Source organism: Brachyhypopomus gauderio, chromosome 7 (genome assembly GCF_052324685.1).
Source record: "Brachyhypopomus gauderio isolate BG-103 chromosome 7, BGAUD_0.2, whole genome shotgun sequence".
NCBI lineage: Eukaryota > Metazoa > Chordata > Actinopteri > Gymnotiformes > Hypopomidae > Brachyhypopomus > Brachyhypopomus gauderio.
In genome coordinates this window covers 13,891,710-13,948,608 of record NC_135217.1, presented here as the reverse complement: position 1 = coordinate 13,948,608, position 56,899 = coordinate 13,891,710, and the positions used below count along the sequence as shown (strand labels likewise).

The 56,899-nt window shown below is 43.7% G+C and overlaps 1 protein-coding gene across 1 annotated transcript; it reads right to left on the bottom strand.

The window, feature by feature from the left end:
- Positions 1 to 603: 603 nt before the first annotated feature.
- Positions 604 to 41,098, bottom strand: flrt1a (fibronectin leucine rich transmembrane protein 1a). The gene is made up of 3 exons (XM_077011944.1): positions 40,883 to 41,098; positions 18,353 to 19,128; positions 604 to 5,232 (listed from the first exon to the last, which is right to left on the bottom strand). Exon 3 carries the CDS (start codon positions 5,092 to 5,094, stop codon positions 2,995 to 2,997), a length of 2,100 nt encoding a protein of 699 aa, XP_076868059.1. The 5' UTR covers positions 5,095 to 5,232; positions 18,353 to 19,128; positions 40,883 to 41,098; the 3' UTR covers positions 604 to 2,994.
- Between the last annotated feature and the right edge of the window lie 15,801 nt (positions 41,099 to 56,899).

Here is a 56,899-nt window from a genome sequence, read left to right as displayed (position 1 = left end):
ACAACTGCTGGTCCGAGTCGGCAGGAGGTGCAGAATCTGCAGATGGCTTTAAAAAAACTGAAAAAAGAATACCCCCCCCCCCCCCCCCCCCAAGCTCTTAACGCCTCTTCAACACACACGTTTGACATATGTGTGTCCTCACTCACATTCACAAAACCCACGTAAACACATGTGCACACCCTTGTCCCACATTCTGCAAAGTCAAAAGGAAACGACGGCAATGCATCAAAAGGGCTTTCGAACACAAGGACGTGTGCACGAATGAGGAATGAAAGGTAGTGCCAGTGTGTGCGTCATTTTCAGGTAGAGGGTGGTTTCTCTGTGATAAGGATTCGAATTGGACTGAAGTATCTACTTTGGGTACACCCCCCTCAGCTATGCAGCTGCTAATTGTAAACCTTTTATCATCTTTTGTGATACAGTCAGGGCTGAGCAGACCTTTATTAAACAAGGGCGTTGTCGTTTGCGAGAGGCCATCCGCTGGCCAGTGCCGTGTGAGTGATGCATCACAAGTGCGTCTGAACGCAGAGATGAAGGAAAACCAACAGAAAAGGCTTGAGGATTTGAAAATCAGCCGGATCGCGTTGGTGAATTCCAGGGCCGCGTCTGATCCGCACTCAGGAACAGAACATCCCTGCAGAGACCACCACTGGAAAACTCTGCTCACTCCCGTCAAACGGAAACTTTAACGGGAGGAGAGGTAAGTGGGCATGAGGGAAGAGGAGAAGACGAGAAGAGGGGGGGAGAGGAGAGGAGAAAGAAGTCCAGAAAGAAAGGCAGTTATGAGAGTTGAAGGAAAGAGGTATGGAAGAAAAACAGAAAAGAGAGAGAAGGCCAGGAGAGAGGGAGAGTATTAATGTAGTGGCAGACATGAGGGTGATGACAATTTTATGCCTGGGTGAATAGCACAATAGCACAATGCTGCAGCCTAAGGCTTCATTTCAGCTTAGGCTCCTGGTGCAGTTCACGACACATCTTGTGTGTATAATCTCTTACACTCTCTCACTCGGTGGACGTTTCGTCTTAAAGCCTGAACCCTGCCTAATGGGGCTACACGGAGATGAGCCCATTCCAGTCTCGACCCCTCCCCCGGGAGCCTTGCCATCTTCCCTATGGCCATGAAAAACAGAACGGAAGCATAATAAAGAAAAAAACACACACACTCGTCGTTCAGGTTCACACCACGTTCAGGCGTGCTCAGCCTACGCTTACACAGTGCAGGTCCACAGTGGTACGGTTTGGATTTCTGTTTTCCACTTCTCTCAGCGTCAATTTCTCCATTCCCATTGATAAACAAAGTGGCCAGCAGGACAGCTCGCTGCAGGTTTATTTACTGCACCTGTGTTTGGGTGAGCCCATTGAATTACAGAGTACACTCTCGTATGGAGACGTAAGCTGCAATTCTTTCTTTCGACTTGTCATGTCTGCAGGCAACTGAACAGACTCCATTTCCAGGAAATGGCAGAGGGGAGGTGATTGGTTAAAAGTGCCTTTGTGTTGAGCTAGAACCAGCTTCACTTCACTGAATCCTGACTTTACGCATCTAAAACACAGGTGAGGTGAGTCTGGACTACACTATACTATATCTGTGCTACGACTCGGGGGAGCATCTTTGCTTTTTTGCTTCACCAGGGTCAGTATCGATGCTACTTCCTGTTTCTTGCCTCTTTGTGGGCATAAACGGAGATGAGTGTCATGCTGGTGCTGTCTGGTTTGTAGGAGGTTGTGGCTGATGAAGTGTAGGATCCAACTGGTCAGGTGGAGATCTCATAGTGAAACAATGACAACCATCTGACCCAAAATAACCCTCTTCATCATTACATCAATTACAGGACTAGGCAAAACCACAGTGTTTTTAATTTCACCAGCAGCTGGATGGACTGAGTCATACCTAAACAAATGTGAAATAATAAAAAGAGACAACAATATGAATTAAACAAACAAACAAACAAACAAACAAAAAGCAGAAGTCCCGAACACAATATGTTTTCACACTTTTACAAGTTCAGGTCTGTGTGTTCTATCCAAGTATCTACACGCCTTGCTTGTATTCAGTATATATATGTATATATATATATATATAATAATGCAATGTTGTAATTTTCAGTGTGAAAGAGTCAGTCAGTCTAATTGCACCTGGTCCTTCTCATGGACCACATTCTCCGCTAGGTCCAAGGAACCAGATCAGCATAGTGCTCAATACACTATGCACATTGTGTCAGGCAACTTGCTGGCGTGTCATGATTTTTTCTTCTTTCTTTCTTTTCCTGTTTTTTTTTTTTTTTTTTTTGAGGCATTTTGAACCAGTGCCGCATCACCATTCAGGGCTCCATGTTCTTTTAATTCCAGAGAATTACAGTCTTATTAAAGGGGATCCAAAATATCAACCCACGTTTTCTAGCAGAACTGAACACTACAACTCTGGGCCATCCTTGTCATCTTAGAAACCTTCTTTCCAGTCACTTTGGCCAACAGTGCACTCCTCGGACAAAGAGTCCACAAAATCACAAGCAATGTTGGAAGGTTGCTAGGCAGCTAATAATTAGAGCCACAGGGGGAGTGTAGGTTTACATCCAGGTCACTTTTTTGTTTTGTTTTCTTTCCCAGTTAGTGCCACTTGACCAGAGTATATATGATCTGAGTTCTAAATAAAAAGACTCTGTGTTAAATACAGGGTGTGCTGCCCTTGAATCTGCCTCGTTGAGGCAGCCAGGGACAAAGCAGTTACTCTGAGGACACACTAGGTTAAACCAGAGAAGTGAAAATAGCAGTTGGTATCACCACCTGAAATGGTGCAGCCGTGTCCTGGCACCAAACAGAGAAAGCTGCTTCTTAGCAGGCTTCTGGGCCAATTAAGAGCTTCCTTGGAGCCATGAACAGCAGGCTTGGTTGGAACGGAGACTAGAAGGCACAAAGGGGTCCTGCAGACACCACACTGATTAAAAAACTGTGCATCTATCCAGAACATGATTCCTAATAGCTAAATCAGGCCTATCACGTGTATGAGTAGTCTATATCTGGTATGCCTCCTTCTCGGTAGCCGCGATTCGTGCCATAGCCCGAGTTGGTCATATGGTGGGGCGGTTTGTATAGGCCTGTGCCATTGGAGGGGAAGATAGTGTGTATGATGTAATCTTCTCGTATTGGTTTGGGCTGCAGGGGCTCTCTGGCTGCCATTGGTGTCATCTGGAAGCCAGGTCCTCGGATCTCCAGGATGGTGGTGTCCTTTTTAGTGCCTGATTCAATATAATCATCATAGTGCTTGCTCTTACGCGAGCTACTGCGGCTGTAGTGATCCCTTGAGGAAAAGCGCCCGGCCCGATGCCCATACCAACAGAATACGCCAAAGATAAGTGCAAGGGAGACTATGGCTGTGGCTCCACCAATGATCCCAGCCAGTGGCAGTGAAGTGATCTGCTCTGAGCCCTGACCATCACCCTGGTTGACATCTGAAAGGCTGGGATTGGATGTTTCAGCCTTGGCGCACACCGGGACTTCGTCAGAGTCCACGTCCCCACCAGACACGCTACCTTTGTTCCCATTGCTGGAGACTAGCGGCACCATGCAGATGATGTAACTGGAAGCTGGCTGGAGAGCGGTAAGGAGATACTCCCTGCGGTCACCCCTCACCAGGGTCTCTGTGATGGAACCCATGGTGGCACTAGTCCCTAGGCGGAGCCAACTTAGCCTGAAGGAAGAAGACGGTTGAGCTACGCTCCATGTAACCCTGATGCTCTCATGGGATAGAGCCTTAACATTCAGAGCCAGGTTCTTGCCCACGCCACTGCTGCCAAGCGTGTAGTCCAAACCTGTGTCTGGAAGCCCCAGACCTGGTCGTTTGGACCGCAGGGTGAACAGGGAGCCTTGTGGAGGGGAGAGAGTCGTCGAACTGGCTGCTACTCCTGATCCACCCATTCTAGTGCCCCCAGAACTCCCTCCTCCTGTGGAGCCTGGACCAGCTACCCCTCCACCTCCAGCAGCTGCCATTTCACACTCGTCCATCTGGCTAGTAAGGTCCCTTAGTGACATGTCACGCACACGCTCTGGTGACTGGCAAGTCAGTCCTCGGACCGTGATGGTGTTCCCCTTGGCTTCCAGCCAGTCATACAGCCAGCGCAGGTTGCATCCACAGTGCCAAGGGTTGCCACGCACAAGCAGCTGCCCGAGGCTTTCCAAGTCCCGGAACAAACCTCTGGGAAGTGTGGTCAGGTTGTTACCAGAGAGATCCAGCCTCTGTAATCTACGCATTCCGTCCAAGGAGCCCCGTGGCATATGGACAAGAGCATTGTCCTGGAGGGAGAGCCTTTGCAGGTGTGCACTTGGTAAATTGAGAGGAGGAGTTTGAAGGGAGTTCCGCACCAACGAGAGCTCCGTGAGGTTTGAGAGACGTGAGAAGGTGTCATCCGCAATGCGCTGATTGGCCAGAAGGTTACCATCCAAGACAAGGCGGCGCAGAGAAGACAAGCCACGGAAAGCATGTGTGGGTATTGTTGAAATGCGGTTGTCGTCTAACCGTAGTTCCTCCAGTGAGGCCGGGAGGCCGGACGGAATGCTGGAAAGGTGGTTTCGAGAGAGGAAGAGCAGTCGAAGGCGAGGGTTGTCGGCAAAAGCCTGATCTTCTATACTAACTGTGGACACTGAATTATCATCCAAATGCAACTTCTCCAGCAGAGGGAGCCTGGCTAATGCAGCCCTCTGCAACACCCTTATGTTGTTGTCTTGGAGATGTAGCTCCCGTAAAGATGGTGGTAGATGCATGGGAAAGTCGTCCAGCTCATTATCGTAGAGATATATGACCCGCACTGTGGTGAGGTGCTCAAGAGACGTGGGCAGTCCTGCATTATCTATGTGATTGTTTTGAAGATAAAGAACGGTGGCAGATGGGGGCAGTGGTGGGATGGCACTGAGCCCACGGTCATTGCAGTAGATAAAGTCCTCATCGCAGCGGCACACAGACGGACACACCACGTCCCCCTCACCATCCAGCGCCTGTGAGGAAGCTGCAGCATACTCAAGCACCTCGGCCAATAATGTGAGGCACAGCAGGAAAAGGAAGAGCCAATCACGAAGCTCGGCCACGCTGTCAGGGGCCATGATGCCTGTGGCTCCTCTTCAAGAAGCTATGCCTTCTTCCTCTACTGGGCTACTTTATAGATCCCAGAATGTATGCGCTTCTGGCTCACTTGCAGAAGGAATCTAGAGTAAGCTCACAGCAGGCCCAGTCTGGTTAGCCTAGGGAAAGAGAGAGATAGAGCAGAAACAAGTCTGAATTAATATCCAAAGATCCCAGTGAACAAAAATCCTGAAATGCCATATTCAGTGTAGGTTTATTACATCACATATCCGAACAGATCCAAACCAATTATGTATAGTCACAACTTGACTGAACAGCAAGACTAATCTGCCTATAATTTTGAGTAAGAGCAACCAGTCATGCAGTATGAGGGTGTGAGGGAGATTAGAACAAATGGAGCAGAGCAACCTGATGACACTAGCCATCTGAGCAAAATGGAGCTTGCTGATATATAGAGCTTAATGTAACAGAACACAAGTTAATGCCAAAAGAAGGCATCCACACAAACTCTGGCCACGACAAATGGCCATGAACATACAGCTCTTTCTAAATAGCCATGTTGCACTTCTACGTGTCACTCGCTATGACGTGTGTGTACACAGAAAGCTTGGGCATTGCCTCCTCCTTGATCTAGCCTGAGAATGTTGACAGGCCTTTGCAGTATCAGCTGCGTGTGCTTGAATGGGTTCACATCCGTATGGGTTAGTGTGTGTGTGCGTGTGCATTTCAGAACCTTGTTTGTTTAAGTGTTGGAAGGTGGAATGAGTGGAATCTTGGTGAGGAATAACAGCATGATTGAACAGCTGGTCAAATGAATCTGTCAAGTAGCTTGAGGTATTGGGGTCACTTCATTCACAAAAAAAACCGAGAGAGAGATAGAGAGAGATACAGGAGGAGAGTGAAAGAGATTACAGAGCATATGGATTTGTTACTGTGCATAAAGCAGGTGCTGAATTGAATGGAACACATCTAAACAATGATGAATATAATGAAACACTATGCTGCACTTACAGGTTGTGAACCAAACGTAGGTAGGATGTTTGTGCATGTGTGTATGTGTGCATGACTTAACTGTTCATGAGTGTAAGACAGTATTAAGAAGAGTGTAAGACAGTATTTCTGTTAGAGGTGGGTATTTTTATCAGTGAAAGTATCAGCCACTTGTGCAGTCAATCTGTGATTATGGCTACAGAAGTACTTTGGTTGGGTTTATATGTGGGAGTCTTGGCCATGTACACAAATTGATCATTAAGGGTTTTCAAATTTCAGTTTCCCAAAGGTAAAAGTAAATAAGCCTGCAAAATACTGATCTATGTCTCCATTAATTGGAAGCTCGCACATCTGGAGGAAAAAGTGCTTTATATATATCCTTGAAGGTTCTCTATTGTGGACTGTGCTGTCAATAATTATGGTCTGTGCTGTGCTTGACTATGTATTGTGCTGTGTTTACCTGTCCAGTGCTGTGCAGGACTGTGGACAGTGCTGTGTATAACTATGGCCTGTGCTGTGCATGACTGTGGACTGTGCTGTGCATGACTGTGAACTGTCCTGTGTACAAGTATGCCTATGATGTTTGTTTTCACGGTTCACTTAAAATATATTTACTACATGACATTACTGTGCAGTACGTGACTGATTCACTAGGGAAACTGATGTGCAATTGCACGTGAATATGGATGTACACTCAATGGCCACTTTATTAGGTACACCTGTCCAATTGCTCTTTAACCCAAATGTTGAATCAGCCTATCACATGGCAGCAACTCAATGCATTTAGGTATGTAGACATGGCCAGGATGATCATCAGAATGGGAAAGAAAGGTGATTTAAGTGACATTGAATGTGGCATGATTTTTGCCAGATGGGCTGGTCTGAGTCTTTCAGAAATTGCTGATCTGCTGGGATTTTCACACACAACCATCTCTAGGGTTTACAGAGAATGGTCCAAAAAAGAGAAAATATCCAGTCAGCAGCAGTTCTGTGCCAGAGGTCAGAGGAGAATGGCCAGACTGGTTTGAGCTGATAGAACAGCAACAGTAACTCAGTAACAGTCGTTACAACCGAGGCATGCAGAAGAGCATCTCTGAACGCACAACACCTGGAACCTTGAGGCAGATGGGCTACAGCAGCAGAGGACCACACTGGGTGTCACTCCTGTCAGCTAAGAACAGGAAAGTGAGGCTACAGTTTGCACAGGCTCACCAAAATTGGACAATAGAAGATTGGAAAAATGTTGCCTGGTCTGATGAGTCTCGATTTCTGCTGCGATGTTCGGATGGTAGGGTCAGATTTTGGTGTCAACAACATGAAAGCATGGATCCATCCTGCCTTGTATCAACAGTTCAGGCTGGTGGTGGTGGTGGTGCAATGGTGTAGGGGATATTTTCCTGGCACACTTTGGGCCCATTAGTACAGGTTGAGCATCGTGTCAATGCCACAGCCTATCTGAGTATTGTTGGTGACCATGACCATCTCTTTATGACCACAGTGTACTTCCAGCAGGATAACGCGCCATGTCATAAAGCGCAAATCATCTCAGACTGGTTTCTTGAACACGATAATGAGTTCACTGTACTCAAATGGCCTCCACAGTCACCAGATCTCAATCCAATAGAGCACCTTTGGGATGTCGTGGAACGGGAGATTCGCATCATGGATGTGCAGCTGACAAATCTGCACCAACTATGATGCTATCATGTCAATATGGACCAGACTCTCCGAGGAATGTTTCCAGTACCTTAATGAATCTATGCCACGAAGGATTAAGGCAGTTCTGAAGGCAAGAGCGGGTCCAACCCAGTACTAGCAAAGTGTACCTAATAAAGTGACCAGTGAGCGTATGCTAGAAGTGGGTGTGTGTGTGTGTGTGTGTGTGTGTGTGTGTGTGCGTGTGCGTGTGTGTGAGGACCTGTGCATCCACTGGCATTTTTGTGCATGTATGTGTGTGCTTGTGTGTGTATGCATCTGTGTGTGGGGAGGACGTCTGGATCACCGGGGAACAGACTGAAATGCTTCTGCCCAGACAGCCTGTCGCCTGCAGTCGCCTGCACTCTCCCCCGCCCTCCCTTCAAACAGCCCCCATTCCTCCAATATTCCAGCCAATGTGGGTAGTGTGGGACTATATCAGTTTACATGCTGGGACACTGGGACAGGCCTGAGCATGTCCACAGCTCATCTATCTCTCCCAATAAAACTCACGGCATAACAATGAAACCATATCTGGCGCTTCTGGCTGTCACGTGCATGTGTGCAAAATAAAAATTATGGTTTATCACTAAGGAACACTGACATATGGGGAGGTGCGGCTGCATTTGATGGCGGGCAGGAGATAAAGCCAGTGTGTGCTTATCGCCGTGCTGACGCATGTCTGGAAATATGAGCTTCTTTGGAGTTCGGGAATTGGAAAACGAAGGATGGAGGGATAGAGACTGGAAAGATGGAGATGCTGATGAAGGCATATGACGGGGAGGGGGGGTGTCGAGGGAATGGATGAATGAGACTGGAAACAGATGGAAGGAGGACAGGAGAAAATGTACGGTGGATGTTCTGAGAGTCGTACATGTTCAGAGCTACGAAATCACCATCATATTCATCATCTCCATTTCATTTCTACAGCAGATACAACACAATCCTCCAGGCCTCCTATTTCCTTTAATGTGGAGTCAGGTGTAATGTCACATTACCTTGTCAAACACTGATTACACAATCCAAGACCAAATTTAGATGTGGGGGCTAGACATGAGCAACTCTTATAGCTTCACCTTCCTATTACTTCTGCTCTTGATTATCTTCCAAGGATGATAGAATTCACATCGATTTTCAGCCATTCCTGACACAAATGCAATTTGGCCAGTGCCCACAAAATGTACGAACACAATAATGGTAAACAGTGGAGTTGTAAAGGTGTGCTATTAGAAATTTCCCTATTACAGATTTTTATTGTTATTATTTATTTTGCGACATCTGCCTATGCCGTGAACAATATGAGTAAAACGTCTTGCAAGCTAATGCTTAAGCCTGCATAATTAATCTCTTCCACTCGGTCACTGCGCTGGTGGCATTTGTATCAAATAAAAAGAAAACAAACAGGCAGTACAAGGGTAGCAAATCTGGTGGCTGTGACCAAGTTACTATAGCAACTCTGAGTTTTCAGCAATGTTATGTGACAGAATGTAAATGTGCATTTAACATATTTACATCCTTAAATTTACAAGCTTCGAATCTACTAATTCCTGGAGTGATGTCTATTACTAAACTACATTTTGCTGTGATTCACTTAATGTTAATGATATATGTTTATGGTGAAAGAAACGGTATTTATTGAATATGCGCACAAAGAGTAAACATCAGCAAAATGCAAAGTGCGAAACTCAGTGTACACAGACACACTGCACATAGACACTATACATACAGACACCATACATACAGACACCATACATACAGACACCATACATACAGACACCATACCCACAGACACACTGCACACAGACACCATACACACAGACACCATACATACAGACACCATACACACAGACACCATACACACAGACACCATACACACAGACACCATACATACAGACACCATACACACAGACACCATACCCACAGACACCATACATACAGACACCATACACACAGACACCATACATACAGACACCATACATACAGACACCATACATACAGACACCATACACACAGACACCATACCCACAGACACACTGCACACAGACACCATACACACAGACACCATACATACAGACACCATACATACAGACACCATACACACAGACACCATACACACAGACACCATACATACAGACACCATACATACAGACACCATACACACAGACACCATACCCACAGACACACTGCACACAGACACCATACACACAGACACCATACATACAGACACCATACACACAGACACCATACATACAGACACCATACATACAGACACCATACACACAGACACACTGCACACAGACACCATACACACAGACACCATACACACCGACACCATACACACAGACACCATACCCACAGACACCATACACACAGACACCATACACACAGACACCATAAACACAGACACCATACATACAGACACAATACCCACAGACACCATACCCACAGACACCATACCCACAGACACCATACACACAGACACCATACACACAGACACCATACATACAGACACCATACCCACAGACACCATACACACAGACACCATACACAGACACCATACACACAGACACCATACCCACAGACACCATACACACAGACACCATACATACAGACACCATACACACAGACACACTGCACATAGACACCATACCCACAGACACCATACATACAGACACCATACACACAGACACCATACACACAGACACCATACACACAGACACACTGCACATAGACACCATACCCACAGACACCATACATACAGACACCATACACACAGACACCATACACACAGACACCATACATACAGACACACTGCACACAGACACCATACCCACAGACACACTGCACACAGACACCATACACACAGACACCATACACACAGACACACTGCACACAGACACCATACGTACAGACACCATACACACAGACACCATACCCACAGACACCATACCCACAGACACCATACACACAGACACCATACACACAGACACCATACATACAGACACCATACACACAGACACACTGCACATAGACACCATACCCACAGACACCATACCCACAGACACCATACCCACAGATACCATACACACAGACACCATACACACAGACACACTGCACATAGACACACTGCACACAGACACCATACCCACAGACACCATACACACAGACACCATACATACAGACACCATACACACAGACACACTGCACATAGACACCATACCCACAGACACCATACCCACAGACACCATACACACAGACATACTGCACATAGACACCATACCCACAGACACCATACACACAGACACCATACACACAGACACCATACATACAGACACCATACATACAGACACCATACACACAGACACACTGCACATAGACACCATACACACAGACACACTGCACATAGACACCATACCCACAGACACCATACCCACAGACACCATACATACAGACACCATACATACAGACACCATACACACAGACACCATACACACAGACACCATACATACAGACACCATACCCACAGACACCATACCCACAGACACCATACCCACAGACACCATACACACAGACACCATACACACAGACACCATACACACAGACACACTGCACACAGACACACTGCACATAGACACCATACCCACAGACACCATACATACAGACACCATACACACAGACACACTGCACACAGACACACTGTACACATACAGCATACACACACACACACACACACACACACACACACACACACACACCATATACACAGACACTGCACACAGACACCATACACACAGACACACTGCACACAGACACACTGCACACAGACACCCTGCACACAGACATCCTGCATGCAGACACCATACTCACAGACACCCTACACACAAGACACCCTGCCCACAGACACCCTACAGACAGATACCCTGCCCACAGACACCCTGCCCACAGGGTGATTTGTCTGTCAGGTCAAAAGGGGCTTCTTGCTGCTAGCTAGTGTCACCAAACCACAAAAACCTGAAGAAGAGAATAGAAATGAGAGTAGGGGTTTACTCATGGGTCATACAGAAATAGACGTCAGAGGTAGATTATATGACAAGACTTAAAAACCAAATCCCAGTGGGCCAGTAAAGGAGCACGTTCCACAATTAACAACATGTTGCCCACTGACTTAATTCATCCTCTCCCTCTGAATCACAAATTCAATGTAAATATTTGGTGCGTTAGTGATTAGCAGCTGAGCCAACCCCCTGCCCCACCATAAATGCCGAGCAAAGACGCTGGGTGGTGTAAAAGAGGGAAATGAAACAGTGGACATATTCAAATACAAATAAATGAACAAGAAATAGAGTTTGCATTGTCCCTGGCCCTGGGTTTGTCTCCTTTTCAGATGGTTAACCGACTGTCGAATGCAATATGCATTACGGTGATTTGTAAAGAGCTCCTTTTCTGACATCACCTTACACTTAACACACACAGAAACATTTATTTATTAGCAACACCGTGTATGTGTGCGGGTTGGAAACTCTAGGCCATCTGTTTCCATGCACAGCTAGCATTGGCCCATTCTTCATCAAGAGTCAGTGTCTGACCAGAGGGTCACTGTTGGCTGGATATTTTTAGGTGCCAGACCATTTTCAACCCAACAGTCACACCGTTGCATTCATAAACTGCCGCATGGGGGCTGTATCTGATATTCTCACGCCATCACAGGATCCGCTGTGTCCCTGGTGCACTGGTGAGAGTCCCTGGTGAGGAGTGCTGCATCACTGCTGCTCAGAATTCAGCACCCAAAAACGACCCTGTTAGCTGCTGTCTTGTAGTCAGTAACTCAACAGTGATTAACAAGGTGCAAACTGCATGTCTGCAACACCTATAAAAGGCCCCACGTGAGGTGCAGGTATAGTGGTTAGTGAGTGTATGTGAAATGTTATGTTCTAAAGTGCATTTGTTTATTTACATTATTATAATAGATTATGACAATATAAGATGTGATATTCAATATGTTACTACTGAATATATACAGAATAATATAATGCTATCACTAATAACTAATATACTTTATTCATACTGTAAACCATTGTAAAAAATGTTTTGCATTGTATGCATAATTATGTTGACGTCTGACTGGACACCATAATGGTCTCCGCCTGCAGGATGTAACCGCAGTGTCCTCGCAGTGTGTGAGGAGCGTGTTGAATCCACCGCTGAGACGGCAACAAGCAGGCAGCCGCCCTGCACATTTCGCATTCAGGCAAACACCACCCGCTCCTGCTCATTCCCATCACCTCTCCGGCTGCTGCTTCTCTCCGCCTTCCCATCTCGCCACATTCATCCCTTAATCATTGCTCCCTTTAGTCTTTCTTTCAAACAACTTTGGTTTCAAAGCTGAAAGCAGGCTACGGGCTTAAAGTGGTATTGACAGCTCTTTAACGTCCTAATGTTTTATGATAAGAAAAGCCTTTATACTAGGAAAAGCTTTTTTGGGGGGAGGGGTGGGGGGATGATTCAGTCATGCTCTCTCTCTCTCTCTCTCTCTCTCTCTCTCTCTCTCACTCTATAATTTCCCCTTCAACCACTGCATGTCTTTTTTATTTTCCCTTCAGAAAAGTCAGCCTATGATTCATCAGAACAGATCCATTGCAGTGGACTTCCTAAAGGGGAGGCATTTATTTTTCTGCACATTAGTTTTGTTGATGTGGTGCGAATGACAATTTAAAGGCTAGAGTATAGCCATTAAAGGTGCACTCATGATATTCAGAGCTCTATAAATCAAACGATATTTGCGAAACGATGATGGAGATCAAAAAGCAGATGAATAATCCATTGCCATTCAGAACTCTTCAGGCGACCGACATACCTTGGTTTTAAATTTGAGCTTGAAATTGGGAAATGCTAAACACAGCTCCACAGCTGCCCTCTGGCTAGATCTGGGATTACTTTCTGAGGGAATGGGATCTTTATAAGGAGTGCCAAAAAACAGCACTATTGTTTATTATTGACAGACAAAACATAGCCATCATGTGCCTCCTTCCTGGACATGCCCTAAGCTAGTCTTGAACTAAAAGTTCTTTTTGGTCTAGATGTGTTCTGAGTCTGTGAAAGATGTTGATGTTTCAGTCTGTTAGTGTATTTTAGATGGCTTTACTGTTCAAGAGTACTTTAAATTGCTTGTGTTATTTAGGGTGCTAACTTTGCCCTTATGTACTTTAGTATGCTCCCTTTAGTAGCAGACGCTTTACTAGAGCTCTCCTGGCACAGTGTGCTAGGGTGCTTTTGTGATCTACTGTTCTTTGTATTCTTTACACAGTACAGTGCAGAGAAAGTGTGATGGCTTCAATTGTGTTCTAAGGTATTCAAATGTGTTATTGTGTTGATCTAATATTCCTTAAGAGTTAGCTTGTTCAGTTGAAGTGCTGCGTAGGTTTTAGCTACACTGGATCCACTGGTGCAAGCTTCAGTCATTTGCTGACAGTCTGCATTCGATTTTACATCGATTGTTCACAAAGGAAGCCTCCTTATTTTTTCATATGTCAAATGATGGTTTGAACATTCATTGTGTGTGTGTATATGTGTGGGGCTCCAGACTATTAGATGTAGACATGAGGGTGTTGGCTTTCATTCTGCATGACTGCATGTCGGCCTGTGGTTAGAGTAGGTGGATACTTAACATGTCTGAATATTGCATTTGTATTCAATCCGTCATTTTCGGTTAGATAAAAAGATGGCAGTGTGTTTAAATCCAAATTGAACAACGTCTATCTCCTTTTCTCCCTCCGTCCGTGTCTGTCTCTCTCCCTCCCCTCCGTTATACTCCATATCTGAACGTGCTCTGAATGAGAAACAAGGCAGCTGATTGAGTCGCAATTTCTCCCTGCTGCTCGCATGCAAGCACTTCTGTTACATTCTGCTTCTTTTTTCAACCTTTCTGTTCCCTTCTCTCTCTCTCTCTCTCTCTCTCCTCCTCCTCTCTCTCACACACATGCACACACACTGTCTCTCCCCAATATTTCAAATTCAAGCTCTTCCTCCTGTCCATAAGCCTCTTTCATCTCCTCCTCCTCTCAATTCGTTTGCCTTTGATTCCTTCATTTCTGTCTCTTTCTTTACAGCCTATCCCCTTTTCCTGCACACCATTCTGCTTGCCGAGGTCTCTTCCATCCCCACCCCCAGTCTCTCTTCTCTTTCTCACTCTATCTGTCTGTCTGTCTCTCTCTCCCCCTTTTTCCACTGCACTCATTTAATCCTTTCTTTTCTGTGCTTTTTTCCCCCTTCCAGCTGATGAAAGCCCTTGCCTGCACAAAACAATCTGCCCCATGTCCCTGTTCCCACTGGCCAAACACGCTGCAGTAATCGGATTGGGAGACACTGGGTCTCATCCAACATCGCCCTATAACATGCACATTTCTGTCCAATTCCTTTTGAAATGTACAGCCATATTCAGTCTCATCGTGTTGAAATGTCCACCCATACACAGGTGTCTTACTGAATACAGAAGGCCCAAATGCACAGTGTTCTATGGCAAGTACTGTCGCAAATTGCTAACATATAAAGGTTTGTCCAAAAGGAAGTCTTGAAAATGCCCATTAAGGAGTGCTTTGTGCAAGCTTGGGTTGGGCTGAAACAGCGTTCTGGTGAATTTATATTTCCTCAGCCAATCACATTAAGCTTTTTGTACCTTTTAACCAGCAACAGTTAGACACAACTATTTAATGCAGCAGCACGAGCAGAACCATATAATATATTTTTATTCAATCAAACCAGAGCAAACCAGGTGAAGGACTGCTGACCAAAAATTAGTAACCAAAATAGAATGTCTGTAATACTAAAAGACAATGTAAACAGTATATCTGTGTCTCACACCCACCCCCCAACACACACACACACACACACACACACACACACACACACACACAGAGAGAGAGAGAGAGAGAGAGAGAGAGAGAGAGAGAGGGAGAGAGAGAGAGAGAGATACTCTGGCAATTAGAGTGGATGTGTACATGTCTCCTGTGCTATACTCAGGTTCAAGCTAGATTGCCTTTAAGACTCCAGCTGAACAGACTTTAGTTGTATTCTACAGAATGAGTTTTGTAGTGTTAAGTTATTAACAGTTAGAACTCATTTCTGTCAACAGATGTCATAATTATGTTTGTTGAACAGATTCCATAACCCACTTTGATTACTAAAACATCTGCCATTTTTTCTTTTACCCTTTTTGCTGCACATAGTGTTACCATGAATATAGCAGGCTTTTGAAATCTATAAATCTATAAATGGCTGCATTACTCGTGTTACTTTTTACATCATATAGATGTAAGCAATCTTAGCATTTTTGAGTGACCCGCTTAAAGCCAACACCTTATAGAACCTCATGTGGTCCTTGTGTGCTCCTCACGTGTGGTTGCCCTCCCGATCGTATTATTTCTAACCTGCCCAAAATACGTGGAATGTCTCGCATGACTATGCTATGCTATGATAGGAAAGCATATGTGGGAAGATGGCATGCTGAAAGAGAATCAACTCAAAATGCAGATTTACTATCCGATTTCTTTTTTTTCATCATGAGAGTAATTTCAAGAATTATTATTATGTATTCTCTTTGAAATGCAGACAAAATAACATAAGACTTTATCATTTCAAACAAGCACAATATTCATGGAAGATCATACCCATGCAGTCTATAACTTTCCCCTCCGTAGGTTATTGCTGGATATGAAATAATCAATATACATAATTTTATATTGCTACTTTATTGATCTCTGAGGAAGCTGGAAGGTTAAAGTAGCAGACACTCAGCGTACATTTATTACACAGTTTAGAGTTTCTAAGTTTTCATTTTTCACAAAATAAGCTAGCAGCAGAGGTTTGTGGTGGGACTGTCCTCACTCCTAATGGAAACATGATGAAGACCATGCAGTCTTTCGAAGAAAAGCAGAGAGCGCTTCATATTTGGTTTTAACATATTTAAAGCATAGCCAAGTACAATGCAGTAGTGGAGACTGCTTTGCTAGATAGAAAAGCATTTGTTTTCTTTACAAATTCAAAGTTTCATTCTCAAAAAAGTCACTCCTTGCTAATTGTTTTTTAATAAATAGCACAAGTATAAACAGGGAAATGCAAAGGCTTTGATTTCCGACGTCACACTTTTTCCGCACATCATAATGAAAAGAAATATAACTTGTGTTGCATTTCACATTTTCACTGTCATCACAGCTTTATTAATGTTAGACGGAATGTGTTCCATGTAATTTGGACAGCGCAGTACAAATAGTAAAGGGGATTTTTGGCACCTGACCCATTCTGCGCATGTGCACACACAATCGGGCTGGTTCACAGATAAGACAGCTTGTTAGCAACCATTTGCTAACATTACCTAGCAGGTAGGTAGGGGTTAAACTGAGTCTCTGGACCACCCCCCTACACACACACACACAAACAATTTATCTCTGGGTGTATGTTAGAACAAGGAGTGCAAAATAATACATTACTTCATTTTTAAATTGTTAACCATCCATCAGAACTTTTACACATTGTTATCAGCACCTCAAAAGTGTAAAAATCTTTCAAGGCCACTGTGTTGTGGCAGAAACATTATTGGCTGTACTCTGTGCTTAAAACTCATGGAACTAGTAGAAGGGGGGGGGGGGATCATCATATTTTTCAAAGCCAGTAGTGCAATGGGGTGGAGGTAAGGGTGGGTGGGTGGGTGGGTCATTGTGCTTGGGGGTGCTGAGAGGACATAGTGCCGGCCTGCTGCAGATACACCATGTATCCTGACGGACATCCTGCATTTGCCTTTTGAAACTCAACCAATGATGATGTCATAATAATTTTAAAAAGTCCCAATTCAATGTCCCAAATACTAGTAAGACAATTCTGAGATAACAGGAACATCTTTTGGTTGAGGACTTAAGATCTGAGACCCAGATCTTAGAAGTCTACTATGTCCTGCTATGTCATGCATACAGATAATGTCATAATGTCAGAGTCTCATTAATACAGATTGCTTCTATTAAATCCTATAGCAACTCTCTATATCCCATTCTTTTATAGGTGTAGATTTGTAGGTGCATCAGGCAGTGATTCTTATAATTATGGTGTTAGATCCATAACTGTTAACTAACCATTCTCTGACTCTTTCTTTTGCAGTTACCCAAAATGCAACTGTTTTCACTATGGCGTGTCTAGCAATTTCACTAGATTGAAAACCTGTCATTCAGCATGTCTGTCGATCACTATAATTACCTGATCAGATTATCAAAAATGCTGGCTGAAAACAAAGCCGTGGCTCTTCCCACTTCTATTTGCTAGCTATTCATTTGGTCAGCAGTCTCCCAGACTATCCTCCTCTTAATCACACACTGACTATCTCATTACTGCTCATCATTCACATATGCTCATTTGTGAACACTCACTCTAACCAGCTCATAAGTGCTCACTATGCAGTTATTCCACAACAAGACACCTATAAGCACACAGTTGAAAGCCACAATGGGAAAATAATAAACAGTGGTTGTTCTGTTGTGGATGTAAACATTAAAACTGTTGATGGATCAAGGGATGGGAAACACAGACACAGATAAAATAGAGGGCGTTTACCTTTAGACACAGCCAGGGTTATAAGGCTGTCTCCTGGTGCAGGCCGGGAAGCCTTAGACTCCACTTCACTGACTTAAAAGATCAGCATCCAAGTTGTAGCATGTGTTCTTTTTAGCGTTTGTGCGTGTGTGTCGCGTCCCATGAGCCTGGAGGTTTGAAGAACACTTCTGAGGGATGAGAGTACTACTGTATTCGGTTGTTTTACTCCAGAAGAACACCAGACTGAAGTTTGGGAGCACCGGATGACACCGGAAAGTCCCAAACTGAGCAGAGACTACATGGGATTATGGAGGCCCCAGTCATTTTAGTGACATAATCCACCCAAAGGCCACGTTGGCAAAGGCAAGACCTGTGTCACTTTGGTTTGTCTTATGGATACGTTGCCTTGGTTTCACTGGGAAAAACCAAAAAAGCCAGTTTCTGTGTGACGTGCCCCAGTGATGCCGACGCTAAATCAAGACTGCCAGTCCACTATCAGCATTGATCCGCCAGCTGGACTTTGGTCATCAGGCATGGTGTTTAAAACACGTGGATGGACGATTGCCGTTGCTTGCACTCGCGCTGAATCGTCGATGGAGCCCTTCGCACCACACACGATCTCTTCACGCTGTCCCTGGCGTGCTGTAGATTTTCTTTATACTGCTGATTATTTTCACTTCAAGTGAAAAGACTGCTCTTAGATGTACCAAGTAATTCAATTGATGTCCCCCACATTTGCCAGAGATGGCCTGAGAAAAGAGACCATTGATCTTTGTTGGGTCCAGAAGAGCTTTGCTCTGCCAAGAAAACAAATGGAGGTATTTATTAGAGATAAAGTCATATTAGCTAATGCAAACAAAAAGAGGTTTAAGTGGTCAGTCCTGCGGTTCAAAGTGGAACAGGCTGAAGAGCATAGCCTGTGTTTAAATCCGCAGGGCTGCTAAGGGTCATACAGTATTAAAATGAGTGGGTAGTCATGGGTGGACTTTTAGATTTGGTTACAAAATTGTCCAGAATCTCATATCAGAAAAGCAATAATCAGCCCTTAAACCTTTGTCTACCATGCATTTTGCGTAGGCTATACAGTGGAAAAAAATTATTAGCTACAAATGTTTCCCAAACTGAGTTTTGGGAACTAAACACTTAAAGCTAAAACACTTAAAATTAGCTAAAAATCTGTTTTACCTTATATACCGAAAAAACATTTTAAGCAGTCACAATTTTTATGTTTACAGTGTGATTGAAAGTTTTGTGAAACAAAGATTCAGTAAAACCTGGTTGTCTCTGGGATTTTCCAGACCATATGGTGATAAAGGCTGAGGTGTTTGGTTGATTAACCACAGTAATGAGTAGTGAATCTTTAGCCCCACGATGCCTTCTTCTCAAATAATGTATTCAAATCATAACCATTGTAAAGTATCACCAGGCACTTTAAGAAGGAATTCAAAAGAAGGCACACTACCCATGTCACTGTTGTTGTAATTGATAAACAGCATTACAGCATTTATTTGTATATATCTTTATCTGATCAATTTTTGTTACTATGGATTACATCATGCTTCTAAATGTCTGTAGTCATGTTTAAGACCAGAAAGGTTAAACCAGAACACAGCCACAAATAAAAATAAAAATGAGATGGTTGTAGGAACCTCTGCCACATTATTATTTTATCACAGCCTTTCACTCCATGCCTCATTTGAGAGAGTGACGATGGAACGCTTTCCAAGAGCAGGGCAGTATGTATCTCCTTCAAATGCATCCTTGGCTTTTCATCTGTACAAATTTTAAATTGAGTCATTGAAGATGATTGACTTTGGTGAAGTCATTTCTGTTTTATGAGTGAGGAAGCTCTTGGTAGATCAGACTCCGATGAAGTAATTTCTGTTTTGGGAGTGAGAAAGCATTTGTAGTTCAGACTTCGATTAAGCAATTTTTTTGTGAATGAGGAAGCATTTGTAGATCAGACTTTTCAATGCAACCTAAATGACTTGCAGTCTCATTGGCCCAGTGAACCATCAAGGCATGTGTAACTGTGGCTCTCGGGTTTGGATATGAGATGCTTCACAGTTCACATCTCAGGTTCCCTGGCATAAATTGCAGGTGGAATGGATTGGTTTGAGAGATGGCCTTTGACACCATTACATCCAAACAGACATGGAAAGAACCCGTGAGTCTAATCAATGTATGGTCAGTTAAAACTACACCAGATGTGTGTGTCTGTGTATTAAGTACACTACAGAAATGGGCACCCTGTGCAATATCATTAAAATGTCAAATGACTCAAAATTGCATCGCCTTGCAGTAATTGCATTATTTTCAAGATTAACCATTGCATTTTTTGCTCAGTTTAGATTTTCTTAAAAACTATTAGAAAAATACAGGCCCCACAGTGAAAGCTTATGACACAGCAAGAGTCAGTCCCAGTTTTCTTTACATGATGCTAGTATGGTACATGTCTTTTATTGTTTTCAATACTTTACATGTGCACCATTATATTTGATGGCATACCAGTCATCATAGGGCACCAGTGTTGCACGAATTTCTGGAGAGATGATCTGCCATTCTTCAGACACATGTCTGGAGAGATGGTCTGCCATTCATCAGACACATGTCTGGAGAGATGGTCTGCCATTCTTCAGACACATTTCTGGAGAGATGGTCTGCCATTCTTCAGACACATTTCTGGAGAGATGGTCTGCCATTCTTCAGACACATTTCCTATAGCTGCTCTTTCCCCCAAAGGTGTTCTACTGCATTCAAGACATTCAATATACTTGGCCAGGTCAGTTTTTCTTTTTTTCCTCTTTAGAAACTTTTGTGTGGTCTTGGCCGTGTGCTTTGGGTCATTAAACTACAATATTCTTCTGCCGGGCTTCTGGAGACTGGGAGACACCTTGTCAGCTAGTATTCTGGTATATCCACAGGCATTCATGGTGCCATCTAGAAATATCATCTTCCCAACACCTTCTCTTCTCATGCAGCCCTGTATCATTACACTCCCCACTCAGTGCTGCACTGTCAGGATTATGCATTCATTGTGGTCGTCTTGGCCATGTTCACAGCAAACATGCTGGACCTCATCTGAGACGAACAAATTTGCTTTAGTCTCATTCGACTGAAGAATCTGCTTCCAATGTTCAACAACATTTTTTTCATATTCTTTAACAAAGTTTAATCGTGCAGTTTTGTGCTGAAGAGCAAGTGAAGGTTTTTTCCTCTTAGATGTCATCCATAGAGGTCGACTTTACGCAGTTTCCTTCGTCAGAGCTGTCAGGGCCACTCCGATTTCCATTGATACCTCTTGCTTCTAAAGCACTCACCTGTCGGCTATGTGGTGCAAGTAGTGCACCCTTACCTGGAGGATGGACACTGTGTCTCTGGTTAGCAGTGCTGTGGCTTGTTCTTTACCTCCTGATTACTGCTGCAAATACATTTCCACTCATGTTTATTTGGTGGCTGATCTAACTACATTCTTTTTAATCTTTTTGAAGACTCACAGAGAGATGTTTAATTCCTCTGGCAGTTCTTTTATATGTGGACCAATAATAAAGACATACTGATAGAGGCCCAAAACAGAATGTTCTGGTGTTCACTGGTCTTTTTATACCTATGTTCATGCAATTAGGCTACTTGTAAATCACAGGTGTGGTCAATTTTGCCTGTGATCACAAGTGTGTTCATTTTTGTTGCACTAAGTTTTGGGGCCTGCATTTTCAATATAGTCTATTTATGTACAGTGTTTGATTTTGTTTTTGATTGTTCAGAAGAGAACATACTACTCTTGTCAACTTAGAAATAATGCCATTATTGAGAGGTAATACAGTTTTGACATTTAGGTGATATTGCACAGAAACTCTAAACATTTTCAGTGCTTTTGCAATATTGTATTTTATACAGTAATGCCAGTGAAGCATTTTGAGTTGACTTTATATTGCACAGGGGTGTACTCACTTCTGTGTATACTGTACATGCATGTGTGAGAGGTTTTGTGTGTGTGTGTGTGTGTGAGGCCTTCGACAGTGGTGAAAGTGTGATGGAAATTTGGGACATATATTACTGACTGTGCTGATAATACTAATGCAGGTCAAGCTGTCCTCTGATTCTCTCTCTCTCTCTCTCTCTCTCTCTCTCACACACACACTCACACACTCACTCTCACACACACACACACACACACACACACACACACACACACACACACACACACACACACACACACACACACACACACCTCTCACACATGCATGTACAGTATACACAGACGTGAGTACACCCCTGTGCAATATAAAGTCAACCACGCACACATAGGCAGTTTAGGCATTCCATACTGGGCACTTCTAGACATCCAGGACTTCACTTTCAGTTTTTAAGACAATCATTAAGGAAATATGAATGCTTATATTTTGCATGAATCAGAACATTTGACTATATTAGTTGCAGACAAAGAAACAGCATTTTGTGTGACCATAAGACTACATTCCAAAATGGAGCCCTCATCTCACAAACTTACAATGAAGTACATGACAGTTTATATTGTGGGAGGAATGGATGTAGATGAGAATGAGACAGATAGAGTGAGAGGGGAGAGAGAGAGAGAGAGATTTGACACACCCAGAGAGCTGTTTCGGAAACCACCTCAGAAACATATCTCACTTTTGCAGCATTCGATGCATGTTTATCTTCTCAAACATACGAGTGCCCCACACACCCTTAACGCTGGCTATCCATGCAGCCGTTCCCAGACCCGTCTTTGCCCTGCAGAAATCTCTCCCTCCCCATCCCTCTGTCGCACTGCTGTCTGCCCCCTCTAAAGACTGCGTGGCTGCTTGGCTCACTGCTAATGGAACTTGGGTGTGTTGCCTTGAGAGCAATGAGCAGAATTTCAGGATTTGCATTTCACTTTGTGGGAACTGCAGAGAGGAGGCAAGGAGGAGTTGCACCAGTGTTTAAAACCATATGTTTTTTAATTCACACAGAAACCCATTCTGTTTTAAGGATCTCCATGCCTGTGTATATGTGCATGTCTAAATATGTGTGAATAGGGCTAACACCTCTGTGTGTGTGTGTGTGTGTGTGTGTGTGTGTGTGTGTGTGTGTGTGTGTGTGTGTGTGTGTGTGTGTGTGTGTGTGTGTGTGTGTGCGTGTGTGTGTGTGTGTGTGTGTCTTTGTGGTATTATGTATCCTCAGAAAATTAGGATGTATTTATGCAACTTATTTGCTTACTCTGTTGTTCTCCATAGTGCATGTGTGTGTGTGTGTGTGTGTGTGTGTGTGTGTGTGTGTGTGCGCGCATGTATAGAAGAGCACTCATGTGTAACTGACTGTTCAGCCATATAGCACACAGAAGCAGCTCATTTATTTCACTCAATTTATCACTGCAAAGACAATAAGATACAGTAGATACAATATATAAATATATATGTGTATGTGTGGGTGTGCGCATGCTATATATATATATATATATATATATATATATATATATATATATATATATATATATATATATATATAGGGAGAGAGAGAGAGAGAGAGAGAACAAGTGAACGAGAGAGAGGGGCGGTGTCATGAATTCAATGGAGAATAACTTGGAGGTAGGAATTACTGTCAAGAGGAATGCTTGCATTAATTGGATGCTGAACTTATCCAGTGACAAGAGACACATCACAAAAACTGTGTGTGTGTGTGTGTGTGTGTGTGTGTGTGTGTGTGTGTGTGTGTGTGTGTGTGTGTGTGTGTGTGTGTGTGTGTGTGTGTGTGTGTGCATGTGTGTGTGTGGAGATATGTGCTAACTTGGGAAAATGCAAAGCACACAAGGTGATACTTTGATGAATGTTCTGCTATGAGTAGGTTTAGCATTAATGCCTTTGTGTGTGTGTGTGTGTGTGTCCACACATGCGTATGTGTGTGTGCAAAACAGTTGCTCTGAGACCGGAACTTACAATGAGCAGTAAAAATGAGACGATGAGTCTTATGGTTTCATGTTTATTACCTTTATTTGAGAGGGTTGGAGGAGAGGGGAGATGATTTATTATTAAAATCATCTCCCCTCTCCTCCAACCCTCTCAAAGCACGCATTCCAACAGACGTTGGGAGAGGAGTTAATTCCAGAAATGACGATGCAAAAATGAGGAGAAAAAACTGCAGAAACAAATAAAAAGGTGTGTTTGTTGTGTGTGTGAGCGATTTATTTAGTTAGTCATAGTCATTGAAACTTAAGTAGTCAAGGCAGTTTGCAGGAGGGCAAACAACTAGGACAGACAGACAGACACACACACACACACACACACACACACACACACACACACAATCAAATGAATATACACACATACAGAAAAACCAACACACAGATACCCTAAGATGTGACCTGACTCCCAATATAGCCTGCATAATAACCATTCAGAGAGAGAGAGAGCAAGAGAGAGAGAGAGTGAGAGAGAGCAAGAGAAAGAGTTATAACATGACAGAAATCAGAGAGAATTAAGCAGGCATTTCCATATCTTCATTCGTTTCCTTCTTCTCAGACCCCCAGGCTCCTTTCACTAGCCCTGGCTTCCCTGGACAATGTTTGCGTGAGAGAAAAGGAAGATGGAGAGAAGGTTGGACGTAAGAAGGATGGAGCGACACCACACATTCGACACTTGCCTGCGTTCGCCCGCTCAGCTCTGCCACCGAGCGCTCCTAATAAGAATGCTTTTAGGTTCGATAATTATGAGCTGCCCATATACAGAGCGGGGACTCTCAATTTACCACCACCTCATTCTCTCGCTTTCAGCTGGCTGCCTCGTGCCTCACCGGCAAAGCCTCACCGGCAATGCCTCGCCCCCTAATCTGATTCCGAGTCAGTCACCGTGACCCACGTTGCCCTGCCTCACCGGATTACTCTGCCGCTGCGGTCCCGTGCACTCACTCTGTCTTTCACACGAACCCGTCCGCCCTCCGACAGTGCCATTTTGAGGCTCCCATGGAGGTTCTGTCTGCTATCTGTCTGTCTGTTTGTCTGTCTCTCTCTCTGTGTCCACAGTTGTTAGGGGTGCTTGGAGCAAGATGGGTTCTGACGAGCTGTATGAAGGCGGAGAGGAGTACAAAAAGCCGCTTCAAGGGCGTCTCGGGGAGGCAGGCGTGGATACGGTGGAGAGGCGAGAGGGGGCCAGCCTCACTGAGGTCTCCGGGGAGGGAGACAGGGAGACAGACAGACTTAAACTGAGTCAGTGTGTGTGTGAGAGAGAGAGAGAGACTGAGAGAGATAAAATATAAAGATTACAGGTGAGAGGCACATGCATTTTTGAAGAGCACGCGGCGTTTCAGCTGACAGTGAGTCGTGAGGAGACGTGCTCTCATAATGTACGTGCAGCAGGCACGTGAGCGTCACACATACATCACATGCACCAAGGCGCTCTCACTCATCTCTGACGTGCACATTCAGCCTGAAGGGCTGTATATATCGCTGTCGTGTCTGCATGTGCGACTCAAGACCGCTGAGTGTAATTTGTGGCTGTGATGTGTGTGTGCGTAGGTGTGTGTGTTTAGCCCCCGCTGCTGGTGGCAGACAGGAGACAAAGGGAGAGAGGGGTGGGGTGGGGGGGAGGTTTGGAAGTGCCACTGCGCTCAGACTGATGCAGTCAGCCAGCTGAGCTCCACTAATCACTGGAGCCTGACACACACACACAAACATATACACACTGGAGCCTGATGCGCGTGCACACACACACACACACACACATACACACACACACACACATACACACACACACACACACACACACACACACACACACACACACACACACACACACACACATGCACGCTACACTAACCTTGGTCCAGTACTCCTCCAACCCCATGTCACTCCCACTCCCTTGCACAAACCGTAAAAAAACCCTTTATCCTTACACACACCCACATACACATCCTTATCTGAATTTCCCCAATCTCCTGTTTACTCTAACACCCTCCTTCCCCCACACACTGCTCTACCTCCTCTCTGTAAATGATGCGGTGACTGGAAATAAACAGGCAATTTAAGTGCTGGACACCTCACTGCTCCTTCTTCCTCCCACTGCCATACACACACACAAACACACACACACACACACACAACCACACACACACTCACCCTGCTGCTGCTGTCACACTCTGTCACACACAGGTTGAGGCACGGAACAAGGTCAAAGCACAGGGAGAGAGAAGGGAGGGCAGGAGAGAGAGAAAGAGAGAGAGAAAGGGAGAGGGGCTGTTTGCTGGACGAGCAGAAGACTATAAGGCTATGTAAAGTCCTGTGAGCTGGGTTCTGCTTATGCATAGCTGCAGATACTTGCCTTACAGCTTTGAGCCTTCCACACTGAACATGCTCACACACCCACACGTACATATCCACACTCACACACCCACATATCCACGCTTTGCGATCAATAAGGCAGGTGTGTGAAATCAAATTGTGATTTGAGCAGCCAAGCAAATGACAAAACAGCTCCAGTTGTCAGGCAGGTAGTCTGATGGCTTGTGCGTGTGTATATATGAGAGTGGTCTGTGTGTGTGTGTGTGTGTGTATGTGAATTATAGAGAGAGATAGAGACACTACGAACCCTTTCAAACTAGGATCTGAATTTAGAATGTGCATACTTTCCCCCAAGACAAATTCTAGTATACAAAGCACCCTGCTCAAGACTCAACAGTGGCAAAAAAGCTAAGCTAACTTAATCACCTCATCAACCTACCTTCATCCTTTCTCCCTGATCAGTCAGTGTGTTTGTGCACGTGTATGTGTGATTGGCCAGATCCGCCTTTTACAGTCAGTCTTGGTCTCAAGACATGAATATGAAATGGTTGCAGACGCTGTGTGTGCATTTGTGTGTGCACGCATGTATGTGTGTGTGTGTGTGTGTGCGCGCTGGACATGAATAATGAAAAGAATCTAATGATTTAATGGGCATGCATGTTGACACATCCCACAGGCCTTAGGCCACTTGAGCCACTGTTCAGCTATGTATAACACTAGCATTCCTGTGAAAGAGGTAAGAGAGACAGAGAGAGAGAGACAGAGAGAGTGAGAGAATTTGACATGGTTCTGTGGCTCCAGGACTTGCATGCATCACGTCCCTTCATCCTTCTTCTCCTAATGTCTGCTATCTTCCATCACTGTCTTCTCCCTGGCCCTCTCCCACACCTCCATTATTAGGTAATGTTCCAGGCTTAGCTGCCCAGTCCGAGATCTGTTCACCCTCAGCACAGCCCCATACACCCCACCGCCCTCTCCCAGTCTCACTCTCTCCCTGTCCCACTCTCTCTCTCTCTCTCCCTTTATGACATCTGTCATGTCTTCTGCACCTTTGTTCCTCTTCCCCATTGTGTCTGCCCTCTGCTTCCTGTCTACCGTCTTTATTGTGTCTTTTCTTCTTCCACCTTCTCTCCACTCTTTGCCTTCAATCCTTTTTCTCACTGTCACTGCCCCGTGGTGACCCCAGCACAGAGCTTTAGAAGTGATATCACACCTTTCAGTGGTCATAAGAACTCTAAGGTGCATCTGCCCCCCACCTCACCCAATCACACAATGTAGAACAACGTCTCCACACCAACACAGCATCCCCAAAGCATCCTTTGTTTCATAGTAACACTACACCATCCCATAGAGCTCCCCCAGCATCTCTAGAATTTATCCCCAATGTGCCTCCAACATCCCCACAATGTCACACCAACACTTCCCCAAAGTCTCTACAATGTGCCTCTGATACACCTTCACCCCTCAATCTACCCCAATATTCAAGCAACATTTAGGCAACATCTGGCCTGTGCTGGTCCAATTAGTTCTTATCCTCCCCAAACAGCAGGAGCAACTGGACTGCATCCATCTCCATATGGCTGTCTTTGACTTATGGACCCCAGTTAAAAAGACCCCTTTTGTCTTTGACACTTAACAAAATTGAGTTTCACAAAATGCAGATTCAATTTGTGGGAAGCTGCTAATGCCTAAAGCGTGTGGGGGTGTGGTATTCAAAAGGTGGCACTGTAAAAGTATTTGAATGTCGCTAAACGTGGTTGCTGTCATGTACCGTATGACCTGAAGCTGGGCCGACCCAGCAAGCAAGAAAGATCCACGGAAGAAATAAGGATGATGGCTTCACCATTTGCTGAATTACACTGAGTGCTCCACAGCAGGCTGTGTTATAACCTAGATGGCCCACGTTGGCGACTTCACTCCGGGTATTACATGTTTCGGAAGGTGGTTCATTATTTCGGGTGTTCTGGCTTTGAAAGGCTCTCGTCTCCACGGCTGGAGCCGGCGAGAGGTGTTTGCGTTGAGTTCAGGTCCCGCACCAAGCGGCTGATTGGCTCCTTGAATAAAGCAACAAGGACAAGGTCTATTTACATATAGTAAACAACTTAATTATATGGGGAAATAGAAACAATAATTGCGTGTGCACTTGGTGCTGCTCCTACCACATCCGATGCCTGCGGCGGTGGTTTGCCGTTCTGCTTGTTATTATTTTTATTCTTTTGCTTTTCTTGGCTAAAGGAGAGTAAACTGTGGATTGGCCTGCAAAAATGCAGCCGCATGATTCCAAATTACAATGCTTTTCTATGAAAGAAATATGAGAACTGTAGCAGCAAAAAAATAAACAGACTTGAGACATGGTTGTAATTTCCTATGATCAAGATGCTTTCATCATAATTTGGTTGTGGTTGAAAGCAGATTCACTTACACTAACAGCGTTATCACAATGCCATGTGAAATGAGATGGACAACAATTACACAAATGCACAATTCTTTTGCTGAGCTGTGTGAATCCTGCAGGCTGAATGTCCTCTTATTCCCCAGTGCAGCAGAGCTGTTCCAGAATTTGTCCCAAATAAGCACAATTTAATGAGTGACGTCAGCTGGCCAGTAGCGTATTAGGCTGTGTTCTTGGCACGTTATGTGTGTGTGTGTGTGTGTGTGTGTGTGTGTGTGTGTGTGAGGGGACTCATACTTGCTCTCTGCACTGGCTCGCCATGTGAACTCTGCTAAGTAAAGCTCTGGCTCACTGACTGCGTGAATCTTATTTTGCATGCACATAGCCCAAAGCTGGTAGAGAACAGCAACACATTCTTCACTCTGGCATGATAGCACATGCATGTTTGTGTTTGTGTATGTGTATGTGTGTGTGTGTGTGTGTGTGTGTGTGTGTGTGTGTGTTTGTGTGTGTGCATGTCACACCTCTCACCTGTATCGTGCTCTGTTTAATTTCATTTGACACCTCTCGGCTTGTCCGTCTCTCTGTCTGTCTCTCTATGTCTCTCTATCTGTCTCTCTCCATCTCACTATGCCTTTCTATTTTCTCCATTTGTTTCTCCGTCTCTGCAGCTCTGGAATTGTGAACGTGATCTGCCGATGTAATCCCGTTATGGCCGGGCCTCATGCTTTATCGCATTACGCTAAGCTTGTGTGGCAGGGTGCAGGGTTCCTAATGCAGACCGTTTGATAACAGCAGCCTGATTGGGGAGGTGGGGGAGGGGGTGGGGCTTGCGGGTACTCACTGATCGACACATTGATTGATTTGGCACAGCTCGAGAAACAGCACAGATGGGTGCTTAGATTGTCCTGGTGAGGGACCGACGGCAGCCACCCAGCAACCCATTCTGCTGTGTTCATCGCAACCAACATATTCTCCTCTGACGGGAGTTACTTCCATATGTCTCGAAATGGAATGCATGATGCTGGTGCTGTAATCATCACAAATTACAGGACACAATTTGAATAATACAATTCACTCCACATACTACTGCATCACGACCTAGGAATGGGGAAATCTCCCGGTGTGGTATGAGGAATGTGTGAAATTAGGCGTCTTCCCATTTCCCTGATTATTAATGAGTTTAAGAGAAAAATGTTCTCTCATTCACAAACTAACTCTGCATCTCGCTCAGCGGTCGAGTGATTAAGTAGAACCGTGTGTGTGTATGTATATGTGTGTGTCTGCATGCGCATGTGTGTTAATGTGAAATCTGTCACTGCCTGAAGTGGATCCCTGCAACCCCAGCATATGCTAATCATATCAAGATAGCTTATCATTAATTAGTGGCAATAGCTAAAAATAGCATCAGCAGGGGAAACTGGGGAGAGGAGGGGCAAAGGGCTACCGGCCGTCTCACGCCCAGCTGAACCTCGTCTGTGGAGAGGAGGGGCTACCGGCCGTCTCACGCCCAGCTGAACCTCGTCTGTGGAGAGGAGGGGCTACCGGCCGTCTCACGCCCAGCTGAACCTCGTCTGTGGAGAGGAGGGGCTACCCGGCCGGCTCACGCCCAGCTGAACCTCGTCTGCTCTCTTCTCTGTTTGTCCCACTCATTTGTCTGAGGCTTGTTTGCACACAGTTCCCTGCACTGACGCCGGCCTCATCAAGAGCCAGTTTCCCAGCCAGAATCCTTGAATTAATTGCAATAAAACTGTTCTCAGATCATCTCAGCTTTGTCAGTCTTCTCAGCTTCTGTTTGACTTCTGTGCTCTAATCTGGTGTGGGTTTGTGTGTGTGAGTTATCCTCTTATCCTTTTTTGTGATGTAGTATTTAAAAGTGTATTGAGACTGAAGTTCAGGTTAGTCTGGGTTTCTATCAGAGGTGGGGATTAAAACAGCATCTAAAACTGTAATCTTGTCTGGTGTTCAAATGTGCATGTGTATGTAATCCTTTACCCACACCCAGCACCTGCAATGCAATGATCCAGCCTAGAGACTCTTTTTTTTTCTCTCTCTCTCTCTCTTTCTCTATCTCTGTCACATACACACACACACGCACACACACAAACACTCTTAAAACAACAGCACAGGAAGAATTGCTATGTTCTCACATAATTCAGGGTTAGAGGCAGCATTTATTTTTCAAAACATTTCAGTCTGTCACAGTGGAGATCAAATGATTTTTTTTTTTACAAATTTGACACGCAATTTGCAGTTTAATCTCATTTACGTGTTTTTCTCCTGAGACCAGATTGACTAATAGATTCGGCACGAACAACCACCCTGTACCCCTAAAGATTTACAACACACCTCTGCAGCAACCACATGGGTTTCAGCATTAGTGTTTAGTGTTCCTCGTGAAACACTAATCCACCAGGCTACTGGAAAGACAGTATAAAAACCATCAGACCATGAAAGACCATTATCTGTGTACTTAAGGGAATTGGTGTCATTTTAGTTGCAATGTTTTCTTTTGCATCTTGTACTTTTTTTGTAAACAAACGTTGATAAAGTGCTGAAAGATTCACAGATCCAGCGTCAGCTGCACGTGTTGAGCTGCACTACACCAAGGCCTTGAATCATAGATCCTGGGGACACTCTGATATTCCAGCCTGGCTTGGAAATTAAGAAATCAATTTTACATCAGTTCTGCATCACGTTGCATAATAGATTCTGCACGCACTGAAATGGGAAATCTGAAGGACTATCAAGTGGGTGGAAAAAGCAAAGAAATAAATTTGTTTAAAAAGTGCCAGAATAAACAAGTGCTGCGAACAAGTCGGGAACAAAGGCCAACTGGCCTTATGTCCAAGCCATGCAGGAAACGGAACCGGCTGTGCAATTTCACTACTTTATAATGGTCTCAGGGGACAGTCCAGACTGGATTATAAAAAAACAAACAAAAAAGCATTCTTTAAAGTGAAAGGTCTTAAAATCTCAGGGGGTAGATACTCAGCAAGAGTGTAGGCGGTCAAATGGGGGGGGGGCTTGTTAACGTGATCTGTGCGCTTGGGGTGGTCCTCATAGTGGAAGATGTTGAATTAATTAACACAACACTCAGAAGGCGAGCGGAGGTCGGAATCTTTAGGCTTATGGCCCAAGCACTGCCACCGTCTGAAGGTTTGCATTGGTCTGCATAGTCTGCACATGTGTGAGTGTGTGTGTGTGTGTGTGTGTGTGTGTGTTATTTAAGACCCCGACAGCTATATCGTTTCACAGTTTTACATTCAAATCTGATGTTACAATCCGCTTCCCCAACATGTCAAAGCATTGCCTGCTGATGCTAGGATCTGCTTTGCTTCATTGGCCAAGGTAAAAAGGTGTGTGTGTGTGTGTGTGTGTGCTTTTGTGAATGAATGAATGAATGAATGTTCAATTTATATAGCGCCTTTCCAGATTCCCAAGGCGCTTTACAATTTAACACAGGTACAAGTCACAGACAATCAATCACACACACACCGGCGAGAAGCGGCAGCCAATTGCGCACAGCGTACTCTCTACCGGAAGCCACAGCCCCCTGGGGGACTGAATGGGGTGCAGGAAGGGGAGAGAGGACAGACCCTAGTGGCAAAGCACCATCCACCACTGGGCATACAAGCACACACACGCACGCACACAGACACAGACACTACTTTTTATTGAACATAGAGACACAGACACACACTCAGGGAGAATTTTTTATTTATTTATTTATTTTTGTTGACTGCCAATTTACCTAACCTCCATGTTTTTGGACTGTGGGAGGAAACCGGAGATCCCGGAGGAAACCCACGCAAACACAGGGAGAACATGGAAACTCCACTCAGATAGGGACTTGAACCCAAGACCCCAGTGCTGAGAGGCAAACGTGCTAACCACCAAGCCACCGTGTTACCGTGTTTTGTGCTTCTGCATAGCTCTAGTGATGCATCAGAGATTACTATTATGTTGTAATAACCTTGTAACATTAATGTAACGGCTATGTAGTAAATGCTAATATACACTCACAGGCCACTTTATTAGGTATACCTTGCTAATACCAGGTTGGACCCCTTTTAACCTTCAGAACTGCTTTAATCCTTTGTGTCATAGATTCAACAAGATACTGGAAACATTCCTCAGAGAGTCTGGTCCATATTGACATGATAGCATCACACAGTTGCTGCAGATTTGTCATCTGCACATCCATGATGCGAATCTCCACCACATCCCAAAGGTGCTCTATTGGATTGAGATCTCGTGACTGTGGAGGCCATTTGAGTACAGTGAACTCATTCTCATGTTCAAGAAACCAGTCTGAGATCCTGCTTTATGACATGGTGCGTTATCTTGCTGGAAGTAGACATCAGAAGATAGGTACACTGCGATCATAAAGGGATGGACATGGTCAGCAACAATACTCAGGTAGGCTGTGTCGTTGACACGATGCTACTAACTTGGGCCCAAAGTGTGTCAGTAAAATATCCCCCATACCATTGCACCACCATCACCAGCCTGAACCATTGATACAAGGCAGGATGGATCCATGCTTTCATGTTATTGACGCCAAATTCTGACCCTACCATCTGAATGTCGCAGCAGAAATCAAGACTCATCAAAGTAGGCAATGATCAAACCAGGCCGCTTTTGTTTTTTACAAACTTCTATTTTGGTGAGCCTGTGCAAATTGTAGCTTCAGTTTCCTGTTCTTAGCTGACAGGAGTGACACCTGGTGTGGTCTTATGCTGCTGTAGCCCATTCGCCACAAGGTTCCATGTGTTATGCGTTCAGAGATGCTCTTCTGCATGCCTCTGTTGTAACGACTGGTTATTTGAGTTACTGTTGCTGTTCTATCAGCTCGAACCAGTTATTTTCGCCCACAGCACTGCCGCTCACTGGATAATATCTCTTTTTCAGACCAACCCTAGAGATGGTTGTGCATGATAATCCCAATAAATCAGCAATTTCTGAAATACTCAGACCAGCCCATCTGGCACCATCAGCCATGCCATGTTCAAAGTCACTTAAATCACCTTTCTTCTCCATTCTGATGCTTGTTTGAACCGCAGCAGATTGTCTTGGCCATGTCTACATGCCTAATTGCATAGAGTTACTGCCATGTAATTGTCTGATTCAACATTTGCGTTAATGAGCAGTTGGACAGGTGTACCTAATAAAGTGGCCGGTGAGTGTATATTTGATAAAAACATAACATTATATTCTTCCTCTTTTATTATTATTATTATTAATAATAATAACAACAATAATAATAATAATAATAATAATAATTATTATTATTATTATTATTATTATTATCATATTATATTATAGTATTTTATTTGGTATGTAGTGCTTCACTATTATGTAGTTACTACATAATACTACATAATTCTGCATCTTGTTCATCATATGTGTGTGTGTGTGTGTGTGTGTGTGTGTGTGTGTGTGTGTGTGTGTGTGTGTGTGTGTGTGTGTGTGTGTGTGTGTGCCCTGTCAGTGTGCGGCCATCTTTCTCGTTTCCATGCACTGGTTAAAATCCTTCCTGCACTGGCAGTGGTCACTGTGCCCTACTGACTGCCAGCTGTCACATAGAGAGAGAGAAAGAAAGAGAGAGAGGGACAGAAAGAGAAAGAGAGCAAAAAAACAGAATGGAAGGGAGGATGGGAGCGGAAGAGAAAAAGAAGGAGGAGGAGGTGGGGAAGGGAGTCAGAGTGAGGACAGGCGCCCTCAGGCTCAGCGTCTCTCTCCTGTCTTTTCTCCCCGATGACACAAGCAACATGGCTGCCCGACAGGGACTGACAAAGAGAGAGATGGAGGGAGAGAGACGGCCATCAGCTTTTGCATAATCGCAGAGAAAATTAGGGAGAGGTGGTGGTGGGAGGGGTGGGGAGCACTGGCTAAACTAGTTGAGAGGCTAAGAATTGAGATTTATTTCTTTTTACAGTGTTCTTAATATTAACTGAACATGGAGACTTATCTCTATTCATTTTCTTTTTTGTAAAAAGTCTAAAAAGTTTCAGACTTCCTTCTACACAGCAGTTCATTGGTATAGACAGACAGCAGAAAATGCTTCTTTTTGGCTCTTTTTAATTCTGTTCCTCATCTGTTCCTTTGAAGAATAGTGAGAAATAAGAATCCTCGGTTTGGCTCTATGTTTCTCTCTGTCCAGCCATATAAGTTTAGTCTGTTTTCATTTTTCTGTTTCCTTTATTTTGTATATTCAGTGTGGTTTAGCTTTGCTGCATAGTACTTTCACAACAATCTACTGACCAGAAACCTCCCACTTGAGAGGGAGATGAAGAGGAGGCCGGATGGGCGAGTGAGAGGTAAACTGAAGTTGAAGAACAGAATAGATGAAAGGTGGGAGGCCAACAAATCTAACTGGTGAAAATTAGCTTGTGTCCTGTATATTTCCAGATCTGTCCAGCTGCTGTTAACTTTCAGAGGCACGCTGTGATGTGAGGTAATTAGGCCCACATGATTGCATCGCTGTCTTTACAGAGACTGACCCTTAGTCTTCACGCATCAGCCATTCAGAGCGCTTCCCACTATAATTAGGATGCTGGAGAAAGGACAAGCATCTACTATTTAAACACTGTCCTCAGTTCTTTATCTGCAGTTTGCCTGACAATGGATACAAGTGAATAGCAGTAAGGTGTGAGTTTGGGGAGGAGGGGGGGGGTGCAGTACATGTGGGTTCACACACAGTATGTCTATAATAACCCATATGATGTGTCACACAAAATGTGTAATAACATATGGCATCCATAATATTTAAATAACATTACACAGAGACAACCTTTTCTTCATGAAAGGAATTATAGTTTTTTACGTCTGTTAAATCACATTTTCCGATATCGTTTCTCCATCTCTGAGAACCATTATTATTATATTATTTTTGTCAAAAGAACTCTAAACCTGATTTAAAACTCTAAATTTAATCTAAAAAACTGATTCATCACAATGCATTTATTCACTCAGAAACAGTAACTTTGCTCATACTGAAACATTCCCTTCAAAAAATATATATATATCAAATGTCACTATTGACTATACACTAGTTCAATCAGGTAAAAATACTGTTATCAAATATGATAAAGAATTGATGAAATTTGCACAAGGGTAAAAAAACAAACATGCATTGAGGAAATCAATATAACACTGAATACAGGTGGATCACTGCAGTAGAATAAACATGCACCCAAATTGTAAACTCTTATTTATGGAGAAACAAATTAGATATTGTGTCAGAAAAACTCATCTAACACAAGTCCCAGAGAGAAAAAAATATTTATTATACCATAGTACTTTATTTTGGAGTTTGGGCATGTCAAAGAACCTTGTCCAACTTACATGCTATATCTTTCACAATATGGGAAATAGGTGGACAGAGTACAGTTGTTTAACTCCAGAGGGAGCTTGAGTGCATCTTTATATAAAGTGGACAAGTCTCTAGAATTGTACAGTGAGCCTTCTTCTAAAAGGTATTTTCTCAGTTGTTGTTTTGATGATGATGTTGGAGAGCACTGTCTACCAAACTGGTTCAAAATGTGCCATAATATTCTCATCTGTTGAGATTTGATAAGAGTAAAAGCCATAGATTGTTGTTAGCTTGGTTATCATCAAACCATTCCGTGAGCACTTGTGCCATGTGGCTGGGGGCAGTGTCTGTTAGAGACCACGCCCATCAGGATATCAATGTTTTATCATTGCATCAAGGTGATAAGTCTGAATAACTATGCACTGATGGTTCATTCAAATTGGACCCAAACCATGATGCCCTCAAGAGATCAAGCATTCAAGCCAAGAGGTCAAACATATTACACTGAAACACAAATGTGTAATAAATGTGTAATAAATGTGTATATAACATCTGCATATATATATATATATATATATATATATATATATATATATATATATATATATATATATATATATATATAAATGCAGATGTCAGTCTAGTTACCGTTTCTACTGAAACACTAGTCAGCTAAATAGTTTTATGACAGAAGCTTCTGCCCCAGTAATGAGCTCTCTTTCAAAGTCACTGGGATCTTTTCCTCTTTCTATCTTGATTCAATATCAAGGTCAGCTGGGCCAGCTCAGCATTTTTACAGTTTTCTCAATTGCTTACACATGTTTTAGACAAGAGTATCACTGTTCTAAAATGCCTGAAAGCAATGCTCAAACCACATGTTTTGTGGATCCTTATATATTGGAATCAAAATGACTTCAAAACCATGAATATACCTCTCCAAATGAAACAAACCGTATTATTTCACACCAGTAAATTGAAAACACAATTATCACAATATATATGCTGTGATCCGTGATCATCCAAAGATTCCACACAATGAGCAGAAAATGTGTCATTATTTAATGAATGCTTTATGGATTTTTTGTTAATTCTTTATATTTCAGACAATGTTGGAATTGGTCATGCTGTGCATGGTTATTAACTAAATATGTCTAATTTATAGTTCGAGGGGTGACTACACACTTACTGTGATGAAGAACACAGTGGTAATATGTACAGCAGGTGGAGACAATAAACTGCTTGTGTGCACAGGTATGTGCAAACACAGCTGCCCCCATGCTGAGTTGTTACAGTGCTTTACAGTGCAGTGCAGTAAACGAATGGAAAACCATCTGATAAATTGGTGCTCTCTGATCAGAGTCCTGCAATGGACATCATCACTCTGTAACCAGCTTGAACTGCAAACCCACAACAGCATGCATTTACTTATGTGAAGTATAACTTTATAAGACTGTATACTGATACTGATATAGATTTGGCACTGGAAATAATGGTAAATGTCATACAAATATAGTAACAATGTTATATTACCTAACGTCCAAACAATATAACAGAGTCCTGTTATTGGAAGTACTTTCATTTCCAAAGCTCACATTGTAGAGGCCACTGTAAACAGCCTCTAGCGCAGACAATGATCATGACTCTCATACTCAAATCATGGTTGATGACATTTTTGGCTATTGTAGACTGAGTTTCAGCTGAACCCTCCTCCTCTTCCTAACTTGCCCTCTCCTTATCCTCTTGCACTTGGTCTCCCACCTTTTCTCCCTCTACAGCTGTTAGTTCCACATGCCTCTCACAGTGGCTATGGTTACTTTCTGTTAATGTAAGTTGCCATTTATAGTAATGTGTGTGTTTATATCCAGTAGTGTCATTTTAAGTTTACTGGATGAAGGCCTATGTGGCAACTCTAAGTATCTTTATACATACATAACACACCATTGGCTTTTTGCATTATTTTGAACAAAAGACATGCCATTTTCATTTAATTTGTCTAATGGCCTTGCACTAACACAAGCTAAAAGCTCTTTAGTATTTGTACTGGTAAGTTCTGTCATTAATTCCCAAATTTATGCATATTCCATCTTAATCTAACCAAAATAAGGCATCAAAATGTCTCCTAAATGTTTTTGCTTAAACACTGAGAATTGTGTGCAGTGTTGTGTGAAAAGTGCCTAATGGTGTGCAATGAAAGTAGGCTAATTTCTAGTAATATTTTGAGCTACGCACCCTTGACACAAGCCAAAGAAACCTGACCGTCAAAAACTGACTGAAAATCGTGCACCAGTGTTCAATAACAACATGTAAGCAATCAGAAAAAAAAAAGGTAAACACAAGGCTGTATTGACTGAATCGTACAGTACACCTGTCCAAAGGTACCTGCATTCAACCTGCTTCTACACCCATTTACTCATGTTTTTCCTTTAATTTGTTCAAACGTAATGAATGTTTTCTCATTGACTGAATGAACTATGTGTTAAGAATGATTAAGCTTGTTAGTGTTTTAAACCATGACATCTTTGAGCTGTGTTTCATCATGATGACTGGAGTTTCATTTTTGAATGGCAGCTTACTGCCTGAAAATATAAGTTTAAATGTGCTTTGTGACAAAAGCTGTGCTTATAGTTATGCAAAGAGATTGGAGTTTTTATCATTTGATAAAAAAATTCCAAAAGAGTTTCCCTTTGTGTATTTGAAGAGAACATTTATTGATTTTGTTCACGGTACTACAATTTGTGTGTAAAAAAAAAAACCCCAAAACAAACAAACTAGTAAAGTCCCAGACCATCTTTTTGAGTGGACATAAATAATACACTCACACACATTAACAATTTACTCCCTGGCATATGTATATAAAAGCGAGAGACAGGCACTGCGCTGAGAGAGGGGGCGGGGCGTTTATCACGTGCACTCGTGTTGCATGTTTACAGCTAAGCCTGTGTCCCTTGGTGTTAGGGAAGCTGCAAACATGATGGAGTCTTGTGGAAAGAGAAGCGAGAGGGGGAGAGGGGGGAGAGGACATATCCTGACAGAACCGTCAGGGAAGTAGGCAAGGGGGGATCCATTAAAAAACCCATTCTTGAAAATATTCTAATTTAAAAAACTCCTATAATTGGTGGCATAGAAGCCCCAGTACCAAGCATTTGGATAGGAGCAGGTGTTCTTTCCAAACTTGACATAGCAGACACGTTCAATTAGTGACAAATGATGATTTAGTCATCTCCATTTTAATAAATATTCATAATGAAAATGTGACAAAACACTCCAGCTTGGACAACACCTGTTAAGGCTGTATGCTAAACAGAGAATACTAGAACCTCCTCCATATTGTTTTATTGCTACTTTGTATTTGCACAGAGGTCAGGAATGGGCTAAAACTGATGGTGTACTCGGTAGATTCTTTTTGATATCTTTTTGTAGCTCTCAAGACCCTTAAGACAATTACGGTGCTACCAATATAATTTAGCTCCTAAAAAAGTAATAATTTGTGCTGTCCTCATAATGCATGACATTTGCTGAGATTAATAGTAGCAACATAAGAAGGGTAAACGGTTGGTTACATTTGGTTAGACGTTATGCGCTAGACGTGTCATAACTCAGCCTTTATGAACACACACTTGAGTAAATGCGACTAGTTTAAACTTAATGTAGCTTGTATCAAGAGTGCTGAGAGCGGCCCAACCCACGCAGTCATCACACAATTGCCATTCTTAACAACGGAAAAACTCAAGGCCATGGTAAGGCATTAGTCACTCAAAAGCTAAACGCTTATTATACCCCTCAGATGAGCACGTAAGGGAAGTAGTGTCTTTGTTTAACTTACAGCAACCTGCACGTGTAGCCCTCAGGTAGTGTCCTGCTCTGCCCACCTGGGACCGGGTGCAATGCAACAACGGAGACGACAAGGCTCGCAATTTTAGACTTAGCTCATGTCGATCTCGAAACGACCACGGCTTCGTCTCGAACACAATGTTCTCCACACCGCACAGCTTAGATAAGAACATAGAGGAAGGGAGGAAAGGCAGAGAACGCGCACTCAACCTGTTCGACGCACTGGTACGCAAGTATGAGCCGTGCATACGCGCTCATCACGTATCCGTTCAATAGACTATGCATTCGCAATAGTGAGCTAGGCGGAAAAAACGGAATAACGACTGAACTCGTACTGCATTTGACGGAACTGGCTTCATCTAACTGAAGTGAAGCTTCAGTCACACCCGCTTTAATAGAAGGAACATATGACTAAAGCTCAATAACCCGGACATTTACCTATGTAACTTATGTGCATATATCGAATCATTTTCTCTTTATTTTAGGGGGAGCGGTAATTGTAGTAATCCAACATGTAGTTTATATGTCAGCAAAAGCCCATAAACGAAAAAAAGTCGTGGCAGGTATTTTATATGCGATAGTTGTTCCCTCGTCATTAAATTCTGGGTGCGCTAAACACGGTGGTTGCATTATTCCGACCCTTCGCGTTTAAATAACGACGTGCACGATACAATAATCTTATCAGTGAAAGATATTTACATTATGTCGAAGGACAAATGTATTATGCAGTCTTACCTTTTCAGTATTGAGCTTTCCTGTGCCTTTCTCTCCTCTCAGCACTCTGCGCGCGCAGCAAATCGTCTGTTTTGTTGTTTTCCGCGCAATAAGTTCCACAGCTCGATGTCATTAATTTAGTGATACAGGATATGGTAGCCTTAACTGGATTGTAGTCCCAAATTAAGTCACCCGTCCAGTGTAGCCTCTCAGTCAGTCATCATCATTTCAGTCATGTTCCAGCCACTCTCTCTCTCTCTCTCTCTCTCTCTCTCTCTCTCTCTCTCTCTCTCTCTACCATAGGGCTTCCAATAGCCTATACTGGCTTTCTCTTGGCAAAAAAAAATGCACCACCGGCTGCAGAGCACTACAACAGCACACTAAATTAATAATAGGTATGTGGTCACAAACGTGAATATAACGGTTTTAGCTCTCCCTCACGAGACGGAATGCACAAATCCCGTGCGGAACAGAGCGCGCAGTATCATCTCAAAAGGTCTCAACCCGTCAGCCTTTGTGTTTAATGTTACACCGGCCCGGAAATTAAGGAAAAGCTCATTATAATAAGGTATAGCAATAATGGTACTTGCACGGGCCTTTATAGCTTTAACATAAAGATGTTACAGTGAAACTCCCGACACCCCCCTCCACACCTCTCTCTCTCTCGGTCCCAAACCGTTACGCGCTAAAAATGGGGAAACAGTGGGGAAGCGAGACATATCTCATCCCCATTCATTAGAACAGTACATCGCTATTTCTCTCATCATAATCGGTAAACAGAATGATTGCCCATAGGAACCGGCGGTTATTTTTCTCATTCATTTCATTCTCGGCCATCATGATGTCAATCGTCCGAACACCTCTCTGCTCTCTTGGCTATTACTCCTGCCACAGACAAATGGGTATCACAGACCATAAACTCATCTGCAATAATTAAATCTCGCATCGACCTCATTAACTCGGTTAATGTAAAAATTAAATATATACATGAAATTCTCCCAGATGATGCCCTGACAAAGGCATTCAGCAAGTCTAGAATAGAGAAAATCCTTTAAATATTACAATGAGTGAATGTTCCATCTTAAGACCACGAGTTTGAATGGACTTGACTTCTTATAACATGCACTAGCGCGTCGGACTTTCTAAAAAGCACTTATAGGTGACATCTAACTTATGTAAGTGTATAAAGGTATACTTAATACACGCATTTAGCATATCATATGAGGTCCATTACGCTGCAGCTAAGAGTCATATTGCCATTGATGACCTAGTCGTGCATTTGCCAAGGAAGAGTTGCGAAGCTGAACTATTGACAGCTCGCCTAAACCAAGCAACTGTCATAAGGCAAAAACCGAAACCAAGTCAGCTCTGGTTCTAACATATACAGTACCGCACCGCTGGATCCGTCACCGTGTCTTTAAACACGGCACGACCGACTGCGGGTCATAAATGTAATTAATGTACGCTTTATGTCTGCGTTCATGACCGCTGTACTCAAAGCACAGTGAGGCTTTATAATTACAGTCTTATCGACAGTAGGAGGTACTGACCAAAGGGCACAGACTGTCGGTACACAGAGATGAGCTGCTAAATAACCTCTTTATCATTTGCTGCTGGTGCGATGGGTAGGGCAGCAGAAAACTCGTGCGAAACCATTACCGCAATGCTAATCCTGATACCAGTACTCAAACGTCCCATTATATTAGTGCCAGTGCTTTTAGAATAGTAGATTCCACCAAGCGCTTTCATGGTGACAGTGCAGCTTTGGGTTTGAGTCTCTTGTGAATATGCTTCTGCAGTAATATGTGCGTGTGAGATAAATAGATGCTGCTAGAAGCCACATTAGCCTTTTCGATTTTATAGTCGTTCTACATTAACTTCTTTACATAATAAAATATCTTTACATTCACTGACCTTTTCATGGAGGAAAGGTATGCCTATTTGGAACACTCCTGTTATGAAAGTAACTAGTGTGTGTGTGTGTGTGTGTGTGTGTGCGTGCGTGCGTGTGTGCGTGTGTGTGTGTGTGTGACGGCATTCACGTTTGAGAATGATAAATGCCTTGTCATTTTCACCATTAGTGCATTTCCATTACGCTAGGCTTGTGCGACTGTCAGTGATGTATTGCCTGATGCTGAAGCAGACGCTGCATTGTATTGGATATTAGTTGCCCTTTTCACTGATCTGGGATCAGCTTTGCTGTTTCCTTTTCGTTGTGCTATGTCAGGCTCTTGTGATGGGAAAACAGGTCCCCAATCAGAACAGATGCCACAGAGAGGGCAATTTTCACCATTAGTGCATCACCAGTACACTCACCATATCAGTGATGTACGGTTGGCTTGTGAGATGAAGGCCACATTGTATTCCCTGCAGAGAGACACACTTAATATTATTCCTGCATAAAAGCCCATCGGGTTGTAAGTGGGGGGTGTAAACTAGGTTTACTCCCAAAGCTCATGAATGATTTAGTACAGGTACTTAATATGTCACATGCACATAACCACAACAAATAACAGGTCCATTGAGAAGAATTCAGTATGTAAGTATGCTGTTGTATTTGTTAGCATGTGTTTCTCACTCATTCTCCATCCATACACTCACCAGCCACTTTGTTAGAAGCACCTGCTCTCACCGGCCACTTTATTAGACACACCTGTGCACCTGCTCATTCATGAAATCATCTGATATGCCAAACATATTGCAACGCGTGCATAAAGTCATGCAGGCATGAGTCAAAGGCTTGTGTTAATGTACACACCAAACATCAGACATCAGGAACAAATGTGATGTGTGAGTGACCTTGACTATGGTGTGGTTGCTGGTGCCAGGTGTTCTGGTTTGAGTATTTCAGAAATCAATAGCCTGGAATGTTCATACACAACAGCATTTTGAGTTTACACAGAATGGTGTGAAAAGTAAAAAGCATCAAGTAAGCAGTAGTACTGCAGGTGGAAATGTCTTTCGGATGAGAGAGAACAAACCGATTTGGGCTGACAGCAAGGCTACACTAACACAACTACTCAAATAACTCTTTACAAGTGTGGTGAACAGAAACGCATCCCAGACCATACAACTCACCCAACCTTGAGGTGGATGGGCTATGAAGAGCATATGACCACATCAGTATCCACTCCTGTCTGCCAAGAACAGAAATCTGAGACAACAGTGCACACAGGCTCACTGAAACTGAACAGCTGAAGAATGGAAAAAAAAACATTGCTTCGATTTCGTCTGTGACATACAGATGGTCGGATCAGATTTTGGTGTGAACAGCATGCGTCCATTGACCCTAACTGTCTTGTGTCAGCAGTTCAGGTCAGTAGTAGTGATGTCATGGCATGTTTTTGTGGTACACGTGTGACCTGTCTGAGCATCATTGCTCACTGTGCACGTCCCTTTTTTACTCATCCTGCAATGGCTTTTTCCAGCACAATAATCGACTGTGTCACAAAGCACAAGTCATCTCCAACTGGTTCCATGAGCAGGACAAGTTTAGTGTAGCTCAGCAGTCTTCTCAGTCAGCAGACCTGAATCCAACAGAGCTCTATTGAGATGTGATAGAATGGGGATATTTGGAACATGAATTTGCTGCTGGCAAATTTGCTGCAATTTTGTGATGTCAGATGATGTCAATGTTCCATAGGAATGTCTTCAACATCTTATGGAATCCATGTCATAAAAACATGACGAGCAAATGAGGTTGTGCTTAAAGTTAGTAGTGCAAGTGTGTATAGACAAAGTTAGTTACCAGTGAGTGTATAGGTACATTATATTTATAGGAGTAATTTATAAATGTGCAAAAATCTTCAGCTCACCTGTTGGTATGTACAGTTGGCTTTTAAACCACTGCAGACTGGGAGCTGTTTGGGTGGTTGGCCATGATAAGATCAGCAGTGAAGGCCACGTTGTAGTAGATGCTGCACCGCTGATGGAGCTTCATGTGTGACAGGGTCACTGATTTGTTTAGAATCATATGTCCATCCTAAATATCTAGTGAAGAAGGGTCCTGTGGGCTGACGTGTACTGCTGATGGAGAAAGAGGAGCTGAAATTGTGCGTTACCATAGATGGGCTATAGTCTCTAACTGTACTATCTCTGTGGTCTCTAACTGGTTTTGTAATAGATAAATGTGTTTAACAAAGTGGGTGATTGGTATCTCTTGTATCTGATTGGTTTCTCTGCTCCCCTCCATGTCACTCCATGTCTTTCTTACTGTACCCTTTTTCTTCTCAAACAGTGAAAACAGTTTTTCTCACAAAGAAAGATGCAGTGAGCATTTTCAAATGATCCCACCATGCCCAAATAATTAAGAGGTGAAACAGACAATCAAGTGTAATTACAGTCACGCAAATTATAAATCGACGAGGGGTAGAAAAACAAAAGATGGGTTCAGAGAAGGTGAGAGGGAGAGAGACAGAGACTGAGAGAGAGAGAGAGAGACTGAGAGAGAGAGGGAGACAGTGACATAGAGAGAGTGAGAAAACAATGAAGACCTGGATTTTTGAATGTTACATCACACATTTCTGACAATCTCAATAGGTGGAGTATTCTGTAGGGAGACAGAAAGAGAGAGTAAGAGAGAGAGAGAGAGAGAGAGAGAGAGAGAGAGAGAGAGAGAGAGAGAGAGAGAGAGAGAGAGAGGGGGTGGAGCATGGGCAAGGGACATTGAAGTTGTTTCCTGCAAATACACAGATTTCTGGCTTTAAAACAAAAAAACTTTATTGTTAATTGGAAACGCCAATTTTACAAATAGACATATTCACATATTCTATTCACATATGCTACATATTTACATATTCACACTATTCGCACACTATACTTTATAACGGTCTATGCATTGGTATATTTGATGAATCCATACTTTTATTTTTATTATCTTATTGTCTATGTAATTTTATATATAAAAATGAGAAAGGGGGTTAAAATTTGCACTCAGAATGTGTATCTTTAAAAAAATCACCAATTAAATTATTTTAAAAATATTCTTCAAACAGTGGAAGTTGGTTAAATGGTCAGTGTTTAAAAGAATTTATTGTGGGCTGTTTCTTTGTTTGATGTTTGTGTTTGTGGGAACAGTTTATATGCTGCCTATGGCCTTGGCACTGTACAAAGCTCAGTGAGCTTTTCCCTGATTAAATAAAGGTAATGTGTGTTCACAACATTTAACATACATGTTGTTCACCTATCCATATTAACATGTGCAAATGAGGCCCTGTGGCGTGAGTTGGTACTTAATGAGATGAGGGAACTGGCTCACGCAGTAGTTTCATAAATGCCTACTTGACCATTGCTGACAGGATCCGGATGGAAGTTGATGCCCGATTGTATGCATGGCGATCAATCAGCGCTCGTCGAATCCCACCCCCATGCTGACATCACCATACAGCCTGGCCCTTCAAGTTGCATACATTACCAGGCTCGCCCAATGAAGCATGCTTGGCTTGTCGAGCAGGTTGGACTGAATATCTTCAGCTGAGGTACGAACATTAACACAGCAGCGCACGCACACGTGCGGGGCCCACACACACGTGCGGGGCCACACACCTTCCCTGTCTGACTTTGATGTTGTGGCTTTCTACTCAACGTTCAGATCATTTTTACTTTAGCCCTCTCTGCCTCTCTTTCTCTCTCTCTCTCTCTTTCAGTCTTTTGCACTCTCTTCTCTCTCTTTTGTTATCTGCTATTTTTCATTTCATTCACTTTTCCCTTCCTGCTCCTTTCCGTTACCGTTCATGCCTGCGCTCTGCGGACAAGGGTGGGGGGAGATAGTCAGGCGGGTGTTACCGGGGGAGATAGCGCTATCACCCGCCCCCTTGTAATTAACTGGGTTTCGGTAACTAGCCTTTGGGCTCGCCGTTGCCATGGCTACCACATGTCCACAAGTTTCTTGCACTGAAGTCTCTGACAGCATGCGTGCTTGGATGCTCTCCATCTTGCCCTCTAGTTTACGTCTGATTTCCCTCCCCTCCCCCCTCCACTCGTCCTGACTCTCTCTGGCTCTCGCCTTCGTTTTCTTCAGCTCTGTCGGTCACGCTCTCTCGCTCAGCCACACACACACACCAACACACAATCACACACGCAGACCTCCGCAAACACTTTCATAGCAATGGCAGACTCATCTGAAACGGGGCTCGGCTCTGCCCCTGGGCCTGTGCCAGCACTGGTGGGTCACTGTGTATGAAGCGCACTGACAGGGGCGTGGCTCCTCACAGGGGCGTGGCTCCTCACAGGGGCGTGACTCCTCGCAGGGGTGGGGCCTCTGGCAGGGGGCATCTGTAAACAGTCTACAAGGCCCTGCCCCGCTATGACTACAATTGTGAGATCTGGGTTGTGTGACAGCATTTTGGTCAATACCCATTAGCTGGGTAATGATCACTGCCCCAGCGGCCTGAGCCAAGAGGACACTCGTCCTGCAGATGCAGATGAAGGTCACAGCGTTGGCAGCACACTCGGGTCACAGTTCCACTGCCTGGGGGTTTATTCACCAGCCGCCCCCGTCCCAACCTCACCCTGCCTAACCCGCCGTCCCAACCCACGGACGGTCGTCCCTACAACCTCGCTGTCCCCTTCGCTGTGTTCCAGTTTGGCACTTCCTTTCAAACCGCTGCGGGCACGTGGGTAGTGCCACATCCATGCTCAGCAGAAATCTTTCACAGGAGTCGCTGCCTCTTTTGGGTTTTATTTTTTTCCTACAGCAGTCCGACTATGAAGTGGGAAGTGTGCTGAATGCCTGTGATGCTGCCGCGAAGCAGCACGCCCGGGTACGACCACAGCTCCTCCACTTCGCCATAGTTCTGTAAGGCTACACACTGGCCACCTCGACAGCCTTGGGAAATGTTATTATGCTACTAGTAATGGTCTTTATTACTTATCGCAGTCTATGTGATCTATTCACCATCTGTGTCTCCTTTTATTAACCTCATTTTTTCTTGGAGAGGACAGGACACGAAATGAAATGAGAGGAGCCATGAGGGGAGGGGAGTAAATAGACCTCTGCCCATGTGTTCTCTCTCTCTCACTCCCTCTCTTTTTCCAGCTCACTGGGGCCTGGTCCCCATCCAGAGAACAAGAGCAGCTGAACCCATTTCAGCCTGTCCCCAGGGCCTTCTCGCCTCTCTTTAATCCAGCTCCGGCGTCAACCTGGAACGCGGCGCCGGGTTACGGCTGCCGGCAGGAAGACGCATCACCCTCCGCCGGCACAAGCCGCTCGCATCGGACGCTGTCCCGGGAGGGCCTTATGCAGATTGGCTGTCAACACAGATGCGTTTTGGCTCCTGGTGGAGGAGTTTCGAATCTCGGTCTAGGTGTGTGTGCGGGCACGTGCACACCTGCACATTCGTGCATCTCTGTGTGCTGAGTATGAAGGGGTAACATGCGGCAGGAAGCATGAGAGTGCCGGAAGATGCAAAGGCGTCATCTTTAATGTCTGCACATTGGCATGTTTCATGCATGCCGAGGGGATGTGGGGGGTGGCATCTTCACATGTGGATGGGTGCCAGGGTAACACATCAGCAGCCTTGTGTACATGCTTCCTTAAAGTGCATGTGGTTTTGTGCATAAATATTCATATTTCTCTATGTTGACTTGGTGGGATATGCAAAGAACTTCTGTGTGATTATTTGATCAATCTTTCCAGATCTTTTCCAACATAGGACATTTGTATTCCTTAAAGTGCCCTTGTTTTCCAATGCAGACACATGATTTGTCATACCAGGTTGCACAGATATGCTAAGCAGCAATACCTTTGCTCATCCTCTCTGGCCACACTGTATCAACCTCAGAAAACCCCTGGTCCACCCCGTCCACCTCGTCCCCTTGTCTGTCCCGTCCCCTTGTCTGTCCCGTCCCACTGTCCGCCCCATCCGCCCCGTCCTCCCCGTCCGCCCCGTCCGCCCCGTCCGCCCCGTCCGCCCCGTCCGCCCTTGGTTCATGAACTCCCAGGCACCAGGATTTATTCCACATCCATAATTAGCTTAGCATTGAGGAAGTGTCGCATTGGATTGGTCCTGAGTATGTTTGTTGTTTTTGTGTGCATGCGTCGTAGGTTTACACCACATGCCACACATGGAGCTTGGCAGAGTTGCAGCAGCTCTCTTTACACTCCAGTGCTTCCGGAACATACGATCATGACAAGCTTAGTTCAGTGCTCTCCTCTGCGGTACGGACGCAGTGAGCATTCAGCCCCCTCTTGAGCCTCAATCTCTAGCTGGAATTAACTGTTTTCAGCCATTATACATTACCCCAGTGCATGCAGGTATTTGAATTAAAGTAGACCTATTTAGGATTGGGGACATTATCTTCATCTATTATCTGTTAGAATACTGTTAGAATAAATGTTTGGCCTTACATTTCCTTAAACCAGCCATCCATCCATTTATTCATCCATTCATCCATCCATTTAATCATCCATTCATCCATCCAACCATCCGTCCTCAAATGTGTCTTCGTAGCCCAGACAACTATATGTGTACTGAGTGGTTCTCAAAGGTTCTTGTGTCTGGATATATTTATATCATCGCTTATATAAGGCAGCTATGCAGGCAGGTATCAGAGTGTGGCATGTGTCATATCTCAATATGTCATACGACAGCAGTCACCAAGATGCTCTTTGTTCTTTACCCAGCTGTATGAGTGCTGAGTAGTTCAAGGATTTCAAAGTCAGCGCTGAAAGGTACTGAAGAGGGCTTGACAACTAGGTGCCAAAACACTGACATTATACTGCAGAAACAACAGGTGTGAGACCTGTGTCTGCATTTGCCTCAAAATATGTATTCAGAAGCCTTTTTTTATTTCAATAATAATAGGCTCCATTAAGTAATTTCTTACCATACCTGACCAATTCTACAACTACACTATTCTGTCAGCATTCAAAATCACAAGTCTACTAATATCCCAGCAACTGTTCCATTATGCCCTATCTAGTCCATAAGTTTCTACATTGTAGCTTGTTCTCTGCAAAAAAAAAAAAAAACTTGCTATTTTTCATGCAGTTTTGAGTCAGTGTTCTACTGTTGGCCTTTGGGTTTTCCTGGTTGCAGTTCAATTTTGTCTCACTGACTGTGGTTCTGCCTTGGCTGCCCCAAGTCCTTTTGCTCTTGACAGTTTTCTAAGACTCTTCTTAGACATGCATCCAACCTGCCAGGTAATTACAGTTGAAAAATGGAAAGTATTGTCTGTGCATGCACAGGCAGCCAGGGATTCTAAGACATCAGTGTGTCACCTCTTCTTCCTTCTCTCCTCTTCTTTCTCCCAGAGTCTGTTTGCTTCTCTCTTTCCAGCGTCCCCGTGAGGGTTTTGGAGTGCAGACAAGAGAAGAACCTTGGTGTTAATTATTGAGGAACAGGGAGAGAGAGTTACAAGGAGAGAGAGAGTAGTGCAGCTCCAAGGTTAAACTAACACTTATGGTATTGAACACAACACTTCCATCTGTTTCTATCTATAGCAAGTTAGCTAACACTGACATCATTCAGTCAATTAATGGACAATTTGTCACAGCAGTTAATCATAGGTATTTTTTGGCATGCTCAACATTTCAGTACTATATTTATGAACACTCACCGGCCAATTTATTAGATACACCTGTTCTACCACTCGTTGATGACATATCTAATCAGCCAATTTCATGGCAGCAACTCAATGCATTTGTACATGTAAACAGTGAAGTTCAAACCTAGCATACGAATGGGATGAACAGTGATTTAAGTGACTTTGAATGCACCATGGTTGTTATTGCTAAACAGGCTGGCCTGAGAATTTCAGAAACTGATGTACTGGGATTTTCACACACAACCATCTTTAGGATTTAGAGAAAATGGTCCAAAAAGAAAATATTCAGTGAGTGTCAGTTCTCTGGGCAAAAATGCCTTGGCAACAGTAATCCAAATAGCCACTCGTTACAACCAAGGTCTGCAGAAGCGCGTCTCTGAAAATACAACATGTCTATCCTTGAAGCAGATGGACTACAGCAGTGGACCACACCAGGAGTCACTCCTGTTAGCTATGAAAAGGTAACAGAGGCTATATTTCACACTGGCTCACCAAATTGTACAATAGGAGATTGAAAAAAAACATTTCCTGGCCTCAGTTTCAATTTCTGGTGTGATATTTGGATGGTAGGGTCTGAATCTGGCATAAACAACATGAAAGTATAGACCCATCCTGCCTTGTATCAATGGTTCAGGCTGATGGTATAATAGTGAAGGGATATTCTTTGGCCCCCATTTTGGGCCCCTTAATACCAACTGAGCATCATTGAAACGCTACAGCCTGCCTGCTATTGTGGCTGACCATGTCCATCCCTTTATCACTACAGTGTGTCCATCTCCTGATGGCTACTTCCAGCAGGATAACATATGATGTGTCTCAATCATATCTGAAATCTGAACATGACGAGTTCACTGTACTTGAGTGGCCTCCACAGTCAGCAGATCTCAGGTTAGTAAAGCACCGTTCAGCATCACAGATGTGCAGCAGCTGTGTCATGCTGACATCAGTATGGAGCAAAATGGAGAGATAATGAAGAATTGAGGCCAAAGGGGGTCTAACCCGGTACTAACAAGGTGCACCTAATGAAGTGATCTGTCATGTCTGGCTCTGCCCCTTGTGTCACTCAAGTCTACGTTGTGTTTTTGCTTCTGTTTTATTTACGTCTCTTTTGTAACCCTGCCCCTTGTAACTGTTCCTTATTTAATTTGGTTACTCTGTGTGTATTTAGTCTCTTCATTTTGAGTTGATTCTTGTGGGTCAGTGTTTGAATGTTAGATCTCCTGGTTCAAGGTTCTTTAGGTTATATTCGGAGTCTTAGGGTCATCGTCAAAACCATAGGAAGGTGTTCATATGGTAATGTTAGTTTGGTAACAGTAATGCTTATACCACTGCAGTGATTGTTGCATGCATGAGTTTATGTTTCATCCATGATTATTTTGAGTTGTGTATGTACTTCTGGTTGTACTTCGTTTATGTTGTAGCTCCCTATGTATTGTTCTTAAGTTATGCTTGTGGTAAATTTCATGTTTAGATTCTACTTGGTTGGTTTATTGTTTGTTGTGTTTCATGTCATTCATATGTTATGTGTAGATCATCATTTTACGCTGGTGTGATAGATTCGCCCCCCTGTGTTCTAGCCCTTTACTCCATATTCATATCCACCCTTGTGTTACTCCCAGTTGTGTTTGTGTGCTTCAATTCACATTGTCTTTCATTTTCTTCATTGCATAGTGATGTCTTGTGTATTCTAGTGAGCTCGTGTCATCGTTGTCTTTAGTATCTCCCTGTTTTAGGTTTATTGTGTTTCGTTACATATTCCGGTTTCTCTGTACCATTCCTCATCGTTCGCGCACTCTTCATTTGTCCTCCGCCAAATTAGAGCAAGAAGTATAAAGAAGAATAAAACCACCTGGTCTCGCAAGTGTGTCCACCCCACACTCTCCTAGAGGCTCCCGCATTACATGAGCATACACGCATGTATGTGTGTGTGTGTGTGTGTGTATAGCTGAAAAGTTCTGTTTCTCTGGAGACCTTGTGTACTTCACTAAGATTTTGATTATCTCAACGTCTTTTACAACAGGGCTCTGCACTTACTACCTGGAATGTGCTTCTAAACTAAAATTTGTGGATGTATAAGATATTCACAGCTATTATTGGTGAATATTCAAGTGGTCATCAGCAATAATAACCAGTCATCAAAAACCCTCAATTGATTTGGTCCCTGTAACAGTGACACTAACCATTATCTTACAATGAACACTTTTCAAATTTCACAGTGAGACTAAATACCTGACTATAAAAATTACTTGGGTGTCTGCACTTGAGAGAGAAAAAACTGAGCCATTTCTCGCAATAATGAGATTGATATTAATGAGTGTGGCTTATGTCCAGGGACTTTCTACCTACCAAACAGATGTGCCATAATTGTTTTGACGAATAGTGTGTTCAACTCCAGTCACAAGACAGAATTTGCTCAAGACAGCCAATCAGAGAAATGTGGCAGTGTTAGACTCAACCAGTCATAATGGTTATTTAAAAATTCCATTCATTTACATTACATAGAATAGATTACTTACAGTAAGCAGTTGCATCAATTTTTTTTTCAGATTTTAGGTTACATTTCTACATATCTCACTGTTTGTTACTATATCAGTTAGTTGTCACGGTGCACTCTGCATCCAGAAGGACACCCCTACAGATGTTCACACACACACACAGCGCACCTGCCCCGTTCTCAGACACCTGATTATTAACCCCCATCACTTGCTCCTTGCTCTGGTTCTCTAATGCTGGGCAAACCGCTCTGTCTGAGCACGCTGCCTTCACCTGCTTCCTCATCGCCAATGCTGCTGCTAGTTTCTGTCCTACGTGTGTTTGCTCATACGTGTGCTGCTAGTTTCTGTCCTGCGTATGTTGGCTCATACGTGTGCTGCTAGTTTCTGTCCTGAGTGTGTTCGCTCATACGTGTGCTGCTAGTTTCTGTCCTGAGTGTGTTCACTCATACGTGTGCTGCTAATTTCTGTCCTGAGTGTGTTCACTCATACGTGTGCTGCTAGTTTCTGTCCTGCGTGTGTTGGCTAATACGTGTGCTGCTAGTTTCTGTCCTGCGTGTGTTGGCTCATACGTGTGCTGCTAGTTTCTTTTCCTGCATGTGTTTGCTCATACGTGTGCTGCTAGTTTCTGTCCTACGTGTGTTTGCTCATACGTGTGCTGCTAGTTTCTGTCCTGCGTATGTTGGCTCATACGTGTGCTGCTAGTTTCTGTCCTGAGTGTGTTCGCTCATACGTGTGCTGCTAGTTTCTGTCCTGAGTGTGTTCACTCATACGTGTGCTGCTAATTTCTGTCCTGAGTGTGTTCACTCATACGTGTGCTGCTAGTTTCTGTCCTGCGTGTGTTGGCTAATACGTGTGCTGCTAGTTTCTGTCCTGCGTGTGTTGGCTCATACGTGTGCTGCTAGTTTCTTTTCCTGCATGTGTTGGCTCATACGTGTGCTGCTAGTTTCTGTCCTGCGTGTGTTCACTCATACGTGTTCTGTGCTCTGATGGAGGATGAAGACCCTTTGGAACCACCCTGCTCATCACCCCCTCTCCACCACCATCACACCACTATAGGAATATCTGTCTTTCTATGCGTCTTGCTTTCTATAAGATTGAAATTCACTTCAATGGACAGTGGAGGGTAAGAAGTCAGCAGGTAATAGGTCCAAAAAAGCCAACATGACATCAAAGTCTACCATTATTAACCATGTTTAAACTAAATGTACAGTACATCAAAGCTTCCTCGGTGTTTTGACTAAATGTACATGCCAGCATGACTGCTGTCTTTCTTTACAGGGTTTTTGAAGAGCTAAAACTATCGACAAGCTTGAATACATAGATTTCCTTAAAACTGAACTGAATCCGAGTATGTAGTAGAATACACTGTATGCAGTATCTAGGCAGGACTAAATGAATTAATTAATGAATAATTAATAGATTAATTAATTCATGAATAGTTAATTAATTAATTCCCTCATTAACTTATTTAGCTGTGAAGCTCTGTATTCACCCTGCCATATGTCTTCCTGAGTGTGTGATGCAAATGTATCCTTCCAACTTGTTGTGAGAAGCCTCTGAGTCTTGTTAGTGTGTAAGCGTGTTAGTGTGTTAGCACCAGGGCTGTCTTCACCTGCTAACGAGCGAAGAGTATATGTGTGTGTGAGACAGAGAAAAAAGAAGGAGGTGTTGGCCATGACACCAGAAAGCTGATGCTCCCCAAGGCCAGAGATTTCTCTCTCTACCTCTTTCTCTTTCTTCTTCTATCCCTATATATATTTGCTCTGATTCACTCTGTTCACTGCCTCCCCCAATCAAGAATACTCTGATAAGAGGTCTAATATATCTAACCAGCACCTCTAATCTCTTTCCCCCTCAGCCTATCCAACTCTTTCACCTTTTCTTCCACTTATTCATTCTTCTCATCAATTCTTCCAAGTTTTTTTTATCATTTCAGTCTTGGTAAATGCTACTACTACCTTCCATAATTCATGGATATTTGATTGAGGCATGGAGATTTCATGGAGGCTTATGTCTCTCTCTCTCTCTCTCTCTCTGGTGATTCTCCACTCCTTCTAGTTGAATTCTTGGCCTCTAACTGATTGCTGATTGGCTGGTCTCAGGCTGATTGTGTTCCTGCTCTGATTGCCTTGATACTCTTCAGCTCAAGAGGCCATGATATTGACCCAGAATAACTGCAGTAAGCGAAAGCCCAAATAAGGGAGAACTTTCCTCCGCTAACAGCACACTGCAAATGCAGTGCCCTGCTGCCTTATGCCCTGTCGCAGACATGCTACATGAGCCTACGGGCGTGCATTAACAAGAGCAGCGGCCGTTTGATGGCCATTTTTACAGCTGAAACCAAGACAGCAAAATAACACACATCCAGCCACATCTTGTCAGCTCTGACTCGGACGTCATTCATATATCGAGCCAAACACTTCAGCCTATAATCACATGTGGACAACTAAACCAGCAAAAAGCAAAAAGTCAATTGGAATCCAGTAGCATTGCTAGGGAGCATGTTTAGGCATTAAAGAACTCTAGCAGTGAAAGAAGTTCACTTTGTATCCTTTCTGTATTCTGTATACTCAGCACAGTCAGTTTTTAAGTGCATATAGTTCGTAGTATAAGGTGCTTGTACAGGCCTCTAGAGCTGCGTGCCTTCACCTAGGCATGGAGGCATGATGCCTCCTGCAGGAAGGTGGCACTGCGCAGAAAAGACAGCTGGAACAGCAGCTGCCAGGAGAGGGTTCCCCACACCATCCAAATGCCAGCAGGGGCCTTGATCAGCAGGCAGTCAACAGGACGGCTCCCTGCACTCATGGTTCCCTGGACTCATCACAGCTCCCTGGACTCCTCACAGTTCCCTGGACTCCTCATGGCTCCCTGGACTCCTCACAGCTTCCTGGACTCCTCACAGTTCCCTGGACTCCTCATGGCTTCCTGGACTCCTCATGGCTTCCTGGACTCCTCACAGATCCCTGGACTCACGGTACCCTGGACTTTGTGGACTCCTCCTTGCCTCCACTGTTCAGTCTTTAGCTTTTGATGCCCTTTTAAAGAGGACATTGTACATCTATATACTGGGTATAAGGATGCTTATAGACACATTTTTACACACACACCCTAATAGACTTCTGTCAACAAACCATTTACATCATGTTTTATACACTCACTCTCCTCATGCAGCTGTTCTAGCCACATAAACTGATATATACACCAAGGACTATTTAAATATATTACTGCTCCCTCACAGACACACACACGCGCGCACACACACATACGGTCTCACTCTCTCTCACTCTCCCTTCATCTCCCTTTATCTCTCTTACTGTTATTTTAACACCTCAGTTCTTCGGTCTGTTCCTACTTTTTGTCCTGTTACCCATGTTTATTGCTAGCCCGTCTCTCCATCCCACCCCTTCTCCCCCACTCCGTCTCGCAGTGGGAGGGTGCAGTAATTAGGCAGTCAGACTGTGTTTACAGATGCAAAAGCGCTCTAATTTATTCCAACAGTTAGCAGTAATTCCCCACTTTAATTTATGGCTCTTCCACCCCACGGTGAGGGAGCGAGAGAGCAAGGAAGGAGAGAAACAGAGACTCAGTGTGTGTGTGCGCGCGAGCGTGTGTGTGTGTGTATGTGTGTGTGAGATTGCTCTACGCTATCGACCCAGGACTGCACAAACTGAACCTTCTAACCCATCACGCACTCTCCAAGATTCACTCGTTTTTTCTACTTCTGGATGCCAGCCACTGATCTGCTTGGCCTGTTCTATTGAAAGGATTCGACATGCCAAAAATTGGTACAAATCTGACCTTTTTGGTATGGACAAAGAGTATTGAAATTATTCCGTATATGAACCCAAGCATAAATGAAAAATCCAGAATTCTGCTTAAGGTAGGAGTAGGAGAGAACGTATTTTGATGTTGGTAATGACTCCAGCAGCTAGGTTCAGAATAATGTCTGGGAAAATGGAGGACTAGTTTACCTCCATTATGGCTCTCTACAATTACC

Coding starts and splice junctions, on each gene's coding strand:
- flrt1a (XM_077011944.1), bottom strand. CDS start 5,094: ATGGCCCCTGACAGCGTGGCCGAGCTTCGTGATTGGCTCTTCCTTTTC.